Genomic DNA, 62,948 nt, shown 5'->3' with positions numbered 1-62,948 from the left:
CCCTCCCTGGAGTCAGGCACAAATAGAAAGCCCGGGGTGCCAGAGCAAGGGGCTCCATTTGACTGACTGGCTAGAGACAGCAGAGGCTCAGGACGTGACCGCAGAAGGGGCCATATCAGGATGGGAGCCCTGGAGGTCCCTTGAGCCCCCAGCTAGGATCAGAGGAGGCCACCTCTCAGGATTCACCAGCTTCCGAAGACGTGCAGGTTGGGTGGTGGATGCAGTAAGGAAGAACCTGGCCAGGGGTAGGGTGGGACCAGAAATGAGCAAAGGCACTGGCTTCACAACAGGCTGGACGGGAATGTAGAGCCACAGGCACCACGGCTCACCGCTTCTTCTCATCCCCACCTCCTTCCGGAGCACCTCAGGAAATTGCTGGTGGAGTTTGGGGCCTTGACATTGGCAGGTCCCCTGCCTCCACCTCAGCCTCTTCCTGGAAACTCTCCCCATCCCAGGAAGCCGGCTCTTGACCTGACTGCAGTGCAGGCTGGCTGGAAATAAGCAGCCGCTGGCACAAAGCCAGGGGGCCATTGTTCCCCTGAGTGCGTCTATCCACTACCCACGGCTTTATGGCCCTTGTTCCACACCTCTACATTCTATATAGGACCTAAGCACATACCACCACTTAGACTGATATTGGTATGCTAATTCTTCTCCTTCTCCTTCTCCTTCTCCTTCTCCTTCTCCTTCTCCTTCTCCTTCTTCTTCTTCTTCTTCTTCTTCTTCTTCTTCTTCTTCTTTTCTCCTCCTCCTCTTCTTCTTCTTCATTTTTCAAGACAGGGTTTCTCTGTGTAGCCCTGGCTCTACTGGAACCCACTATGTGGACCAGGCTGGCTTTGTACCCAGAGATCCGCCTGTCTCTACCTCCCAAGTGCTGGAATTAAAGGTATGGGCCAGCACTGCCCTGCTGATGTGTTAGTTGTTGTTCACGTATTCCTTGAGAATTTATCAACTGCTCATTCAAGAGGATATGTCGTCCACTGTCTGGGCCTTTGCTACCAAGAAACCTTCCTCAGGTGTTCTCAGGTTCACATAGATCCTACATGTCACTCAGAATCCGAGAATGGAATGGCAGGGTTGGTATCTCCGTCTCACTTGGCAGAAGAGGCCACCCTGAGCCACCCTAGGGTCTGAGCAAGACAGGAAGGAAAGGCCCATTTTGGGTTCACTATATACTGTGTAAGAGGAAGAGAGTGAAGAAGAGAAGAGGAGAAACTGAGGACAGGTTCCCAAGGCCTTCAGAGGCTGCTCTGTGCTGAGAACCCAACTCTAGTCCGGGAGTCTAGTGCTCAGGATTCTAGTCCCGGCTATCGGCTGTCCCTCTCCAAGCTGTTGTGCCCTGGGAACCCTGCCAGGCTCACCCCTACCCACACATGCCTTCTCTTCGCTCCTGCCCCAGCCCTGTGCCCAGCTCACCGGCTCCATCATCACCCCACAGTATGAGTCCGAGAGCCGGGCTTCTCCCACCTAGCAGCCCCCATAGCAAAATCCTGTCCTCTGTAACTCATGAAGCCCCTGGGTTTTCCAGTGCCTGTTGCTGGGCTGCTCTGAGCAGTGGCTTGGCCTCTCTGTGAAATGGCCTCCGCACTGGCCCTTCCTTTGCTGCAGGGGTAGAACCCAGAGTCTCCTGAAGGCACCTCAAGGGCTATGCCTCTGAGGGTTCAAGCCCTGACTCTCCATTTGGTCCGTGGAGAAAGACTGGATAAAGCCCTGTGTGGTCTTTGGAGGCCGCAGGTCCCTGCTCTACCATGACATTGCCAGGCTGTTGCACACATGACCTTTTTGCCTCGTCTATGACTGCCAAGTTCACAACCAGCTAATCATGGCTTTCATTCCCTAATTACACATTAAGTGCCGGGCTAAGATCTTTATATAATTCACTCATCAGCACAATCTGGAGGCAGGTGTCTTTGCCATTTTATAGACGAGAAACCACAGCGCTGAGCAGTACCTTGGGCTGTAATCACCCGGGACAGGGAGGGCTCAAACCCCGGTATGGCCATGCCCACACCCTGCCGCCTTCTCCTACTGATTCAGAAACTTCTGGTAGGTATCCAGCCCCACCCAGAACTCCCATTCCCCGATAACAGAACACTGGCTCTGGCCATGTATGGAAGGATTCTCAGGCAGCCTGCTCTGCTCCGGGCAAGACAGAAGCAAGCCCCGGCGTGTCGGGCACAGCTGCCCCACTCCCTGCATCTCTCACTGTGCCAGGCGGAGTTCAGCTTTGCCTGCCCGGCACCAGCGCTGGCTGCCAAGCCCCGCCGCCACTGGGCTGGGTGATCTGGAGCCAGACACTCACACACACGGGTCTGTGTGACCCTGGCTCAGGCAAGCAGAGGGCCAGGAAGCCATGTCAGCCCACTGATCTGGAAAACACCGCGAGTATTCTTTTTATTTATGCATGTGTATGAGGGCTGTCTTAGTTTATAAGCAACATGTGCTTGCAGGTGGCCAGGGATGCCCTGGAATTGGACTTTTTTTTTTTTTTTTTTTTTTGGTTTTTCGAGACAGGGTTTCTCTGTGTAGCTTTGCACCTTTCCTGGAACTCGCTTGGTAGCCCAGGCTGGCCTCGAACTCACAGAGATCCGCCTGGCTCTGCCTCCTGGGTGCTGGGATTAAAGGCGTGCGCCACCACCGCCCTGCTGGAATTGGACTTTTAGGGAGTTTGTTTTTAATATTTTTTATGTGCACTGGTGTTTTGCCTGCATATATGTCTTGTGTGAGGATGTCAGATCCCCTGGAACTGGAGTTACAGACAGGTGTGAAGTGCCATGTGGGTGCTGGGAATTGCACCTGGGTCCTCTGGAAGAGCAGTCAGTGCTCCTAACCGCTTAGCCATCTCTCCAGTTTTGAGTTTTGAGCCACCAGATGTGGGTGCTGGGAACTGAACCCGGGTCCTCGGCAAGAGCAGTGCTTTCTCTTAGCCACTGAGCCATCATCTCTCCAGGTCCCTGATCCAGCATGAGAAAGGACAGAGAAAACCTGCAACTCCGGAGTCAGCCCAGGGGCTGTTTATTCTTGTTGTTTCCAAGACAGCGTTTCTGTGTGGAGTCCTGGCTGTCAGGCTGAGCCTAGGGACTATGTGAAAAGTACTTGCCACTGAGCCTGAGAATCCTAGGGCACATGGTAGGAGGCCTCCTGCAAACTGTCCTATATTTGTGCCACCCTGCTAAATAAATACACTTAAAAACTTTTTTTACTGAGACAGGGTTTCTCTGTGTATCTCTGGCTGTCCTGGAAATTGCTCTGTAGACCAGGCTGGCCTTGAACTCACAGATATCCACCTGCTTCTGCCTTCTGAGTGCTGGAATTAAAGGTATGTGTCACCACCGCCTGGCAAAAACAGAATTTTTATTTTTTTAATTTTACTTATTTTTGGTTTTTTGAGACAGGTTTTCTCTGTGTAGTTTTTGGTGCCTGTCCTGGATCTCTCTCTGTAGACCAGGCTGGCCTCAAACTCACAGAGATCCGCCTGGCTCTGCCTCCTGGGTGCTGGGATTCAAGGCGTGCGCCACCATTGCCCGGTCAAAACTGAATTTTTAAAACTACCATTGGGGGGGGGAATTAGCCCAGGGCAGCTACCCTTGTCCAATGCAGGGCTGCTGGTGGGACAGCAGAAGGCATTCTTTAGGAGTGTGAGCACAGCACGCTGCCCCAGCCAGGGAGCTAGCACTGGACAGAAGATGGAGGAATCCAAGGCATGGCAGGTCCTGACTCCACTCTGTAGGCTCCTACGCGGTCACAGATGAAGTACTTGGAAAATTCCCAAGGGTTTTACAAGTGCTTGGATGTTTTCCATATTAAGAGAGAGAATGCTCTTGCTTTTTCCCATCGGGAAGTGGGGCTGTGTCCTAGCACAACAGTTTTTAAAACCGGGCTGCCCTGGGTTATATGTGAACTCCACCCTTTGGCTCTGGAACTAGCAAAGAGCTCTGTTAACTCGTTGGTGGGTAATGGCTTCCTGCCTCACGCAGGCTGCCTCCCTTTCCATCACCTACAGACCCCACATGGTCTCTAGCCTCCCACTCAACATATCTGTACCAACGGGCCCTCCTGCATCCAATGTGCTCTGGCCTCAGTGTGTTTCCTGTGCAGGTAAACACTTGCCCGAGCTTTCTGTAATATTTGTCTTCAGGATTCTGCTCAAAATGACATCTCTATCAGTGTGTTCCCTTATCTTGTCCAAAATCCCTTTCCCCCATTCACCCTGCAAGGTGGTTATGAACCCCCATTGATCTTCCAGCTTCAGTCTCCCAGGTGTGGGGATAACAGACAGGGACCACCATACCTGGGTCAAATTACCCTTGTGACATTGCCCATAATTTTCCACAGCTCATATCACCGTCAGATACAGAAAGCATGATTTATCACCTATCCACCGCTGAAGTTTAAAAGATAGGATTTGGGGAACCTATTCGCCATACTGGGTTGCCTCACCCAGCCTCAATACAAAGGGAGGAGCTTAGTCCTACCTCAACTTGATGTGCCATGCTTGGTTGACACCCCTGGGAGATCTGCCCCTTTCTGAACAGAAACAGAGGAGTGGATGGATGGGCGGGGCAGAGAGGCAGTGGGAGGGAAACTGGTGGGGATGTAAAACTAAATGAAAAAGTTAAATTAATAAAAAGAAGGGGAAAAACAGAAAGGATTTGGTCTTTCCATACTAGGACCTCCTCCTTGCAGAGCAGTACCTGGCCAGTTTCCCTGTGGATACAGGATTCCATCTTCTTCTAAGTTCTCTACTGTCCCCAGGGCGGCTATACCAAATCACAACACATCTGGAAACTTAGAGCAGAAATCACATTGTCCTAGAAGCCAGAAGTCCAAAGTCAAGCTCTCCAGGAGCTACTCCTCAGCACATGGCTGAGAAGCCCAACGTCTGTTCCTCTGTCTCTGCTTACCGTGGCTCTTGTGAGGATCCCTTGTGAGGATCCCTGTCACTGGATTCAGAGCCCATCTGGATGAACAGGACTGCAGCTTCTATCCACACATATCCCCTTCCACAGAAGGTTACATCAATAGTTTGCAGGTGTTAGACCAATCAGTGGGAGAGAAAGCTTAGTTCCAAGTGTGGGGGAGGAATAAACGAGAGAGCACCACTGCGTGCCAGGCAACAAATGGGAGCAAACAGCATCCTGCCCGTTCCTACTCTTGGCTCAGAGTACAGGTTGTCCCGCAGTCACCTGCACTAGGCACCAAGGTGACAGGCACATCATTAGCACCCAGGGAAAGGGAAAGCCACTGCCCAGCTCTAGCACCTGCCAAACACCTGAAGTTACCAAGCAGGATGATTACAAGTCTGAGACCATTCTGGGCTACTTTGCTAGCTAGGTCAGCCTGAGCCACTTATCAAGACGCTGTCTCAAAGAGGCCAAAAAAGGGCTGGAGAGATGGCTCAGCAGCTAAGCGGGATCCGATGCCCCTATCTGGCTTCTGCAGGCACTGTACACACACAGTGCACAGACATATGCAGACACCCATACCCATAAAGCTTTATAAAAGCCCACGACGATGACACACCCACAACTAGCAGCAGGGAAACTGAGACAGCTGGCTTATGTCTGAGGTCATCCCAGGGCACACAGCCTTGCCTCAAACAACCGCTGCCACCACATACAAAAAGGATTTTAAACAGAGCTGCAGAGCAGGCCCAGCTCTGTCTGGCAGCAGGTACTAATCTGACAGGAGGCGGTAATAAAATTAGTTTGAGGACTGGCTTGTAGAGAACTGTATGACCTCACCAAGTTACTCAGTTTCCTGGGATCCACTTTCTCAACAAAGAAATGGGACACTGCACAAAACCTGAGCTGTAAGGGTTAAGCATGTCTGAGACCTGTCTGCACAACAGTAAGAGATGTCCCACAGTCTCTTCCCAGGGCCCAGCACTGCCACTAACATGCTATGCAAATTACGGCAGGTCAAACATCCTATAAAGCACACAGTATGTTATGAATACAGGGATGAAATAACTCAGCTTCCAGTCTGATGTGCCAGGAAAGCAGGGTACACAGGAAGCGACAGACTGTTGCCAAAGCCACAGATCTGCCCATAATAATGAGACCATAAATCCAGCTCCAACAAAGACCCTTTACTGAGAGCGCCCTAAAACATCCAGTCCTTGATTTGAACAAGTTTCAACTCAGCTAATGGCTGAATTAGGTAAGGCTTCTTGGTGACAAGAATGCTTCCCATCTACTCAAAACAGGTTCTTGACTCCTTGTGAGCGTCCTCAGGGCCTCTGTCCCATCTTCTTCAGGGTTCGATTAAGCTACAAGGGAAATAAAGCTAAGTTAGATGTGGGATCTTTGGGCCTATCCCAACAATGTGCACAGTCAGGAAGCCAGACTCCCAGAAGCCTCTGTGGCCACAGAGGGCCACAGAAAGCCCGGCACTCCTCGGACCCTCAGTCTTTTTTCTTGTCTTCACTGACAAACCCACAGCCAAACTGCTCTGCCCATTTCGTAGACAGGCCAGGGGTTCAGGGTGGCCAGACCAGCTTAGCTTCAGCCTGTCCCTGATAGAGCAGTCCCACTCACTGTCGACAGGAAAGCCTAGACAGCTAAAGAGTAAAAACGGAGCCACGCTGTCATGACCTGAAGGAGCATGGCCTGCTGGAGGATTCCAGGTACCTCCAAGTGGCTCAGAGACGGACAAAGGATCCTACAACCTGGTGCTCTTTGGCCTGACACACAAGACATTTCCTAGTGTTAACACGGGAGATCCAGGTCTGTCAAACACAGCTTCCAGTCCTGCAGGCTGCAGACACTGGCCGGACCTGCCTGAGCTGGAGAACACCCTAACCGGGACCTGGGGAAGGAGGAGGGACTCAGCAGCAAACCCACCCATATTAGGAAATACCAGGAAGGACGAGGAGAGCGGCACCCTTTGCAGGGCCACCCGCAGACCAAGATCTTGGAAAGAGATACCCTAGAAAGGGCTGACACAGCAACTCCTGGGCCAATCCGCTCCTCAAGCTGCCGGCCAGCCAAGCTTGGAAAGTTAAAGGGCCAATCACACATTTCTTAAGAAGAAACATGAAAAAAAATTTAAAGCCCCATCTCTATCCTCAGGCTTATCAGCCACTCTCTTACACGTCTTACCTCTTCAAATTTGTGGATCTGCCGGATAAAGAAATCCCCATAGCGCCTGGCGACCTTGGTGTCTGCGATATGGATCATGTCCTGTGGGAGAAAGCAGTCAGAAGAGAAGTGGCGGGTGGGGAGGCAGGGGCGGAGAAGAGGGCCACCTAGTGTGGAGCCACTTAACTGCAAAGTACAATGGTACCAAGTGTTAATAACCCCTACGGTGCTGTCCCCAGTACTGAAGGGGACAACGGGGACAACAGGGGAGGTGAGGGGGTCTCTACTCCTTACTGACATCCCCAGTCCTCTTTGTGTTTTATCTTGAGGGTCTCTCTAAGGTGCCCAGGTTGGCAGTGAACTTTCGACGCTCCCTTCTCAGCCTCCCAAGTAAACAGTATTACAGAACCTGGACTGTCTGTTACATTCAGTTCCTACACTAATTCCCAAAAGCAAAGTTTGGGGGAGGCAGATCATCACCAGGTAGTGAGAAACAAAAGCATGCACAATGGGCACACACATGTAACCCTAACACTTGGGAGGCTGATGAAGCAGGATCACCCGAGCTACACAGTGAAGACCACCCTGCCCTCCACACTCCCCAAACCACCAAAGTCATAATTGGCATAGGGCCTCCAAATCATGGATGTAGTACACACTGTCACAGCAAAACATGACCCGTGGGCCAGCGAGATGGCTCTGTGATGGTGATCACCTGCAATCTCAGCATTCCTACTTGGGATGGGAGGTGGAGATGTAAGAATTCAGCAGAGCAAACAAAACGAGACAGACCCTGTCTCATCAAGATGGAAGGTGAGAACCAGCTCCCCTAAACTGTCCTGACCTCTGCATGCACACCAGCACACAGATCACACACAAGTAACAGAATATAAAAGTAAAAACTTGCAATGACCAAATTGGGAGACGCATTTGATTAAACCGTCAGCTGCGTTGGGACTGGTTGCTGAGTCACTAGAGGACAGAGTGGGCGGTGCTTATGTCACACGTGGAGAATGAGTCAGTGCAGAGAAGAGGGGTGTGTGTGCACACGTCTGTGTAGGTGTGTACAACTGGGCATAGAGGCCAGAGGCTACTGTAGAATGTCTTCTTTTGTTACTCTTCACCTTACTTTTTTGTTTTGTTTGGTTTTTCGAGACAGGGTTTCTCTTGTAGTTTTGGTGCCTTTCCTGGAATTCACTCTGCAGCCCAGGCTGGCCTCAAACTCACAGAGATGCACCTGGCTCTGCCTCCTGAGTGCTGGGATTAAAGGCGTACGCTACCACCGTCCGGCTCCAAGCAAAATTTTAAAGCCAAATTACTGGACAGCAAGATGGCTCATCAGGCCACATGAGCCTGATGACCAGTATGATCTCAGAACCTATATAAAGGAGAACCAACTCACAAAGCTGTCCTCCAATCTCCCCACACACTGTGTGGCACATGTATGCTCTCTCTTTCTCAAGTTTTAAAAAAAACAGATTACACAAACAGGACCCATACATTCCATAATCACATACACATCTGAAAGGTACTTTAGGTGTGTGCTGCCGAGCCTGAAAGCACTATTCATAAGAATCCGCAAGAGCTACTGCAGTGGGTATAAGCACTTTCTGCGCAAGCCTGACAGATGACCTGATCCCTGGATCCCACACTGAAGGAGAGAACTGATTGCTGCAAGTTGTTCTGTGACCTCCACATGTATACACTCCTCCACACACAGATAAATACATCAAGTTGTTCTCTGACTCCACATGTATACACTCCTCCACACACAGATAAACACATCAAGTTGTTCTCTGACCTCCACATGTATACACTCCTCCACACACAGATAAACACATCAAGTTGTTCTCTGACCTCCACATGTATACACTCCTCCACACACAGATAAACACATCAAGGGGCACTTCAAGAGAAGTAACTTGGTAAGGGAAACTGCAATCATTTGATATATACAATGTTCACTGTTCCACGCTTCTGAGAAAAGTATCAATGAAAATTAAAGCAAGGCTGGGTGTGGTGACTGGAATGAAAATGGCCCATAGGCTCATATTTGAAAGCTGGGTCTTCGGTTGGTGGACCCGCTGGGAAGGATCAGATGTGATTTGCTGCAGAAGGTATGTTATCAGGAGCGGGCTTGGAGACTTCAAAAGTCCCCATCACTCCCAGTTAGCGCTCGCAATCTCTCTCTCTCTCTCTCTCTCTCTCTCTCTCTCTCTTTCTGTGTGTGTGTGTGTGTGTGTGTGTATGTGTGTGTGTCAGGCCTAAGGATCAGATGTGGACTCTCAGCTTCTGTCCCAGCACCACGTCCCCTGCCACGATGGCTAGTCTTTGAAACCATGAGCCTAAGTTAAATGCTTCCATAAACTGCCTTGGATGTGATGGTGTCTGTCACAGCAATGGAAGACTAAAACAATGGGCATGGGGACATAGACCTGCAACCTCAACTACTTAGGAAGCTGAGGCAGGAGGATCAAAGTTCAAGGCCTGCCTGGGCAATCTTACAAAATGGGATGTAAGACTGGGCTGGGAAGGCAGCCCAGTGGAGAGTGCTGGCCTAACATGCACAGGCACTGCTCACTGCCCAGCACCAAACAGAACAACAAGAAGCCACTTCCTGTTCTCGGCAAATAGGACCCAAAAGACTATTTCAACTTAGCATCACAGTATTGAAAAAAACAAAACAAAACAAAAAAAACAACACTTTCTTCAGCCTACCTCTTATGCCAAGGAAGCCACTGCTATGCTGTTAGTGTTTCAGAAAGAACTCAACACATAACCAGACACACACACACACACACACACACAAATGTGTTACAGATTATGACAGCCAACCTACAAAAGCCTTATGTAATCCTGACAAAGGCGGATGTGTATTGTATAATTCCAGCACATGGGAGCTGAGGCAGGAGGATCATAAGTTCAAGACCCCATCTCTCAAAAAAAGCCCCTGTGTCCTTTATGTACTAACCTAAAACCACCCAGAAACCCACCAACAGGAGAGCAGATGAACCACAGAACAATCACTGCAGAGGGCGGTGGGAGGTGACTGTCCATCTCAGGGCAGGCGTGAAGGAATTGAGCATGCAGACTCAGAGTGGAGACCGGCTAACGCTAACTCATCCCAGCTGAAATCCCACTTTCTCAACAAAGCCTTCCATAGCATCGTCCTACACCTGTGACCAGTGCCTCCCATCACCCCTTCCCCGTCTCCACTACTCACACTTCTAACCCACTACATAGCTGACTTAATTATAGACTCTATCATTTACCCCTTTGAGAGGATAAGCAGGTGACCAGGGTTGCTGGACCAGAAGATGCCATACCTTATCAATATAGAAGTCTACCTCCGAGGCTGACTGGAACTCGCCATCTAGGGCAGAAATGCCACTGGTCCACACCAGGTTCTTCATCTTGTGCTTGAAGACAAGCAGCTGGATGCGGAACTCCTGCTCTGTGAGGTCCAGGAAGCCGGCCAGCTTGGCCACGGGCATGGTGGTGTAGAGCTTGAGGAAGCTGCGGATGGTGGAGAGCTGGGCCTGCTGCTGCACCTCGTCAGAGAACACCTTCAGCTGCTGCAGGAAGGGCTCCTTGTGGTAGTTCGGGTGGACGTTGTCGTAGTTGGGCACCACAGGTGACAGGAACTTAGGACAGGCGTAGCTAAACAGTTCCTCATAGACCTGGGGGTCACCCTTCTGCATGCGCAGCATCTTGTCCCCATACTTCTCCCGAAGCTGGAGATGGATGCTCTCATCGATCCGCATGGGGTACATGGTGAGAGCAATGGCCAACAGAGCATGCATCTGCTCATTCTGCTTGTTAATCTGGGCGAAGACAAACAAACACATCCCTGAATCCCACTGTGGACCTGTGGCCCCCACCTGCACAGAGCATCACTTATCACGTTGTCTTCCACTCTCCCAGGAGGCCTGCAACACCAACCCCCAAGCTCTCCTGAGCCCCACCCAGTGCTAAGTCCTCCTTGGTTGTCTCCAGAATCCTCGCCAGGACCCCCACTGAGGGCCTCCTATTACTGGGAAGTCAGTTCCTGTAAACTCTCGGAGAGTAAGTTAATGCCTGCATTTCCAGTAACCCCCTTGCTAAGCTCGTCTACAGAGCTACCGTGCCGGACTCTCAAGCCCAAGCCCTCTCTGCTCAGGCCGTCCACGCTGCCTAGGAAGCACCTCCCCAGCCCACATGTCTTGAGTCTGCACTCCCCCACCAACTGCTTCGGACACCGTTTGTTTTCAGTGCTGAGGACTGAATCCAAGGCTTTCATCATGCTAGGCAAGGACTCAACCATCAAGCTAAGCTCCTGGCTCCTCTAACTTGCATTTATTACTAAAATGTTAGTAATCTAAGGTAAATGTCCTAACAAATGCTTAGCCAGGCAGGTGGTAAAATGTGCTGCTGAAGTGCTGGAGTGGAGTTCAGTGGTCAGTGGTCATGTGCATGGACCACAGCAAAAGGGGAAAATCCAGTCAAGAGCAAAACCACATGCTCTCACATGCAGAAGCTAAAAACATGGATTTTACAGATGAGCAGAAAAGAGCTGACCCTAATGCTTCAGGCTTTTAACCTCAGCTACTTCAGTGGTAAAGGCAGGGAGAACACAAATTCAAAGCCTGCAGGAGCAACAGGGTAAGGTTAGTCTGGGGAAGTCAGCAAGACCTTCTCTTAAAACAAGCTTTTTTTGGAGCAGGGTGGCGGTGGTGGTGGCTGGGAATGCAGCTCAATGGTACATTGCTTACCTAACAAGCATTAGACCATAAGTTTAAGCCACACCACCACCCTACACACGGGCAGAAAAGCTGTGAGCCCTGTAAGCTAAATAATGGTCAGGATGAAAGATACACCCATGGCAGCAACAGTGGCACCAATGGTACAGGCTGACTAGCCGGTTTCCGCTTGGATTTAAGGCCTGCTCCACAGAGGAAATGCGAACAGGAGGGAAGCCCACAGGCTCCAGGGGAGGACCTACAATCATTTGTTGAAGGGACATAGCACCAAAATGCCTTCTAAATCTCCATCTCTCAGACTTGATCACAGAAGTTCCATTGTGTAACGGACAGCAGTTAAGATAGAAATTCACAAGTGGTCAAAATCCAGAGAAATGTCTGTGGACTAGTCAGTCACAAACGGGACATCTATATCACATGCCCTGCACCCAAGGATCAGAGACCATGGAGAAGAGAGGCCAGAAAAATGGTAAGAGTCAGAGACTGAGAAGGACTCTGGTGCTGTGGAATAATCCTCTTGTACACTGTACTCAAATTGGTTTAATAAAATGGTGATTGTCCAGTAGCCAGGGAGGAATTATAGTCAGGACATCAAAACTACGAGAATAATGGGAAGAAGGGTGGAGTCAGGGGAGACGCCAGACTGCAGGATGTGTAGAAAATGAGGTAACAAGCCATGAGCCATGTGGCAAAGCATAGACAAGAAACATGGGTTAATTTAAATGTAAGAGCTCGCTAGTAACAAGCCTGAGCTATTGACCAAGCATTTATAATTTATATTAAAGTCCCCAAGTCAATTATTTGGGAAGTGGCTGCTGGTGGTTTAGGAGCAGGTAGTCTAGGCAGTCGGGACAGGAAAACTTTGCCTACACTCTGGAGCACAACAGTGTCCTCTGGACATGGCAGGATACCTGCACTCATGAACTGACAGCAACTATGGTTTCCTGCACCAGAACAAGCAAGTCACCATTCCAGCATGGAGCAGGGAGGGAGGAGCTCAAGGGGCCCCACTGCTGGCTGAGGAGCCCTATTAACAGCTGATGGCTTCTGAGGGAGGGAGTCAGTCTTCAATGGCACTACACCCGTGAGTGTATGGGCAGCACAAACTACTCCCTGGGTTATTATAATGTAAATAAGTAGGGCTGGAGAGATGGCTCAGTGGTTCAGAGCACTTCCAGAGGTCCTGAGTTCAATTCCTAGCAACCACATGGTGGCTCACAACCATCTACAGTGGGATCTGATGCCCTCTTCTGTCATAAAGGTGTACAGGCAGATAGAGCACTCATACATAAAATAAATAAATCTTTAAAAAATATATAAATAAGTAAACAAAAGACACAAAGTTGAGAGGGCTAGGAGTTCTGGGAGGAGTATGGGGCGAATATGATAAAGATGTATTGTATGCATGCACGAAATTCTCAAGTAACTAAGAAAAACGTTATAGTGTTTTAAAAACCCAACACGCTGAGGCAGGTAGACTGCTGGGCACAGGAAGCCAGTGGCTGGCTGCGGCTCTCAACAACAGCCACTGTGATTTCCCTGGAAGTGACAGGCAGACAGAGGGAGTTCAGAGAAGAGGCATGTAATAGTTAGATTGGAAAAAAAAAAAAAAAAAAAAAAAAAAGATGAGTTCTATAGCACAGCAGGGGCACCATTTTATATCAATTTATATCTACAAGGAACTAGAAGAGGGGCTGGAGAGATGGCTCAGAGGTGAAGAGCACTGAGGTTCTTCCAGAGGTCATTAGTTCAATTCCCCACAACCACATGGTGGCTCACAACCACCTATAATGGGCAATGGGACTCGTATACATAATAAACAAACAAATAAATAAACAGAACTAGAAGGGCCAGGTGGGCTGTGGTGGCAGAGGCAGGTGGATCTTTGAGTTTGAGGCCAGCCTGGTCTACAGAGTGAGTTCCAGGACAGGCAGGGCTACACAGAGAAACGCTGTCAAAAACAAAACAGAGAACTAGAAGAGTAGCTTGAAGGTTTTCAATACAAAGAAATGATAAATGGTTAAGGACAAGAAATATTCTGATTTGTTTGTTTGTTTGTCTCTTTACATAGCCTTGGCTGTCCTGGAACTCACTATGTAGATCAGGCTACCTCAAACTCAAGAGATACATCTGTCTCTGCCTCGAAAGTGCAAAGATTAAAGGTGTGCACCACTCACCTCTGATTTTTCCTTCTGTTTTATCTAATTACCACATATCCAACAAATATACACAATTTAAGTTGTATTGAAATGAAGGTTTTGTTTGTTTGTTTTTTGTTTTTGAGACAGGGTTTCTCTGTGTAGTTTTGGTGCTGTCCTGGAACTTGCTCTGTAGACTAGGCTGGCCTCGAATTTCACAGAGATCCACCTGGCTTTGCCTCCTGAGTGCTGGGATTAAAGGTATGCACCACCACCGCCCAGCTGAAATGAAGTATTTTTAAGAGCTGCGACTTTAGACAGTGCTTGTCCAGACCTGTCGGCACTTGGGAATCAGCTGCCTGGTGAGACAATGGCTGCAGAGTTCTCTTACCATTTCATACTTGTATGTGGTCCTCTGGAACATACTCTTGGTCCTCTGGATGTATAGGAGGATGTTGGCAAAGACCCGGATAGCATCCTGGTAGCGACGCATCATCAAATACGCAAAGCCAACGTAATAGTATGTGGTGACCTGGCACTCAGGCACACGGGAATACATGCTCTGCAAAGGAAGGGGGAAGCAGCAGCCGTGAGTCCTGACTCATCCCAAACCAAAAAACGCCAAGCAGTAATGGCACACGTCTTTAACCCCAGCACTTGGGAGGCAGAGGCAGCTGGATCTGGGTTCCAGGACAGCCAGCACCACACAGAGGAAACCACGTCTCAAAATAAATAAACAAACAAATAAACAAATAAATAAATAAAAAAAATAAAAACAGCACACAGAAAACTGAGTCTTTCGGGAGGGTGTGGTGGAACACACCTCCTTCAATCCCAGCACCTGGGGGGCAGAGGCGAGGGTATTTCTGTGCATTTGAGGCCAGCCGGTCTATAGTGAGTTCCAGGACAATAAAAGCTATACAGTGAGAGCCTACCTCCAAAAGACAAACAGAAACAAAAAACTAAGTCTTTCAGGAATTTGTTTCTGTGGATAGGCTCGTATTAGACAGTGTCCTGGCTGGTCTGGAACTTGCAATGTAGACCAGGATGGCCTTGAACTTGCAGAGCTCCTACTGCTTCTATCTCCACAGAGCTGGGTTGCAGGCAGGCACCGCCCATGCCCAGCTTTTGAACTCCACACCAGTAGAGAGCTCTCACTAGCTTTCTGTTCTGAAGACAGGACAAAGACCACTTCACCTCAGTGTCAGCCACCCAGACCATCAAGCACAGACAGCTTTAAGCTCACCTTGAAAGGCTCGGGGACAAAGGAAGGCCCTGTTCCCTGGCTGTTTATCCTAGGAGATGAGACCAGAGGCAGGCATCCTTACCTTCTTGTTCAGCTCGATGTTCTCCAGCACCTTGATAGCCTGGTAGTAATCCCCCAACAGGGAATGCAGACGCAGAAGCCCCACCAGGCTGAAGTAGCCCAGCATCTTGTAGAGGGAATGTCGTCCATATTCCCCAGCCACACTTTCGGGGTCGCCTGTGAGGGAGAGATGCTGTGAGTGCTTCACAGGGAAAGGAAAGGGGGACCAGCCTGGCCTGACGGTCACTAAGACTCTCACCTGCTGCCAGGTTTTAAAGCTCCCCTCACATGGAATGCCTCGGCCTAGGAGTCTCAAGGAACAGGGCCGGCTGTATTCTCATCTTGTGGTGACTAACAGCTGCCTGGAGAGGGGCAGTTCATTTGTGGTTTTCTATTTGTTTATTTATTCATTTTTGGTTTTTCGAGACAGGGTTTCTCTGTGTTGTTTTGGAACCTGTCCTGAAACTCACTCTGTAGACCAGGCTGTCCTCGAACTCACAGAGATCCACCCGCTTCTGCCTCCCAAGTGCTGGGATTAAAGGCGTGCGACACTGTTGTTTTTCATTTATCCTAACATATCTGAGAATGTGAGAAGGGCCTCACTGAGAACAGTTGCTCCCAGAACCCTTCCTTCAGGGACCCGAAGGCAAAGCAATGTCCCCGCAGATGCTACGGCCTCTATGGAGCTGATGAGCGAGGACACAGAACCAGTGCTGGGCAGAGGCACGGCCGTCTCTGAACCATCAGAACGTCCCAGATGCCACATGGTGGTGCCTGCTCCTAGTCCCTTTCCTCAGCACTCCACTTAACACAGTTACATACAAGAACCAAACTCAGGTGTCTCCAAAAATAATCTCTCAGACTTCAAAGAAAGCTGAGAGAGCCGACAATGTGGCTCAGCAGGTAAAGGCGCGTGCCACCTAGCCTGACCATCTGAGTCAGAACTCCAGAACCCAGTGGTGGAAAGAGAATCAACTCCCACCAATTGTTCTCTGTGTGCCCTCTAATACATGTGGACCTACACACAGAAATAAACAAAGTGTAATTTAAAAAAAATCTAGTGAAAACTAACAATATTTGCTCTTCATTTAAAAAACAAAAAACAAAAACCTGAGATTTGCATGGTTTATTTATACCTTAAATTCCAGCAGAGGCAGGCGGGTCTCTGAGTTCAAGGCCAGCCTGGTCTACATACAGAAATTCAGGACAGCCAGTGCTACACAAGAGAATCTATCTCAAAAAGGAAAAGAAAAAAATTGGGCTTTTAGCCAGCCTGGTCTACAAAGCGAGTTCCAGGACAGCCAGGGCTGTTACACAGAGAAACTGTGTCAACAAACAAACAAACAAAAGCGGGGGTGGGGTGGGAGGTGTTGACCTCTGTCACTATAAGTGAAGCAGCTCCTAAATATTTACCTGATGAGATGTGGAATATGATTTCCTTTTTTTATTGGTGCTGGGAACGGAATCTAGGGCTATGCACATGCTGAGCACATAGCCTCCCACTGAGTCACGCCCGAGCTCTGATGTGATTTTTTTTTTTTTTTTTTTTTGGTTTTTCGAGACAGGGTTTCTCCGTGTAGCTTTGCGCCTTTCCTGGAACTCGCTTTGGAGACCAGGCTGGCCTCGAACTCACAGAGATCCACCTGGCTCTGCCTCCCGAGTGCTGGGATTAAAGGTGTGGGCCACCACCTCCCGGCTGATGTGATGTTTTAATTACGTAATAAAAGGTGCCGATGTAAGGCCAGGTATGTTGATGCACGTCAACAGCACATCAGAGGCAGGTGGATTTGTGAGTTCAAATCCAGTCTGGTCCACAGAGAATTTCATTCATGTTGATAAAGGACCCATTGAAATCGTAGGGCAGAGCAATAAGTTCAAGGTAACAAAGTGAAAAGCTCACACCAACATGGTTCCTCACCAATACTATGTAGATCAAAGAACCACTGTCAAATTCCAGACATACACTCTACAGTGAAGAGCGGAGCGGAGCACCAGCTACCTGAAAGGCTATTATTAAACCTCCTGCAGAACACACTGCAGCGGCAGGCCAGCCTCTGTGAGTTCCAGGCCAGTCTGCTCTACAGAGTTCTAGGCTGCCCCAAACAATCACACCGTTCTTCCCTTTCCAGCTGAGTACAGTGTGAAATGAGATTATCCTCATATACGTCAACCAAAACCTGCCAAAGGCTCGACACAAAAAGAGACTCCAGCCATCTAAGAAGTCAGATTCTAATGAGCCCTGGAAAATGCCCCTTTAACTGAAAATAAAATAATGTGTGTGTGTGTGTTTGTGTGTGTGTGTTTACACAGTCAAAGAATGGAGCTGTGTGAGAATTCTGAGAACCTGTGAGAAAACTCCAAGAAAACAAGAGCCTGGGTCCTCTGTCCTTTCTAAATTTGGGTTTGTTCTTGGAATGTGCTTTTGCGCCCCTCCTGGGTGTTGAAAACAGGAGTGGGTTCACCTCAGATTACCTAATGTCTAATGTTTATTACTCAAAGAATGTTTTCCTGCCAGGGCAGTGGTGGTGCACCCCAGAACCTGGGGAGCAGAGGCAAGTGGATCTGAGTTCCAGGACAGCCAGGGTTACACAGAAAAACCCTGTCTTGAAAACCAAAACAAACAAGTTCCCAAGTATGGCCTTTCCTGAGTTTGTATACAGCTTGAAGTCATGGGACCCTGCTTAAACCTCAGAATATAAACTGTCTGATGCTCTAAATAAAGTAGGCAACTGCCTGAGACTTTAGTTCACCTCGTTTTTAGGTTCTACTCTCCCAGGTTCACGCCACCAACTACAGTGGTGACCCATGTGTACACACACACACACACACACACACATACACACACACACACACACACTAATTAAAATGTTATGGTTCTTAATCTAAATGTAAAGAGCGGGTAAAACGGCTCAGTCAGTAAGAGCAGGGGTGTCAGCCCAGCAACCTGAGCATGATTCCTGGAACTCGTGTATGTGGAGAGAAGCAGCACACACACACACACACACACACACACACACACACACACACACACACACAGAGTATTATTTTACACATAAGGAGTTCCCGACAAAAAGTCTGAGAGGTATTAATCCAAACAGAGGCCCTGGAGACACAGCAGAAGCAGCTGAAGAGGTCGATTTCGGCCCGGCCGGCCCAGGCTGCGGCACCCACCTCCACTTGTGTAGACCTCCAGCTGCCGGTTGATGTTGGACTTGTCTACCAGAGAGTGAAGGACATTGAGGACGCTGTGCACATTCCAGATCTTAGGGTTGGACCTGAGGAAGTCAATCTCCTCCTCTGACTTCTTGGCAGTCTTGCAGCGGTACTGGCTAAAGGACTGGAACTGTGGAGGAGGAAGAGGAAGATGTGGCAAGGGCAGAGAGCCAGTACAGTCCTGGGCTGAGAAGGAAGTGGCTCGGGCTTTATTAAATAACTGCCCACGGGCGGGAAGGACAGCTATTCAGCTCAGGGGGCCTCACACTCTCAGTGCTCCGGCTTTTGCCTAAGTGCCAGGATGAAGACAAGGCGTGTGTTTTCAAGTCACAGCAAATGGCACAGTAAAGCACGACCCCGTTATGCAATGACAGCTCCATACACACAGATTCATATAAATCCTATGCACCGACAAGCAGACACTTCCATGCCATCTGAGGTTTGAAAAGACTAATGAAACCCCACCCAAAAGGCCAGTGGCGGTGGCACAGCCTTTAATCCCAGCACTTGAGGCAGAAGGCAGATCTCTGTAAGTTCAAGGTCAGTCAGAGCTACATAGTAAAACCCCATCTCAAGGAAACAACAACAACAAAAAAAAAGTGTTGTGGAATATTATTTTAAGATGTGTTACATTTAGCCGGGCGGTGGTAGCGCATGCCTTTAATCCCAGCACTCAGGAGGCAGAGGCAGGCGGATCTCTGTGAGTTCGAGGCCAGCCTGGGCTACCAAGTGAGTTCCAGGAAAGGCGCAAAGCTACACAGAGAAGCCCTGTCTGGGGGGTGGGGGGAGGAGATGTGTTACATTTGTTCATGCTATGGAATATTTGTTTAATAATGTAAAGATGTGTTGCATTCTTTTATGTTGCATTTGTTTAACTCTGTGATGTGGTGGTGATATTGTGTTCTCCAAAATATTGTGCACCCTAATAAACTTATCTGGGGTCAGAGAACAGAACAGCCACTAGATATAGAGGCCAGAAAATGGTGGCACACACACCTTTAATCCTATCACTTGGGAGGCAGAGATCCACCCTGATCTCTGTGAGTTTAAAGCCACACTGGAAACAGCCAGGCATGGTGACTCACGCCTTTAATCCCAGGATGTGATAGCAGAAAGCAGAAAGGCGTGAGGACCAGGAACTAGAGCTGGTTAAGCTTTTAGGCCTTGGAGCATCAGCTCAGCTGAGATCCATTCCAGATGAGGACTCGGAGGCTTCCAGTCTGAGGAAACAGGATAAGCTGAGGAACTGGCGAGGTGAGGAAGCTGTGGCTTGTTCTGCTTCTCTGATCTTCCAGCATTCACCCTAATACCTGACTTCAGGTTTGATTTTATTAATATGTCCTTTTTAAGATTCCTGCTACATTGTGAAGCTGTGATACTTTGTCTGAAACACTTGATGGTCTAATAAAGAACTGAACGGCCAATAGCAAGGCAGGAGAAAGGACAGGTGGAGCTGGCAGGCAGAGAGAATATACAGAAGGAGAATTCTGGGAGATCAGAATTCTCAGAAGGGAGATCAAGGAACGAGAAAAGGAATGAGAAAAGGAAGGAATGAGAGAAAAAGGGGCAAGCCACACAGCCAAACATGGATTAAGAAGAAAAGTATACAGAAATAAGAGAAAGGTAAAAGCCCAGAGGCAAAAGGGAGACAGGCTAATTTAAGAAAAGCTGGCTAGAAACAAGCCAAGCTAAGGCTGGGCATCCATAAGTAAGAATTAAGTCTCTGTGTATGATTTATTTGGGAGCAAAGACTAAAAACAACCAACAAAAGAGTATTGAGGAAGGGCCATGTCCTTTGTGTCTACTGCCTTGGCCAGGAACTTTCACAGGCCCTCCCTGATCCTCCTAGTCAGTCTCTGGATTAGAAAGCCCCTTAAGAAAAGAACACCAGCTAAGCTAAGGAATTATGCTTATCTTAAGAAGGATAAAGCTCAACCAGGATTCTCCTCCACTCCCAAGCCAACAGGACAGCCAACAATCTGAAAATATTCCGAGAGGCTGAGACAGCTGAGAAGTCAGGAAGGCCAAGTAAGGTGAGTGTGGCCTGAGACTTGCACTGGTGCCTCCCTTAGGGCAAGAAGCCTCTCTCTCAAAGAGCCTGAAGGGGTTTTCATCCACCACAATCACCAACCCTGTGTACTCAAAGGCTCCCTGGCCTGTGGCATTCAAATACCTTAAGACACTCAAATACCTTCAGGCCAGGCTGGCACACGCCTTTAGTCCTGGCACTTGGGAGGCAGAGGTAGGCAGATCCATGATCACAGACTGAGCACCAGGATAGCCAAGGTTACACAGAGAAACCCTGTCTTGGGGGAAGGAAAAAAAAAAAAAAAGATACTGGAGCTGGAGAGATGGCTCAGCGGTTTAGAGCACCGGCTGCTCTTATAGAGGACCGTGGTTCAATTCCCAGCACCCAACGTGGCCGCTCATAACTGTCTGTAACTCCAGTTCCTGGGGATCCAACACCCTCATACTAATGCACATAAAATAAAGTTAAATTAAAAAAAAAAAAAAAAGATACTAATTTCTAACCCGGTCTGTAATCCCAGAACATGGAGAAGAGGCAGAAGTTTGAGGATAGCCTGGGCTACATGAGACACTATGTCAAAGCAAATTAAAACAAAGACACTGACTTCCCCTGAATTGTTGTAATTTTAAAGTTTTTTGAGACAACACGGCCTGGAGCTTGCTATAATCCTCTGCCCCTCCGTCCCAAGTCCTGGACTTCCAAGCGTGAGCCACCATGGCCAGCAATGTATCTGCTGGTCAGATGACTCGAATCTGGAAAAGGATCGTGACGACTCTGACCACGTAAGGAACACGCACTAGCTGTTCTGTGACTAAGCACTGCATGTGCAGGGCCTCAGGAATCTTCCCAGCACCCCTGTGCTCAGAGACAGGAAGCCTGCACGACCCACCCGACATCAACAGTGACACTGAACTTCTACCCCCAGGCTACACATTGTGACCGCACTTTACACCTGGCCACATTCTCAGTGCACCTCACCAAGAGAGCCCTGAGGCAACAGACGTGTCCTTCCTGATAAGCAGTGTTACTGCATTAGACCCAGCACATTGCAGGTAAACACCATGATCAAGATACCCCTTTATCTCAACACTTGAGAGACAGAGGCAAGGGGATCGCTGAATTCAAGGCCAGCCTGGTCTATGAATCCAAACGTTTCTGTTTGATGGGTGAGAAAGACTAGTGAAAATTTAAACAAAGTCAGGTACTGAGACACGAGGCAGCCCTCAGTCTAGAACCTACTTCCACCTGACTCCAAAGCCTGAAGTGTGTGACTGCTAGGCCAGTCCCTGAAGTCAGAAAAGTACTGGGTAATGAAGGTCAAGCCCAAGACTTCCAAGTTCGTATCTGGAATTCTCAGGCTTCACTGCTCTCTTCAGAAAACCCGGGGCCCAGTACCACACTGGAGACGACAGTGTCACACACCCAGTACCACACTGGAGACGACAGTGTCGCACACCCAGTACCACACTGGAGACGACAGTGTCGCACACCCAGTACCACACTGGAGACGACAGTGTCACACACTCAGTACCACACTGGAGACGACAGTGTCACACAAATGGACAATGGCCATGGCTGCTCTCTGTGGGAATTACTTTTTTCAAGGTAAGGCCGCGGCTGAACAGGTACCTGGTAGATGAACTCATCAATGATGTCCCAGAGCCACTGGTTGGGGAGTTCCAGAGGAGCAGGTCCATCAGCATCTGTAGAGATCACAAGAAAATCAGATTGCAGAATTTGCCTGTTGGAGCAGGGCTAGAGTACTCTTCATAATCTCCCTCACCAGAGCACTATAAACCACAAGACGTCCCTTCTTCCCAACTGCACACTGAAATCCAGTGAAGAGCTGGGTGCCCTAAAACCACCCGTGGACAAACGTGAGACTTACTGAGGATGTAGTTGAAGAGGTTGCAGTAGTTGTAATAGGATTCGAACCTCTGCTCTAAAGACGGTCCCCCCTGGAAAGAGAACAGGGATATCAGGGCACACATATGAAGTTTAAGTGCTTTGCCCGTGGTCTACCATGACGGCTGAGAAATGAGGTCTGTCCTCTCGCTGTATGTGAGAGCACAGACGGGAGAGGAGAGGAACACTACCCTGACTGAACGTGAGGTCAAGGCCAAGTTTGATAGCCACAGATTACAGCCAACACTCACAGCAGGCATGCAGATCAGGAGAAGAGACACGCAGAGACAGGGAAGGTACTTTAGGAGCTGTGGCCCTAACAAAGGGGAAGAGGTAGCATTAGAGCATTTGAAGGTCAGGGGTCAAAGGAGACAACACAGCATTGGGCTACCAAGAGTTTCCAGTACCAGACAGTGAGTTCAGGGGACAGCCAAGCCCATGAACCACCGGTCCACAAAGTTGGAACACCCACTCACTAGTATCGTTTATGGCTCCTAAAAAGGCACAGATGGACAGATTAAAGTTACCATGTCCCCAAATTCTACAGTATTTATTATCTGGTCCCTCACAAAGGTTGCTAACCCTGGTTCAGATTCTCTTGAGCTGGGGAACACAGTGAACAACATGTTTGTGATGGAGTAGCAAGAACTGCCCTGTATTGACAACCCTGCCACTACCATGTGGGTCTGACAAGGTATTTAATTAGGGCTAGTCATTGTTAAACAAGATCGTGTTGAGTCCAGTGTGGTGATGATGACCACAATTCCAGCAGAAGGGAGGGTGAGCCAAGACAAGGTCAAGGCCAGTCTAGGCTACAAAGAGCTTTACTCAAAAAAGAAAAGGGGTAAAAGGTAAGGTATTTTATATCAAAAATTATGTTCATCCAAGACTGGGCCAGCCTGGTCCACATACTGAGTTCCAACCACAGCTACACAATTAAACTCTATCTCTTAAAAAAAAAAAAAAAAAAAAAAGTCATCTAATCATTCAAAGAAAAATCTCTCTCCAGGGTTTTAAAACTGGTCACACTCAGTACCAGTCAGGAACCTAGCAAAAATGAACTGCTAAGTGTCTAGTCTGTAGACCAGAGAGAAGAAATGAAGTCCAGTTACACCCCATCTTCCCTAAGTAGCCATACACCCCATGGCTGGACTTGAGCATTAACGGCAGTTAAGGAGCCTGGCTTTCTCTCAGGTAAAGTAGCAGAGATCCCACTGGGACGCCGGCTGTCAGCCCCAGAAACTCCTCCAGCTGCCATTGCTGGTGGCTCCCACAGCCAGGACAGGAGCTCCGGGCAGATCAAGCGGTCCTAAGGACTGAGGAGGAGTCACTGAGAGTGAAGCCAGGTTTCCTTAGGTGGGGACTCTTCCAAAGGGTCTCCTTCACTGACACATGCTCAAACAATGACTGTGTCATTGGTGACACATCAGACATCACTCCAGGAACTGGGTGACAGCAGTGAGCAGGACAGAGCCCAGTCCCAGTGGGCTAACACTCCGGTGGGAAAAGCGAAGAGACCCCAACGAGCCAACACCACAGTGTGCTAGGGATCCAGGAGGGAGGGGACAGTCACAGGGAATCAAACTGGCAAACGTGCCAGCCAGATGCAGAAGGGCCGTGGACCTAACCTGGCATTTCCTAAGCAGGATGGACTATAGGGAACATATCAGTGTAAGTCCCCGGGAAGAAGCACTGGGATGGTGGAGACACTAAGGATGGACAAGTGCAAGTGTCTACAACAGATGCCAACTCTCTGGGTCAAACTACTCTTTTGCCTTTCTTCAAAAAAGTGCAGTGGTGGCGCATGCCTTTAATCCCAGCACTCGGGAGGCAGAGGCAGGTGGATCTCTGTGAGTTCGAGGCCAGCCTGGGCTACAGAGTGAGTTCCAGGGCAGCTGGAGCTACCAGAGAAACCCTGTCTTGAAGAGAAAAAAAAAAAAAACAAAACAAAAAACCAAACAACCAGTTGGAGGCTGGAGAAATGTTTAGTGGTTAAGAACACTTGTTCTTGCAGAGGACCAGGGTTTGATTCCCAGCACGCACATGCTGGCTCACAACTGTCTGTAACTCCAGTTCCAAGGAATCTGATGCCCTCTTCTGACCTCTTCAAGCACCAGGCACACACACGGCACACAGACATACATGTAAGCAAAACACGCACATAAAATAAATATAAAAAGAAACACCAACAAACACCAACCAAGCACCTTTAGACATGGAACAAATACAACGTGTGACCGTATTAGACATGAAACTGGCAGGACAGTTTACAGACGCACTACAGTAACACCAACATTAGTGCAAACACTCACGCTGACTTTGGCGTATATGTGCCTGTAGTACAATTCTTTGTACAGGATCAGGAAGACAGCATCTAGAAGACACAGCCAAAGGGCACTTCGTTAGTCTACAAACCGACCGTTATCTCCTGCAGCTGCAGCCTTTCAGTGTAGGGCAGAGGTGACCTAGAAGGCAGACTCCTAAACCACTGGTTCTCAACCTTCCTGACCTTCGACCCTTTAACACAGTTCTTGTTGTGGTGACCCCCAACCATAAAATTATTTCGCTGCTACTTCGTAACTGTAATTTTGCTACTGTTATGAATTGTAACGCAAACATCTGTGTTCCCTGATGGTCTTAGAAGCTAACCCTGTGAAAGGTAGTTCAACCCTTCTCAAGGGGCTGCTACTCACAGGTTGAAAACTGCTGTTCTAAAATTCTTAAGCTTGTGTCTCAAGAACCTATGCACCCAGCCAGGGTGGTGCACGCCTCTAGTCCCAGCACTTGAGAGGCTAGGGCAGGGAGACCTCTGAGTTTGAGGTCAGTCTGTCCTACACAGTGAATTCCAGGTAAGCCTGGGCTACACACGATGAGAGCCTGTCTCAACAAAAAGATTGTACACACCCACAGAAAATTATGCTCCATTCTACTGTTAACCTCCTGGCCATCTGTCCCTTCTCTCCCTCTCTGAGGCAGGTATCACCATGTTATCACTGGCTTTAAACGGATCCTCACCACACAGGAAAAGAAAGTGAAAGGTGAGGGGCTAGGAAGCCCAAACCAAAGCGACTCAAAGACCACCCACCCCAAAAAGAGGGAAAAGAAAACTCCTTATCTGGGAATGCTCAAATTATAGTGTTCTCTAACCACACAGTTTTGCTAAAAACCTACATCTTAAACTCTAGGGAAATAAAATGCAAAGTGAAACACATACACACATACAGGCTGACCGGATGGTGGGACACACCTTTAATCCCAGCAGGCAGGAGGCAGAGGCAGGGGGATCTCTGTGAATTAGAGCCTGGTCTACAGAGTGAGGCACAGGGCAGCCAGGGCCGTTACACAGAGAAACCCTGTCTGGAAAAGCAAAAAAGAAAAAAAAGAAAGAAACACACAAGCTCCCTCGGCCTGTCTGATGATATCTGCTATCCAGCACAAGTGAGACACAGATTTATACCTACCGTTGCCAACCTGGGGTGCAATGGCTTCCGCCTCGGGCCATGGTGTATTCTTGAAGAATCTTTCCGTTAGCTTGGTCCAGCTGAAAGTCAAGCAAAAACAATTCACAACTCCAAAACAAAGATTCAGGACCCAACCCTCAAATATTATGTATGGGACTGAGAACATAGAAGATATCACAGAAACAGAGCCTGAGCCCTCCAAACCTATGATTTTCCTCAACCTGGCCCTCTTCCGGCCCTCAGCAATGTGGGAACAGAGTTAAACTCCTGTTAGCTGATCCAATAGGTGTCTGATCATTTGCACACACAACCCATCCTCCCAGAACTTGCTTGAAATATCTGCTGTCTCATCCCTAACTGACCTGTCTTATATCTAGCATCCATGATTATCAGGGCATCCCCTCACCACTACTCTGTGGAGCTTGGTCTGTGCTGGCATGCATTGGGAGGTTGTACAGTTCAGAAACTAGGCTCTGGGGTCAAGAGTGTGCAGGTTCAGAACAAAGCACATGCACATTGCTAGCTATGATTCATTTCTATGATGTTTTCTCTACTTCATAAAGGGAAAAACCATAGAACTTATATTATGGGATTACTGTTACAGGTAAAGTAGTAGACACAAAAAGTACTCCAACACTGCTCGGCATACATGAGAATATGCTAACAGCTACTACTATCATTATTAGTAATGACATTATTTTAGATTTGAACCTTTTTTGTCTGCGGAATACAAAGTCTAGAGCTAATTAGTATGCCTCTACCCCAGTGGTTCTCAACCTGTGGGTCAAAACCCCTTTGACAAACCTCTATCTGCAAAAACACTTACATTACAATCAAAACAACAGCAAAATTACAGTTATGAAGTAGCAATGTTAATCAATTTATGGTTGGGGGTCAGCACAACATGAGTTGTGTGTTAACGGGTTGCAGCATTAGGAAGGTTGAGTCCAAAGGAGTCATAACAACATAGTAAAACCATCTCCAAAACCAAAAAACCATAAGCCCTACACACACACACACACACACACACACACACACACACACACACACAATTGCACATTACTCATCTTGTAGGTGCTGCATCTCCAGGCCAGTCCCACTCAGAGACACAGTCTTACGGTCCATACCTGTTCTCATAAATGTCCTGGATCTCATACACCTTCTGGTCAATGACATCACTGGAGACACGGCTGGCCTGAAGCTCATACACTTTCTGGTCAATCAAATCTGAGACAGTTTTGTGGAAGTACTGGATGAAATTCTTGATCACTTCAGGAATCACCTGATAGGTCTGCTGCTCGTACTGCCGTTCATAGGCAAGGTCCTGCTTTGGGTCTCCTAGAGGATGGATACAATAAAAACTGCAGAGTGCTTGCAAGCTCATATATATGATGGACCAGAAGGGCAGGGCCACCCACAGGGCTGGGAGTATAGTTCAATCTTAATCACAGAATGCTTGCCCAGCACGAGCAAGGGCCTAAATTCAATCTGAGGCTGGGGTCGGGGTGGGTCAGGGTGGATAGGCACAGAAACATGCATTTCATCCCAAACTAAACTCAGATCTACACAAACCAGTATAATTTCCCTTTAAACATTTAGAGATATAAACTCTCCCCAAGTCACCTTCAATCCCATCCCACCGTATTGTTCCTTCACAACAATTACCATCAAAGATATTTCTTAATTGGCATGGCTGTGTACACCTTTAATCCCCGCACTCAGGAGGCAGAGGCAGGTGGTTCGTTAAGGCCAGCCTGGTCTACATAGTAAATTCCAGGATAGCCAGAACTCTGTCTCAAAAAACAAAACAAAAAACCAACAAAAAAAGAAAAAGAAAAGAAACTCATTTCCTAAGTAAGTAACTCATGGCAAGCTACTCAGTCTCCTTCCTCAGTTTTTTTCACGTTTAAAGAGACATTAACATATACTTTGTAAAACTACTTTAAGGGTCTGAATAAAACATTTAATAGAATGTACCCTGAGCAATGCATGCCACTTGGTGCATAATCTCAAAGTCACTGTAGCATTTCAGTAAACTTCAAAAGCCTCCCTAGAGTATTTTACATGGACTTGGTTTGAATCAAGTACATTTTTCACACCAAGATTTTTCTTCCTCGGGGCTGGGGTGTGGGTCACATGGTAGAGTGTATGCAGGGTGCACCAGACCCCAAGTTCAATATCCAGTCCAAAACAGTAAATCCACAAAGGTTTTTCAACTTCGACTGATGGTTTGGGCAAGGAGGGTTGTGGGTGTGGCTCAGAGCCGCCTGCCTAGACTCTTGGGGCTCTGGGTTCCATTCCCAGCGTGTCAAATAAGATCACCCACAAGTAAAGAAAACCCAGCCAGGCCAGTTTTCCTCCTCTCCTGACACCGGCAGGAAGACCACAAAAAAGGCCTGATTTATTAGGCTCTTGCACCACCCTACCACTCAGGCCTAATGGCCGACTCCAGACCTGGCCCATCAACGAGTAGTTTTTACCAGGTCCCTGTCGGAATCAATGTTGAGACATTAAAAAAGGTGCCAACATCTGGAGGCACTGAGCCCAGGGGGGACAAATTCAAGGTCTCACCTGTGTGCATATCATAGTCGCCCGGGTAGGCATAGGGATCGTATGCAGCCTGCAAGGAAAAACACTAAGTCAGGAGGAATGCACGCCAAGCGAGGACTCCAAAATGCTCGTCCTCGGGCGCGCACGTCAAGCAGGAGGCTGATGACCCTACGCAGATTAAGACAGTCCCCACCTCGGAGGGATTCGCGCGTGTGCGAGAAGTGGGAGGCGCGGGCGACGACGGCCCACGGTTACCGGGGGAGTAAGATAAGGCAAGCTCGGTGTGCGCGCGTCTGCAGCAGACGCGGCTCAGCTCCAAACACCCTTCCGCCCGCCTCGGGCTGCGACGACACGCGGGGACACACGCCGAGCAGAGGGACCGGAGAGGAGGGCCGGAGCCCGATCTGGACGCCGCCTCACCTCGGGGGCAGATCCCACAGCGCCAGGTGCCCGACGCGGAGCCCGCCGTGCGCACGTTTCCCCACTTACCTCAGACTCGTAGTCATCAGCGGGGTAGGACATGGCTACGCCGCTCCAGAACTCCGCGGGAGAGAGCGGAAGACGTGCTCAGCGCCGGGCTGTCGGGACCGGAAGTCCCGCCCAGCCCAAGCCCTTGCCGGAAGCCCTTCCGGGGCGGCCGAGGAGCTGATGTGGCTTTGATCGGAAGGACGGAGCGCGTAGGCCAGCGGAGACCCTCCCTCCTCCTAGGGGAGCTTTGCAAAGGACGTGGTTCGCGCAGAAATGGGGACCGGCGGGAGATCTGTGTAAAGGGGAAGCCTAGAGGGCCTGCTGGATCGCGGCTGCGCTCTCGTGGGTGGCGGGGGCGCGAGGTTCGCAGCAAGTTCCAGGATGCCCCGGGTTTAGCGATTTCCAGGCCATTGTGGTTATGGAGCAGGATCACTGCGAGGCTCTCTGTGGCTGGACCGGTGTTGCTGCGTGGTGATGCCTTCTACTCAAAGCATTTAGAATTGCCATAATCCTCCCTGACTCCTCGAGGCTTCAGGTCTGATTTTTTTTAACACAGAGGGTTTAATAAAGATTTTACTTTTAAAATTACTTTTATTCGCGCGCACGCGTGTGTGAGTGATGCACAGAGGGCGTCAATCCTCTGGAGTTACAGCTGATTGTGAACTCACCTCTGGGGGGGGGCGGAAGTGAAATTTAGGTCTTCTACAAGAGTAGCAAGCATTCCTTAACTGCTGAGCCATCTCTCCAGCCCCAAGATTTCTTATTTGTTTGTTTGTTTGTCTATTTTTGACACAGGGTCTCTCGGGAAGCAGAGACAGGTGGATCTCTGAGTTCCAGGCCAGCTTGGTCTTCAGAGTGAGTTCCATAATGGAACTCACTCTAAGACCCTTCCGGGGTCTTTGAGGGAGTTAAAGAATAAATAATTGGAACTTTTTGCTCAAATTTCTAAAGGTCTTATTGTTGTGCCCAGATCGTGACCCCCAGAGAGACCACCAAAGACGAGCATGCCGGAATGCAAAAGCAAGGTTTAATTCTGGATATCCAAAAGCAATACAAGCCTAGGCAGGGACTTCGTCCAATACATCCAACACAGTGGAGGCTGGAGGAAGCGCCCACCTGTCTGCAAGCTCAGTTTTTAAAGGGAAAAGTCACAAGGTTACATCATTTAGGGGTGCTAGTAGGGGTACAATTCTGATTGGCTCGCTTCTAGGGACTTCTAGAAATTACTTCTAAGGGAGTGGTTGCCTGCCACCATTTCTCATTGGCTGCCCTCAGGTGGAGGCATTTCTGTGATCAGTTACCCTGGAAACCAGGGAGAGGACATTCCATAGTCTGGCAGGCATTACCTCGTGACTATCTTGTGGCTCTGTACTTTTACACTTCCTGGTTTCTGGAATCTGAACTGACTGGTCTCAGTAACTTCTGGCCTGTTCCAGTAACTTATGGCCTGTAGCTAAAAGGAGCAGTCTTAGGCCTTTAGTTTTGGGGTGAGAGCATTTTGGTCTTATTTTGGTTCCACATTTCCCCCTTCTCATGTGCCTAATGGAACCCAATCATGGGTTTTGGACAGTTAGCTCCTAAGTATCCCTCTCTAATAATGGCCATGTATAGTTAGACATCTTGTCCCTATGCCAGGGGGTTTTCTTTTGACCCAGCATTTCAGCCTTTTCTGAACAGGGAATATGGGTGACGTTCTCTTCTGGAACTGCTTCGAGCTGGCATTGGGGCGCCGATATCAGGGGGCCCCAAAAGGCTGAAAAGCTAGTCAAAGACTGGGCAAGGGGGCATTTGTCAGAAGCATGTAGCTGCCTGACCCCATAGGGACAGACAGGGAAGAACCATGTTAGCTGGGCTGGTCCACGTCAGCTTTTAGCAAGTTTGGAGCTCACAGTCATCTCGAGCAGTGGAGTCAGCGACTGAAACCTGGAGGTGACTGCCAGCTGAGTAGAAATCTGTTGAGACAAATTTAAACTAGGAACAGAAGTTAAAATTTATGAACTTATTTGGAACCCTTAGGTCCATACCCTTAGTAATGGGAAAAACAGTAGTCCCAAGACCAGGAGAGAGGAAAAATACCATCTTTAGGAATACTTATCTGGGGTCCTTTCAACCTCTGTGAAATGGGTCTAGGTTTTTATGGCTCTTTTGATCCTTTGAGGCCTACTTACAAAATGACATAAAAGTTTTAGATACATTAGTATTACCAATCTGTACTGAAATACATATTGTAGACAAAACAGGTAATGGGTATCTTGTAAAACAGCAGAAGTGGACTCATACCTTTGAGTCCCAACAAGAACTACAGATTTGGGTTAAAAGCTTGTGCATTTTCCTTCTGTCCAGAAAGCCAGGTATAAATTGGACAGAGATTTTTGACCTGATGAGAAGCACTTTTAGGTTTACATTTAGACATCCAAAATGTTGAGCTTGTGACTGAATAGTAAGTAGTCATTGCTCTACCAGCTCATCAGGGCTCCTAAATGTTAAGCTCTAAACCATAGAACAGGAGAGTAATCTGAAACATATCTCATTTTGGACTCATATCTGAACCTTTATGACTTACTTAAACTTTTGTATCTTAGAACATTTTCCTAAAAGTGAGCTAACAAGCTAGCTATAGCCTTGCAGAAGGATCTGGTTGATGCTGCCATGCTGACAAAGTTAGAGCTAGCCCAGCCATCAGTACTATCAGAAATCTGAGAAGGATAAACTATATCTGAGTGCAGACCAAGAAGCTTCCAATCCTATAAATTACAGGGATCAATCCCTACCCAGGTCTCCATATGTTGGAGGCACCAGTCAGAACAGTATCAATCTTCTTCCGCCATCAGGTCCATAAGGCAGAGTATTTTTCCTGTGGAATAGGGACATGGAAGACTGACCTTGATCACGCAAAAGGGTGCAATCAATTCCAGTGTCCTACTGCTTGTCCACAGTCTGGGCTGGGTCCTGGCGGCAGGCGTTTCACTGGGGCATCTTGCCCTGTGGTCAGCGTTGTCATATTTCAGGCAGAGACGTTGTGGTGCCTCGTACGTAATCTTCTTTGGAGACCTTGGGTCACTGCTAGGATCTGGAAGCCTGTCTGATATAGTAAGCTTTTAGATCAACATTTAAATGCCATATTCTGCAGATCTCTGAAGTATGAGGGCTGTCCAGGCATATCTGAATAGACAAACTTTGTTTCTAATTACTTGTTTAAAGCTCAACCCTAAAAACATATGCAAGAGACTGAGTAAATGAGTAAACTTACATCAGTACTTACTTACCCTGACTACAATTAAAAAAACATGATTACTTATGACTGACTATTTATGTTCTCTAACAGTCTACAATAAGTAGCCTAAAAACAATGCTTTTAAGTTGAAGCTCTTCTAGCATCAAATACAGGTTCAGTGAGGAAACCAAAACAAAATATCATTATACAACATTCTTAAGCCTGAACGTACCTTGGGTAAGAAGAAACATTTTTTTTAAGCCATTGGTTTTTAACTATAAAAACTGTTCTTAAAAGACTGATATCTTTCAAATGTCTTCCACCACTGCAACTAGACTCTTTTTGGAACTCTAGTCCTGCCATACATTTGCAAACCTCAGCTGTTTCCTATGATTCCTTTATGTTGCAAAGTTTGGCTGCCAGAGCAAGGTATATTCCTGTGAATAAAAGCATCGATGTGCAGCTTTAATATTAATCAAATACCTTATTTATTAAACATATGTTGCCATCTATTTAAATTCTCTAGAAACTTGCTGTTGAACACTTGGTAAAGACATAAGTATTAGGTGTTAACCCGAGTAGATCTTTATAACCAGCCAAGATGGAGGGAGCCACGTGGTTGCTGTTTAAAGCTCATTTTTCTAAACAATAATTACTTGCACACATACACACAGTTGGATCCAAGTTACACACATACATACATACAGTTAAAGCTTGCTTACATTTTCAAGTCACATGCCTGTATACATACACACATAAGCAGTTTGCAGAATCATTAGCCATTCTTAAGATGAAAACCAACTTTTAAATTCAGTATTTGCAGTATAAGAAACCATAAAAGTTTACATCACATCCTCTCTGACTTTCTACAACCTTCCATGTACCTTCAGCCCATAACTTTGATCCCTCAGACATTTACTCTAGACAAATTTCACCTTTTCTTTTCCTTCAAAACAGAAACTCTTACCAAAGTCTTTCTTGTGATTTCCCTCAGTACTCTAGATTATATTGTAAAGTTACAATATTTTAAACAACAACAGAAATACATGCATATACCATAACAAGAATAACTCTCAATTTGCATTTGCATCCGCACTGTACCACAGACGAGAAACTGTTGGTGACATTCCATTCTTGGAGCCAGACCTAGATCAGGTTTTAGCCCCAGGGCAGGTCTTGGGAGCCCCACCCAACAGCATGGAAGAGGAGGACGGGGAAAGCGGGGGAAAGCATGCACCATGGAGACAAAAGATTGCTGTTAACCTCAGACCCTCAAGTACACGAGAATGGCAGACTGAAAGTGACTCCATGCCCTGGCTGGGCCCACAGACCTGTAGGCCACTCCTCAGCTGTGACCCTTGAGGGGCAGTTAGTTCTCCACCAGCCCCCTCACTGAGCTCCTTGAGGCTCCTGCTGGCTCCTGCCAGCTCTGCCCCATGTCCACACAGGAGCCCAGCCAGAACCTGCCCGCCATATCTGGGCCCCACAGTGCTCACAGCCCGCTCTAGCACAAAGCCATGCCTAGTTCCCATGCAGCCAAGCCTCTACTCCACAGCTTTTTGAGCGAGCTGGGGCCCGAACCCGCTGCATCTAGGCCCCCGTGATGCTCACGGGCCGCCTAGCCCTCTCAGCGGCGCCCTGGGTCCCCGAAGTAGCAGCTGTGCAGCCGCAAGCTTTCTGCTGCCTGCTGCCTGCTGCCTGTGCTCTGGTCAGAGAGAGCAAGGAAGCAATGTTAGGTTAGTCTGTGCCAGTTCAACCACCAAAGGGGTCTCCATCCCTTCGGCTGGCAATCAGCCCACAAATCCCAATGCATACACAAGCTCAGGCATAAAACACTCACACATGTGGCCACAGTTCTCACACATGTATACATTTATGAAGGTATAACAAATAACACTGACGAACAAGATAGGCAGACAAAAAGGAAGAACAAGGGCCCTACAGATGGTCCAGGCAGACGAGAGTCCCGAGAGGGAGCCTCGATAATGCCAAAGACCTACAGATGGGACAGGGACAATTCAACAGAGTCTCCCGATCCCCAGATGGATCCAAACAGACGGACCCCTCATGGGCATCTCCCGATCCCCAGACGGATCCAAACAGACGGACCCCTCTCAGGCGTCCTAACAGACGGACCCCTCTCGGGCGTCCTATGACGGGGGGACCTGTAAGGACCCCCGCGTCCTGATGAGGGGTTGGAACGTCTTCCAACTCCTCCAGCGTCACCTTACAGGCGCGTCCGCCAAGGTGAGCCTGTCAGATTCAACCGCCGGCTTCGGATAAGAGAATGAAAGTAACAGGAAAACACAGACAAGAAAATGGAGCGCTCTTACCGATCGGTGCAGATGAACCTCCGGAGCTCTTAGGGGTCCCGGCGGGGGGTCTCTGGGGATCCCGGAGAGCCCCCAAATGTTGTGCCCAGATCGTGACCCCCAGAGAGAGACCACCAAAGACGAGCATGCCGGAATGCAAAAGCAAGGTTTAATTCTGGATATCCAAAAGCAATACAAGCCTAGGCAGGGACTTCGTCCAATACATCCAACACAGTGGAGGCTGGAGGAAGCGCCCACCTGTCTGCAAGCTCAGTTTTTAAAGGGAAAAGTCACAAGGTTACATCATTTAGGGGTGCTAGTAGGGGTACAATTCTGATTGGCTCGCTTCTAGGGACTTCTAGAAATTACTTCTAAGGGAGTGGTTGCCTGCCACCATTTCTCATTGGCTGCCCTCAGGTGGAGGCATTTCTGTGATCAGTTACCCTGGAAACCAGGGAGAGGACATTCCATAGTCTGGCAGGCATTACCTCGTGACTATCTTGTGGCTCTGTACTTTTACACTTCCTGGTTTCTGGAATCTGAACTGACTGGTCTCAGTAACTTCTGGCCTGTTCCAGTAACTTATGGCCTGTAGCTAAAAGGAGCAGTCTTAGGCCTTTAGTTTTGGGGTGAGAGCATTTTGGTCTTATTTTGGTTCCACATTATAATGAAAAAACCATGAGCCAGATATCGGGGTAAATGCTGAAAGATCAGAGAGACAAAAGAACAAACCACTGCCACATCTTACCTCTAGGACTCCCCAACATGAAAAAGCAAATAATTAAACAGTTTTCCTTAGTTATGATAAAAAGTAAATTAGGCATAAAACTCTAGACCCACAAAAATAGATAATAAAAAATATTCTCTACTTTTGCCAAATACAAATGAACTGGATATTGTAACTATAATTCTTACTTGATAACTGTTTTGTTGTATATAATTTTACTATGTTGAACTGAAAACCTTTTTTTATTTAGACAAAAAGGGAGAAATGCTGTGGAGTAATCCGTCTGTACACTGTGAAAATGTGTTCCTCTTATTGTTAATAAAAAGCTGATTGGCCAATAGCTAGGCAGGATTTTGGGGGCAGAATGCATTCTGGGAAGAAGAAGGGTGGAGTCTTGGAGGTCCTGAAGAGATGTAGAGAAGAGCAAGATGGACGTGTGGTATTGAAGAAGGTGCGAAGGGATGCCAAGTGGCAGAGGGTAGATAAGAACTGTGGGTTAATTTAAATATAAAAGTTAGCTAGTAACCATCTAGCTATCGGCTGAGCATTTATAATTAATAATAAGTCCCTGAATGGTTATTTGGGGGCAGCCACGGAGACACAGAGAAACTCCGCCCGCATTCCAGGACAGCTGAGAGTTGCACAGGGAAATCCAGTCTTGAAAAAAAAGTTTGATGCTGAAAAAAAAAATTAAGGGGTTGAGGATTTAGCTCAGTGGTAGAGCGCTTGCCTAGCAAGCACAAGGCCCTGGGTTCGATCCTCAGCTCCAGAAAAAAAATTTTTTTTCCCGATCTAAACTAGATTCTAGAGGAAACAATTATTTTTGCATTTTCAGGTATAACAAATGTTGATGCTGGGCCTGGGGGTTCAAGCCTTTAATCCCAGCTACTCAAGCGTTTCTGGCAAGTTCAAGGCCTGCCTGGGATGTAAAGTGAGTTCAAACCCAGCCTGGTAAATGCAGTGAAACTCCTTCTCTTAACCACTGAGCCATCTCTCCAGCCCTGTGAAACTCCTTCTCAAAAAGTAAAAAGAAAGCCAGGGAAACACCTCAGAGGTGGCGCACTTACCTAACATGTGGCCAATCCTAAATTCAACCCCAGTGCTGAAGAGGAAGAAAGGGATACAAAAGAATTGTTTCAGATCCAGAAACAACCAGCATACTAAGCCAGAAAAAAAAGTAACTATGTAGCTACCACCACAGTGGTGGCCCACGACTTCAATCTCATTACTTGGAGAAACAGAAACAGGCAGATCTCTGAGTTTGAGGCCAGCCTGGTCTACAAAGTGAGTTCTAGGACAGCTGGTGCTACACAGAGAAACCCTGTCTCAAAAAAAAAAAAAAAAAAAAAAAAAAAAGTGTGTTTCAGAACATTTGCTTCCTAGGTTTTGAGAACTTTGGGTTGCTTCTGTTTTAATTTGGGGCGGGTTCTTATTCTGCACTCTGGCTGACCTGGTGCTTGCTATGTAGCCCAGGCTGGCCTCAAACTTGCGATAATCCTACTACATCAGCTTCTCCGGTGCTAGGATTACAGGTAGCTCAGGGCTTTACAGTTTCGTTTGTTGTGTCTTGTTATTTGGGATAAGGTCTCTCTGTGTAAGCCACGCTGGCCTCCAGCTTGTGGTTGTCTCAACTTCACAAGCTCCTGGGCTTTTAGGTGTGTACATTGAGGCCCAGCTTATTTTTTATTCTTCATGCAAGCGTCAATATCCCAAACTTAGATTCCCTGCTTATAACTACTTGCATATATTTCACCAACTTATTAGGCAGCACTTTTTACCTCTTCTAGAACACACACTTTAAAAAATATTTATTTGGAGCTGGAAAGGTGGCTCAGTGATTAAGAGCACTACTGGTTACTCTTCCAGAGGACCCTGGTTCAATTCCCAGCAACCACACCGGCAGCTCTCCGCTGTCTGTAACTGCAGCCCTAGGAGTTCCGATGTCTTCACACAGATACACATGCAGTCAAAACACCAATACACATAAGATGCATATAAACGCACTTTTAAAATAAATAAATAAATAAAAATCTAAAAAGACTTATTTTAATTTGTGAATGTGTGTGTGTTTATTTGCATGTTCATGCAGGTGCTTATGGGAGCCAGGAGAGGCTGTTAGAGGGTGAGAGGGTGAGCTGGAGTTACAGGCAGCAGCGAGCTGCCCAGGGTGCCAGGAACTGAACTCTGGTCCTTTGCAGAACAGGAAGCCCTCTACCGCGGAGCCATCTCTAGCCCCCAGATCACACACTTTAGAGGAATGCAGAACTAGACAATCATAAGAGCCCTCAAGGGTCCTTCCTCACTGGATGCTTTTTCTCATTTTCCTTTGTGGTGGCTTCCTTCTTATCCCTCCAGTCAGCTACTCTGTGGGCTTAGTCCCTAAGTCCCTTTTCTATCTGCCTGTCTACCTTAACTCCCTAGTAGTTTATGTGGTCCAGGAGGCTTGAGTACCACCTATACTAACTATCAATCTCTATCTTTACCCCAGACCCCACTAAAGAAGCTGGATCATGGGTTATGTAATTGGATATCAAAGGCACCTCAAAATTGGCATGTCCTAGCTAGGGCTGTAGCTTTGTGGTAAGGGCTTCCTAGCACATGTAAGGCTCTGGGTTTGATCCCTAACATCAATAATAATAGTAATAATAATGATGATGATAATAGGGCTGGAGAGATGGTTCAGTGGTTAAGAGCACCAACTGCTCTTCCAGAGGTCCTGAGTTCAATTCCCAGCAACCACATGGTGGCTCACAACCATCTGTAATGAGATCTGGTGCCCTCTTCTGGCCTGCTGGGACACATGCAGGCTGAATACTGGATACATAATAAATAAATAAATCTTTAAAAAATGATAATAATAATAATAATAATAGCCTGGCAGTAGTGGTGCATGCCTTTAATCCCAGCACTTGAGAGGCAGAGGCAGATCGTTGAGTTCAATGCTAGCCTGGTCTACAGAGCAAGTTCCAGGATAGCCAGGGCTATACAGAGAAACCTTGTCTCCAACATAATAATAATAATAACAACAACAACAACAATTCCAAATTAACCTTCTGACTTTCAGGTTCAACCCAGTTTCAACTACAGTTTTCCCTTCTCAGTTAAGGACAACTTTAGCCTTTCAGTTGCATATGGGGGTTCCTGCAAATGCTATGGCCAGCAGGAAAAATGAATAGCAAGGTAAGAGGTAAGAAGGGAAATCAGGTTCAGCACAACATGGCCAGTGCATGCTTACACTTCTAGAGTCTGACACTGGGCAGTTGATTTTAGACACATTTAAGTACAATACGATTTTGGAAAAAAGTTTCCTGGTGACAGTTATCTCAATCCCATGTGCACAATAAAGCTTTAGGCGTGACTACATCAAAACTTTTGGCAAAGTACATGTGACCTCTACCATGGAGATGGATTCTATAGTTCAAGAGCCTCTGGTCTGGTGTGGTCTGTGATCAAGATAGCACAGAGGTCACCAGGCTGTAAAGTACATGTGACATCTCCCCTAAGGATGGGTCTATTGACTGAGAAACAAAGCTAAAGGTAAAGGCCTAGGGAGGGGAAGTCTGGGGCAAAGATTCTGAGGGATTCGAGCCTCACCTTACAGGCTTTTAAGCGCATCCAGTCCCAGGCTTCTGAGGGGAAAAGAGGTCTACACATCCCTTGAAGAGATAAGCCTGTGTGCTTAACATTCCTGGTTTTCCTAGTGTTTCCACAGCCGGCCTCCCCTCCCCTCCCTCTCTCACACTCCATGTTCAAGGCATCTGCAAATCTTGCTGGCTCTACTTCCAGAAATAGTCCCATAAGCTAGGTCTCACCACCTTGTCTCCATCATTCTCCTCTACTCCGCCCGTTCATCTGCACTGTCATAGCTGCCTCCGCTCTCCTGCTTTCCTTTAAACCCTTATTTGTACAATTACATTTGAGTTGAGACTAGTTCCGTTGCTTGACGGCACATTAACTCGGCTTAGAAACACAGCTCTGGTGAGCAGATGAAAGCCCTGCACAGACTATGCGATCTTTCATCACAGGGGGGTTGATTTGTGCAAGGCTCCTTTGTAAATGGAAAAGCGGGACTTCAAAGGAGAAGGACCAGAGCAGCCTCGGGCTCCTGGAACAGGGCACTCTGCGGCTGAAATCCTGCTTTTTTTCTCTTGATCTTTTGCCTGGGGTTTGAGGTAGGAAATGCTCTGGTTTAGTTATATCCCGGCCTGGCTAGGCTTTGCAGACGGATGTGTGTGAGGCTCCTTTTTTCACAGGCATGAGGTTTGTTTGTAGTTCACCTCCTGCTCTGCTTGCTTCACTGCCCAGATCACTATCTCCGAAGCCCTACCCACCCCATCCTGCACTTGCACTTTGCCAGTCAGAGCCAGAAGCATCATTGTGGATCCTCCAGTATAGGCTTCATCAAACAAAATCTAAACTGAGGCACACTCTATAATAAAAAGGCCAGTGAAGGGGCAGGCTGTCTCCTTATTGCTTCCTACATTCTATCTTTTCCTTTCACCATAGACTTTGAAGACTATATTGTTCTTGGCCACAAATAAACAATCTACTTATTTGTCTGGTTGTTGTTTTGTTTTTCTTTGCTCCATTTCTTTTTTAGATTTATTCATCTTATTTTATGTGTATAAGGGTTTTGCCTCTGTGTGTGTGTGTGTGTGTGTGTGTGTGTGTGTGTGTGTGTGTGTGTGTGTGCACCACATGCCTGCAGTGCCATTGGAGGTTTGAAGAGGGCGTCAGATCCCCTGGAACTGGAAGAGTAGCAAGTGCTCTTAAGTTTTAAGCCATCTCTCCAGCCCAGAGCTTTGCTTTAAAAAAAAAAAATCCAGGTGATGGTGGCAGAAACCCTTAATCCCAGCATTCAGGAGGCAGAGGCAGGCAGATCTTGAGTTTGGGGCCAGCCTTGTCTACAAAATGAGTTGTGGGATGGTTAGGGCTCTTACACGGAGAAACCCTGTCTCAAAAAACCAAAAAAGAAAAAAGAAAGGAAGGAAGGAAGGAAAAGAAAAGAAAAAATGCAATATAGTTGAAGCACAAGATAAGGACTTCAAAGCAGTGAATATAAATGTGTTCAAGGACTTTAAAGAGGATATGAATGAATCCCTTCATGAAGACAATGAAAACACAAAGAAACAATTGAACGAAATAATGAAAACAACTAAAGACATGAAAGTAGAAATAGAATCACTAAAGAAAACCCAAACTGCAATGAAACTAGAAATGAGAATTTGAGGATGTCAAACAAAACCCTCAGAGATCAGTGCCTCATTCAGTCATCATCAGAGAAGCTTCTTCTTGCAGCAGATGGGGACTAACACAAAGGCCCACGAGAGGACAATGTGAGGAAAGTGAGAGACTTTGGAGCACTCACTGCTAAAGGAGATGTCTTCATCAGACCCCTCCCGTCAGGGCTCAGGGATCCAGTTAAAGAAGAGGCAGAAAGTAAGAGACAGAGAAAACTTGTCTGGAGAAACAAATGTGTGTGTGTGTGTGTGTGTGTGTGTGTGTGTGTGTGTGTGTGTGTGTGTGTTGCGTGTGTTAAGATTTATTTTATTGAGACAGGATCTCACTTTCTAGCTCTGGTTGGCAGGGAGTTCGCAATATAGACCAGGCTAGCCTCAAACTCACAAAGATCTACCTTCTTCTGCCTCCTGAATGCTGGGATTAAAGGTGTGCGCCACCGTGTCCTGCCTCATTATGCCACTTTTGAGAAAGAAAAGCAACATTTTTCACTTCCTGCTAACTCATTTTAAGAATAGGCTTTCTGCCGGTCAAATGGTGGTGAAAGCCTTTAATCCCACCACTTGAGGGTGTAGAGGCAGGGGGATCTCTGAGTTCATGGCCAACCTAACCTGGTCTACAGAGCATGATCAAGGACAGCCAGGGTTTCACAGAGAAACCCTGTGTGTGTGTGTGGGGGGGGGGGGGGCGGAGTCTTCCCTACAAATGACAGGAAGTGGCAATTGTCTTTCAACCTCCATTGGAAGGTAACGAGGGTGGTGAGACTATGGAATCCTACGTATAGAAGGGGAAATAAGGGGCCTGGAGAGATGGCTCAGCAGTTAAGAGCAATGGCTGCTCTTCCAGAGGTCCTGAGTTCAATTCCCAGCAACCACATGGTGGCTCACAACCATCTATAATGAGATCTGGTGCCCTCTTATGACATGCAGGTGTACATACAGGCAGAACACTGTATAAGTAATAAATAAATAATTCTTTGAAGAAGGAGGAGGAGGAGGAGAAAAAGAAGAAGGGGAAAGGAGAGCAGGAGCTGAGTTGTATGTAACTCAGCAGGCAGGGTGCTTGGCTACCATGCACAAAGCACTGGGTTTGCTGCCCAGCAACACACAAACATGTCAGGGTGGATCTTTGTGAGTTCGAGGCCAGCCTGGTCTACAGAGCGAGATCCAGGAAAGGCGCAAAGCTACACAGAGAAACCCTGTCTCGAAAAAAACAAAACAAACAAAAAAAATAAAAAAAACATAAACAAAGAAAAACAAAACACATCAGGGTGATGTGTGCTTGTCATCTTAGTTCTAGTCAATAAGCGAAGTTCAAGGTCATCCCAGGCTGCATAATGAGCCTGAAATAACGACATACAATAGTAATAGTGGGGAAATCATGTCATGTATTGAAATATCTTCCCATTTTTAGGAGAATGTGAATAAAACTGTTATTTGAAAGCTAAGTGTTATTTTAAAAGTTTGTTAATATTTGTGTGTGAGCGAGAAGGGGTGAGGGAGGGAGGGAGAGGAGGAGGGAGGGGAAGAGAGAGAGAGGGAGACAGACCGTGGGTGCACCCATGCCGTGGAGTGAGTGTGGAAGCTAAGGGAGAAGAACTTCCCCCAAGATCTGGGATCAAACTCGGGTAGTCAGTCTATGGCAACAAGAGTTCTCACCTCCTCCACCAGTGGTCCTCAGCCTTCCTAAGGCTGTGACCCTTGAACACAGTTCCTCATGTATGGGGACCCCAGCCATGAAATGATGTTCGTTGCTGCTTCATAACTGTAATTCTGCTACTGTTATGAATCATAATGTAAATATCTGATATGCAGATGGTCTTAGGCTACTTCTGTGAAAGGGTTGTTCAAGATCCCCCCGGGTTGAGAACCACGGTCCATCTTGCTGGCTCAGCTGCCAATTTTTTTTTTAAATTTGTTTTTTTAAGGTTTCCTTGTTTTTTATGTGCATTGGTGTTTTGCCTGCAAGTATGTCTGTGTGAAGGTACCAGATCCTCTGGAACTGGAGTTACAGACAGTTGTGAGCTGCCACATGGGTGCTGGGAATCAAATCCAGGTCCCCTGGAAGAACAGCCAGTGCTCTAACCTGCTGAGCCATCTCTCCAGCCCCACCAGCTGTCAATTTTTAAAATTTTATTTATTTCCATTTTTTGTACATTGGCGTTTTGACATGGGTGTCAGGTCCCCTGAAACTGGAGCTATAGACAGTTGTGAGCTGCCATGTGGGTGCTGGGAATTGAACCCATGTCCTCTGGAAGATTAGTCTGTGCTCGCTCTTAAACACTGAGACATCTCTCCAGCCCCCAGCTCTCAAAGTTTAAATGTTGACAACCAGTTCACATTTCTCTAATATCCTGTAAAGGACAACCGGTCGAGACAAAGAAAGATGGAAAAGAATGGCAACTTGTTGGATCTGGCCTGAGCTGGTATTCACATTCTACCTAGAAAAACTCCTGGCCGAAAGACCGGCTCCAAGAAGTTGCCCCCAAATTACAAACCTAGGGTAGATCGGAACTAGAACCCAAGTCCTTGGAGTCCCACAAGGCAAGACTACAGGTAGTTATTTACTTGGTCTTACCAGTGTTTTTTATTTTATTTACGAATTGTCCAAATGCAAATGACGTGTGTGCATGCGTGTGAACGCGTGTGTACTAGCAGCTCCCTTGGGTCAGGTTCAGGCCAGTGTTAGATAGGATTTTCTTTTTCTTTTCTTTTCTTTCTTTTTTTTTTTTTTTTAAATTAAGTATCAACATTTATTTGGCACCTGATGGCAATACAAAATCTTGGCAGTGGGAAGTGTGAAGATTCTACCACACAAATATATGCATCCTATACTGACCCAAAGGCAGAATTTGGCAGCAAGTCTTCAAACCACTTGGTTCATACAACAAATAATAATCGAGCACCTCAACTACCATAGGCCTCAAATATGCTGGGCACCATGGAGATGTGAAGGAAGTTGTCTCACACGTGGATATGTCTTCAAATGGTTTAAAAACAAACAATAAATCAGTGGATAAAAATAGAACACCTGGGGCTGGAGAGATGGCTCAGAGGTTAAGAGCACTGGCTGTTCTTCCAGAGGTCCTGAGTTCAATTCCCTTCAACCACATGGTGACTCACAACCATCTAGAATGAGATCTGGTGCCCTCTTCTGGCCTATAGTCATATGTGCAGGCAGAATACTGTATACATAATTAATAAATAAATAAATAAATAAATAAATAAATAAATAAATAAATAAAATAGAACACCTGAAAAAAAAAAACAGAGGAGTACAAATACTAATTAAACTGCATACTATAATAGCAATTTAGAAATTGTTAAAGGCAGGATTTAACTAGAGTTAGCTGCTTGCCTCCTTCCTTTATTCAAGAAACATTCACTGAAGACCTAGTAAGTTCCAGGTACTGGGTATACAGCAAGTAAGGAACATGGTTTATTCTCTCTGGGAGCTTTCAGCTTAGTAGGGGAGGTATCTGTTTGTAAGGATTCTGTCCTTAATTACGTCATCAGCCTGCAACGGCATCCCAAACTAAAAAGTGGGTGGGTCCTCTCACTCCTCCGCCAGCCACGAGCAGTGCGCTGTTTAACCAACATTGGTGCCATGACTTGGATACACCACCGCACACCGAGGACCTGCTGTGACCGCTGTCACCTGCCGCCTCCTCCCCCACCCAGAGAGACCTCGAGACTGCAAGCACGTGCGCGTCCCTCGCTGCCTCCGCTGGACCCCCACACAGCTACTGCTGCCATCACCACAGTGAGGCTGCCGTTCTCGCGGCTGTAGTCTGAGCTATATTCTTTGCGATGGACACCCCGGGGGTTGTCCTCAGGCTGTACTGGCAATGTCAGGTGTCTAGGGTTCAAGGGTGGACCAACTGCAGTACAGCCGCAGCCCTCACCTTCCCTTGACGACGAGGAACGGTGACTTGAGCTGACTCATGGATCTCTCTCCACTCTCGGGGACGCCCGAGATTGGAGTCTGATCCTGGTTTGTTATTTTAATTTTTTATTTTTCTCTCGGCTACAGCCATGGGACAAAGGGGCGGATACATTGGTGGATGGGGGGCGTCACTGGTAAACCTGGCCGCATAACAGCGTCGTGGGAACTTCTGCCAGTGAACGGGCAAATAAGAGTTACTTTATCCCCAAGCTTTCTACTAAAGTTCTAAACCCTTCTCCCTCCCCACTTCTGCATCTGCCACATGCAACCTTTTCTGACTTCCACCGGCAGTGGGCGGGCTCAAATGGGCGGGCTTGAGCGGTTTCTAGGACTCACCCTAACTCACCTTAACGCCACCCACTCATCCTTGAACTGCCTTGAGAAACACAGACAGGTCTGGAAGTGGCTAAGATCCATACAAGTAAGTTTACAGTACTCAGAACGGCTCTTGAGCCAAAAATCAGCTTATAGCCTCAGACAAGTCTTCCAAAAGGATCAGTTTATAGTCTGCCTCCTGGCAGATCTTCCAAAAGCTGTCCTTAAGCCACCAATCATCAGAGGAAAAAAAAATTCAGGACACAGAATAAAATCCATCTCTTGTTCCCCACACCTCCCTGACTAAAACTTAAGCATCTGGAGAGCAAGGCTCCCAAGCCCACAGGCAAGGGAGTCATTTGTGGCATTTAAGGTGTGCCAGGGAAAAGATAAAAGCCTGAAAACAGGGCTGGAGAGATGGCTCAGAGGTTAAGAGTACTGACTTCTCTTCCAGAGGTCCTGAGTTCAATTCCCAGCACCCACATGGTGGCTCACAACCATCTGTAATGAGATCTGGCACCCTCTCTTGTCTACATAATAAAAAAATAAATCTTGAAAAAAAAAAAAAAAAAGCCCGAAAACAAAATTGCCAAGTGCTGGCACTCGATAACTCCCAAAAGCTGCTGGGTCCCGGTTTTAAGTGAAGAAAAGGCCACGGGCTAGCGAATGCCCTGCCAGGCCATCAACAGCCTTGTTAAAAGTGCCACCTAGAAAGACAACCAGTCAGCTGACTGCCCCCAGGCGCTAAGATGCATGGGTACATCAAGCTAAGGCCTCCAGCAGACCTAGGCTTGGCTACAGACATGGCAGGGAACCCAGAACACAGAAGGGAAGCAATCTGTTTCTTTCCTTCTGGACACCAGAGCCACTGACTTGGTCCTGGGAGTTTTGGGATGCCACCTCTCCTTTATTGTCGGGTACAGAGGACAGCCTTACCACCTCACCAGATTTAATTGCACTTTCAGAGTTACTTAATGAAAAAAGATTTCCACCTAAAATAAGAGCTCATTGTTTCACTCCAGATCCACAGCCTGTGTTTCTCACGTGCATACAGACAGGGCCCTGATCTTTGCCTTGTCCCTAATTCCAAAAAAAAAAAAAAAAAATTCTCATGTACCACAAGCTTTTCTCTTCCCAGGTCCCTGTTCTAACTCACTGTTCAGCCAATGATACAGGACCACCACAGAACCAGAGTTCAGAGATCATCAAGTAAGAAACTGTAACAGGCCGGGCGGTAGTGGTGCACGCCTTTAATCCCAGCACTTGGGAGGCAGAGCCAGGTAGATCTCTGTGAGTTTCAGGCCAGCCTGGGCTACCAAGTGAGCTCCAGGAAAGGTGCAAAGCTACGCAGAGAAACCCTGTCTCAAAAAACCAAAAAAAAAAAAAAAAAAAGAAACTGTAACAGCTAAAGGTATTTACACCCCCAGACCCAAAAGCATCTGGGCGCTACAAAAAGACTTTAATATAAACCTATATTACTGTGAGATGCTTTTAACAATTGATCACTTGTCTCCTGGATGCCAAACTAATAAAGAAAACAGGTGCTTTAAAATAATCTGTCTCTGATAAAGCTTAACATGTTTCAAAATCCATAGGGACAGGCTGGATCTACCTCAGATAAATGTCAACATAAAATAATAATGATTCTTTTATCTCTCTAAGTTTTTTTTTTTCTGTGTCACCAGCATCTTGTCAAACAGAAAGTTCCCAGCCATAGCCAAGAGGGATACATGTCTCCAGAGCAAATGGATGACAGACAGCATCCCACAACGCCTGTCTACCTCAGAAGACTCCCCCAAGAGCCAACTGACATCCAGTTGTCAGCTGGAAGCAGTTTTTGAGAGGAACAATGCCCCTATTCCCATCTACCTGCTCTTTTATAATAAGCGAAAGTCTGGGATGTAAGGATTTTGTGCTTAATTATGTCATCAGCCTGTGACGGCATCCCAGTCTAAAAAGCGGTGGGCCCTCTCACTCTCCTCTGCCGGCATGGCCGTCAGAGCACGGCCAGCCACGAGCAGTGTGCCATTTAACCAACAGTATCAGCAAGCAAAACACGCAAGTGTGCCTCTACAAACTGCAGCAAGCATAATGAAGGGCCACCAGGATGCAGTCAGAAGAGGTACAGAAGACTGATCGTGGACAGCACGGACCAGAGGCCTCCACTAGACTCGAGAATCAGACACGATCCTAAAGAAGCACTCAAAACGCCTGAGGCAGTGAAGGAGGAACTGAGAGGGGCCGGAGCCCAGTGGGAAATCACCATTTACTGAGATCCAAAGGGAAGGTGAGAGCCAGATCCCGTAAAGTGGGGTAAGGATTTGAATTTTAGATGAGGTCTAACAGGAAGCTAGTGTTCTAAGCAGGGCAGTGACATCACCAGGTATTTTAAAAAATGGAAACTACTGTTATGTGGAGAATAAACTGGGAGAGAAGCAAAAATGGAAATGCAAAAGGTTTTAAAGAATAAATAAGTTTCATAAAAGCAGAGACAAGTGCTTCTGGGTTAATGGTCTATCGTGCAGGCTGCTATCCTCACTAACACACGGACAGGGACAGGGGGGTAATGCCTCAGAACACTGAAGGAACCGCATGCTCAAGGAGATGGCAGGAACAAGATACAGCACACCTTCAGTGGCCAGAAGATCCTGCAAAGGAGGACTTCACAGACTTGGCAGAGACAGTGAGTGGGAGGAAAATGAAGAGGGCAATCAGTGCAAAGCAAGAAATGTCCTGGAGGCCGGCCGTGAAGTTCAGTTTAACTGCACATCAGAAATCACAGTAAGGAGGGAGACAACCTGGTGACAGGTGAGACACAGTACGTTTACCTGTCACCGCCTGCTTATGATGAAAGGCCTACAAGGTTCATTTCAGTGACAATTCAAAGAAAGCATGACCAGGGAGCTGTGTACAACTTCCAGGGTCACAGCATGCAGACCCGAGGCTCTGGCCAAAGGCTGGGTGCACAGAGCACAAAGGAGCCCAGGGGAAAGCTGAGGAGACAGTCCTTCACCTCAGGCCTACGCTCAAAAGTATGCAAAGGAACTTCTGCTCACAGTAGCAGGGTCTAAGTCTCTCTGCCTCATCAAGATAGATGAACACACCCACATTAACTTGGGACATCGTCCAAATCTTCACTGTGGGAAAAAATGAGGTTGTAGATATGAAAAAAGGATAGGAGATGATCTCTGAGATACCTTAAATGATGTAAAAAAAAAAAAAAAAAAAAAGCAATGACCAAAGTATCCCTAAGAGCCCTGGAACAGAAATATCAAACATAGAGAAATCCACATGCGTTCTCCCCACAACAATACTGTGTTCATAATGTCATTTTCCAGGCTCTTTGGCTGTAGCCAAAAATGCTTCTGGCAACAAATCCATTCAGAGCTGGCTCTACAGCGAGAGAGCACCACACTGGAAGAGCTGTCCTTACGTCTCATACCCAAAGATGGAGATGGCTGACAGGAAACAAGCCTGGTAGAGTCTCTCCGCCCTGAGGGGGTAGACAGAACAAAAATCATCCTGAAGAGAAGGTTCCATTGTGCCCCCAGTGGTCCAGTGGCCTCCAACGGCATGAACAGCAGGTGGCATCACGTGGGTGGGTGACCTGGGAACAGGTAGAGCTGCCGACGACACAGAGTACTACAGTACTCAGACATCTCTTTGCATCGGTGGAATTCTGTGCCAGGGGCGCAGCCTTCAAGCTCCTTGATAAGGCCATTCACCTTAAGCAGCATGTCAGCCACGTGCATGTCACGAGCTCTTTCTGAGAAAACCCGAGTGAGTGCTTCAATGTACCAGGAACCCCGTTTGGTGTTCCGCATGGCAGCAGTGGCTTTTAGGCAAGCATAGCCACATATCATGTCCGAGCGAGTAGGTCGTCTCATCTTCATTCATTCCTCTTTGCCAGCATCACTCTCCTCACATCCAGGGGATTGTGGGTGGTTCTTTCCATATTGCTGGTCGACCCCTCCATCCGTCTCCTCTCCACGGCATGCTTGGATGAAGAACATTTTCGGCTTGTTCTGTAGGCTTGGACAGTTAGCATTGTCAAAAAGTCGAAAAACCTCTTGAAGCTGAAGCAGTTTGCCATCCACACCGTTGATGCCACCTTCCACACCTTGTGAGAGGAGTGTCACTATGCAGGAGTCTGTGACCTGGTGTGTCACTGTGCAAAATTCTGAAGTTTCTCTTGCATTTCCTGTGCAGTCTGATGATGCAGAACATGGACATTATAGCCCAAAAGCTTGAAGAGGGTGACTAGAGTATTGTGGTCCATGTCCGCTCCAGAGCGAAAGTCCAGGTCTTTCTCTCCAGTGAAGTGTACATTACTCAACACCAGTGCCAGGCCAAGAGGCTGAGACTGCAACCTGTAGGCCAGTTGGTAATGTGCCCGATAAAACTCAGGAGTGCATGGCTTCACCTGAAGGCAGGGGGGACCATCACCATTATCTAGGAAGTGGTCCGTAGTACCTGTGGAGAGGCGTGGCTTCTTGTGAGGCGGGCAGGTGTCACACACCGGGAAAGGGAGACTTGTGTCCTAGTCACAGCTCAGCGGTGGAAGTGCATGCTGAATATCAGAGAGGGTTGTGAGTAGTTAAGTCTTCCCAGTGACTTTGCCTGGTCTCTCGCAGGGCCTCACGGAAAGCATCAAAAGCCTGTAGATAGATTTTCAAAACTGAGCAATAGCGCTGGGCTAATCTGCCTACTGAAGGGTTGCCCCGAATTAAAGGTAACATTGAATTAAAATTCTTTGTGAAAGTAATGATCCCTGCGGGGACAAGAGAACCCTGACGAAGCGAAATCTATTACGTTAGAAGAGATTACCGCCTGATTCGTGGTGATATCTACAAATCATTGTGCGTTTTGTGGGAAATCTCTCTTTTCGTGTGTATGTTCATTGATTCAAAACACACCTACACCAGAGTAGTTTGGTTTCTTCACTTTCCTTTCCGATTGGCTGAAGAGCATTTGCCGTGATTGGCTAAAGCCTTTGCCAGTCGTCTTTCCGGAGCTACGACAGGAAGAACTGGAAGAAGAGGATGGGGGGCGGAAAGTGGCCTGAACTCTTCTGTTTTACTGGCTCCGGTAGCAACCGCTAAGTGCGTAGCCACTCTAATTTGTGATTGGCTTACGCGCCCGCCAGTCACACTACCGTTAACCAGTGTTCGTCTTGTACTCTGCTTTCCTTGCCTGATTGGCTGTGTTGCGCAGGGTCGGCGGTCTCTGATTGGTCCGACGCTCTACGCGGCCCGGCCTACCCGCACTCTGTTGCCGTGGTTGCAGGCCCCGCCCTCCCGCTCGCTGACAGCGAGGCTCCTCCAGGAGGGAAGCGGGTCCGTTGGTCCGTCTGGAACGAGGCTGGCGCGGCTTGGCCCGCGCCTCGCCGTTGCCATGGCAGCCACCGGCGGGGGCGCGGATGACGAGTCCCGATCGGGCCGCTCGAGCTCCGACGGCGAGTGCGCTGTGGCGCCGGAGCCGCTGGCGGAAGCCGGAGGCCTGTTCTCCTTCGCAGACCTAGGCGCTGCGCTGGGCGGCGGCGCAGGCCTCCCGGGCCGGGCAGCCGGCCGGGCCCCGTCCCCGCTGCGCTACCTCCAGGTCCTGTGGCAGCAGGACGCCGAGCCCCGCGACGAACTGCGCTGCAAGATCCCCACCGGGCGGCTGAGGCGCGCCGCCAGGCCCCACCGCCGGCTCGGGCCCACCGGCAAGGAGGTTCACGGTGAGCTCAGCTGGGGATCCCTGGGGTCGCTTGTGAGTGATCGCAGTAGTTAGAGCTGCCGAGGACCGTGGCTTTGGCCACTTGGACATCACCGAATAAAAACTTTCCACTCTCAGGGGTGGTTGTTAGTAGACAATACTGTGGGACAGTGGAGAATAATTTTCATTATTAGAGAAGGGAGCCCAGAGCCCGTGGCCACGCTATACCAACTTGTGTGGATGCACAGGTCTGAATCAGACTGCCCCACACGTGGCCCTTGCACAACCTACAGACACTTGTGGCCTCGGTTTTCTATTTGTAGAATGGGTGCACTACCAACTTTACTGGGGTGTTATCAGTTAGGGAAGGTTCTGAACGTGTAGTCTACCTTTGTGATGGGCCAAACACTTGTTTGAAATACAACCTTTTATAATCCTTTCAGAGATAGATTGTGACCCGTGGGAAATGACCTGTACAGAATATACTGTAAACAAGAAAATCAGCCAGGTGTGGTAGTGCACACCTGTAATCCTCAGGAGGCAGAGGCAGGAAGATCTCTGTGAGTTCAAGGCTAGCTTGGTCGAAGTAGCAGGTTCTAGGTCCACAGTGTGAATCCTGGCGATTGCACTCAGGTCGGGTTTGGAAGCAAGCATCTTTCCCCACTAATCCAATTCAGCATCCCTAAATCCTACATATTATCGATATCAAGTCCAGTTATTACCACTTGGACATTCTGATTTCAAGTCACATAGAAAAAGACTGTACCAGTATTTGAACCCAGGTCAGCCAGACTGCCCTGGTATATCTGCTATGTTGTTTTCTGCCGTTTATGGGTGAAAAGGAAAATGGGGTGCAGGAGGGTTAAGAATGAAAGTTTTAAGGTCCCTTTTCAGACTAGCACCATTTGATCTGGTGTGTTAGTGTTATAAAGGTCAAAAGAGGGCCGGGCAATGGTAGCGCACGCCTTTAGTCCCAGCACTCGGGAGGCAAAGGCAGGCAGATCTCTGAATTTGAGGCCAGACTGGTCTACAGAGTGAGTTCGAGGACAGCCAGGGCTACACAGAGAAACCCTGTCTTAGAGAAGATTAAAAGAGAATTTCAAAGTCCTAGAGAAACAAAGAAGTGGCATATGATGTATACAATTGATACAGCTAGTCTGCAGTTTTGTTTTGTTTTTTTGGACCATTCTCTGACAGCAAAGGTAGTTCCTGTTAGTTCTAAAGCAGAGGCAATGTCCGTGGACGTTTCTGCTTAGGAATTAGCAAGGTTGGTAATCCATTTAGGAAGGACTAGAATAATAAAAGGTGGAGTGCAGTTAGCTCACAAGGGACTAAATGAACCCTCTCACTCTTTCTCTTTAAAAAAGGATTACCTCAGTTTTCTTTGTAACAACTTAAGGGCTGGCAGAACAGCTCAGCCTTGCTTTACAGATGGTGGGCCAAGGCCCAGGGTAAGAAACTGGCGTGCTCAAGGTTGCCAGCTGCCACAAGTGGCAGAAATTAGATCTGGCTCCAGGAGCCAGCTTTGTTACAGAAATTGGTCTCTCCTCCAGCTGTGGCCTGGTTCCAGGTTCTCCTTGTCCTTAGACTAGTGGCTTCTACCCCAGTACCTTTGCCTTTCTGTTCTGTGACTGAAAGGTGGACTACCAGGGAGAGCCGGGAAGCATGCGCCTTCTGTTCTGGTCTGGTCTTTTTTTTTTTTCTTAACTGTCTCTTCTCTCTTTGTAGCTCTGAAGAGGCTGAGGGACTCGGCCAATGCCAATGATGTAGAAACAGGTGAGTGTGCACCTAAGGACTCCATACCCGGGCAGTCTGCCAGCTCACCCTCATTCCTTGGAGCATGCTCGCTGTGTTCACTCCCTGACTCTGAAGTCACTGTGCAAAACAGAAGTAAAGTGTGGGTACTCCCTCACCGGGCTCCTCTGGTACCCAGCGTCTCTGGTGTCCCAGTGCTCATCACCCTGTGTGCTTCCTGATGCTAGTGACCAGGCCTGTTTTGTTTGTTTTTATCCCCTCCCCTGGATTCAGCAAAGCCCGCAGCAAAGAGCACGTGCCCACTTTGGAACTTTTGGCTCCCAGGAGTGAACGCTCCGCCTTGACTGCCGGGTGATCGTCTGGCCTCCCTGGCTGTCCAGTACCTGGTCCTCAGACCTGTCACTGACAGGGCGTCTGACAAGCATGGGTGGGGCTCCCTGTAGGACGCTGCAGCTGTCTTTCTGTTGCTGCTTCTGAGCATTCCCTAACTGAGGTAGAGCATCAGAGGTATGAGCACAGCTTCTAGGACCAATAGTACTACTACTACCATTACCGCTACTGCTGCTGATACCTGCCATGTGTCGGGGGGAAGGGTGTGTCGGTTCACTGCGGCTGCTGTATTGTCAGACTGTCACGGTGACAAGGAAGGAGGTTGCTTTTGGCTCGTGATTTCAGATCTTTAAGTTCTCAGATCATTCACATCTCAGGGTGGTGGGGTATGCCCTTAATCCCAGCTCTCAGGAGGCAGAGGTAGGTGGATGACAAATTGAGGCCAGTCTGGTCTACACAGTAAGTTCTAAAACAGCCTGGGGTACAGAGCGAGAGGAAAATAATAGGCTTGGCTCCGTGGGAAAGAGCATTTGCTGTACAAACAAGAGGACCTGAGTTCAAATCCCCAGGACCCGTGTGAGAAAATCAGGCATGGCTCCATGTGCCTGTAACCCCAGCATCAGGGGGTTGGAGACAGGTGGATCCTAGGAGCTTGGTGGCCATCCATCCAAAGTGAAGCAGGAAGCTTCAGGTTCAGTAAGAGACCTTATGTCATAAAATAAGGTGTAGAGAGACAGAAGGTCCTTAATGCCCTCCTCTGGTCCCTGCATGCAGGCACATAGGCACATGCACTTACACACACTTTGAACATATACCATACATACACAACAAACAAAAAGATAAATGAAAAAGAAAAGAAAAGCAAGTCTGCATTGGCCATTGCTGTAGGGTGGGCGTGACAGAAGGGAGGTCATTGTCACTGCACAGGAAGCAGAGAGAGAGCATGCATGTGCTCTCAGGCTTCCTCCTTTTCCCTGTCCTGTCCTTCTAGGCCCGCAGCATATGGGATGGTGCTGCCCACGCTCAGGGCGGGAATTCCCTCCTTCCTGAATCTTCTCTGAGAATGCCCTCATAGGTTCACACTGACAGGTGATCTCCTGGTTACTTCTCTGATCAAGTTAGGATTCACCATCCGAGCGGCCTCAACAAATGACCCACGGTCAGTGCTCAACAACACATGTAGCATGGGCAGTTCTGTAGGTCACACGTCCAACCCAGCTTTCCCAGCCAGGCTAACTGCAGGAGTCTTCCAGGCTGCATTTCTTTCTGGAGGGTCCTGGGAAGAATCTGTTTCTCTTTGTTTCTAAGTTGCTGTGTTTCTCACCTACAAAGCCGGCACAGTGGGCCGAGTCCTATCTTACCATCTCTAGTTTTTGAAGTAAGAAAAGGTCCTCTGGCTGGGCAGTGGTGGCGCACACCTTTAATCCCAGCACTTGGGAGGCAGAGGCAGGTGGATCTCTGTGAGTTTGAGGCCAGCCTGGTCTACAGAGTGAGATCCAGGACAGCCACCAAAACTACACAGAGAAACCTTTTCTTGAAAAACCAAAAAAAGAAAAAAAAGAAAAGTCCTTTAGTTTTAAGGATTCATTCAGTTCCGTTGGGCCTTGATAATTCAGCATTGTCTTCTTATCTTAGAGTCTTTATTTAGCCTTAGGCAGATCTATAAAAATTACTTTTGCCTTGAAGGTAACATAGCCACAAAATTTGAGGGCCATTGTTCTGCCTACTTCCAGGGTACAGCATTCTGCTTTGGTGGTGGGATGCTGTGAGAAACAGGTAAGATGTGAACACTGATGAAGGGCCATGGTTATAGGGCCCCTTACAGCAGGCATCGGGTAGGGACAGTTACCTCAGGGACCTGCTTCCAGATGGTTCCCTTGCCTTTGGCTCAGCAATAGTCGGTAGGCTCAGAACCTGAAAGGTCTGTCCACTTCTCACTTTGGTCTGTTTTCCATGAAATTAAATGTTTGAGGATATTTGAGCATCTTTGCAATGAAAGATAATAGACATTATTTTTTAATGCTATTATTTGGGGGAGCAAGTGTGTGCTTGTAGATGTCAGAGTACAACTTAGGGATACTTGTTCCCTCCTTCCACCCTGTGGGTTTCCGTGATTGAACTCAGGGCGTCAGGGTTAGTGCCTTGACCTACTGAGCCTTCCTGCACACCCAGACACTTTTTTAAAAAACTCTCTAGGGTGTGGCAAGAGAATAGGGTTAGGGCTGATGTCTTTCAGTTTGGTCTTGAACTTGTGAATCTCCTGTCTCTAGAGTGCTATGGTTACAGGAGTGTGACATGACAGCCAGCCAGTCAGAAACACTAACTGAGCACTTAAGGGACACTATGCCTCATACCAAAGCCTTAAACTTGTAATATAGCTGAGGAGGAAGACTATAAAGTGACGCCAGTTCAAAACCCAGATGGAGCTGGGCAGCAGTGGCACACGGCTTTAATCCCAGCACTCAGGAGGCAGAGGCAGGCAGATCTTGGTGAGTTCGAGGCCAGCCTGGTCTACAGAGTGAGTTCCTGGACAGCCAGGGCTACAACAGGCTACAGGAAACCCTGTCTCTAAGAACTGAAAACCAAAACAAATCCAGGCAGGAATTGGAAACAGCAGTGCTGTGCTGAGCTGGCGCAGAGAAAGAAGCCAGGTTTGCGGCCTGCTTTGCCTCTTGTCACCTGGGTCGCTGTGGCCTCTGAACCTTATGTCTCACTGGGCCGAAGTGTCCTGGTCTGGCAGGTGTTTGTGACACCTTGCATGGCTATTGTCAGGCTGACTCCTGGCCAGAATTCCGAGTACACTGTCCAGTGAGCACTGGTCTAGAATGGACAGTCCCCTGCTGCTAAAGAACAGGATGAACAGGAAATGGAGAATTGTGGGAGAGGAGAGGCTGACTCAGCTGGGGAGAGCTACATGGACAGGGAGCAGTTTGGCTGGAAGGACTCAGATCCTTGAGGGTGCTGCTGGGGAAAAGAGACTAAAATGTCAGACTCTAAAATGACTGGCAGCAATTTTCCCCACTTGTGCTGGACATGGTCATTAGTACATAATGTCTCCCCCTTTTCAGGGCCCTGCACTGTCAGAGAAGCAATAGCACATCCATTATCGCCCTCACAGCGGCTCTGCAGATGTCAGGGCAGAGATGAAGGCCATTTCTGATGATGCTGTGAAGACCAGGCCTCCAGGCCTGTGCTCATCCCAGCTCCTGCCACCGCCTCATGATGGTGGCTGTACACTCCTTTCTTGCTTCTTAGCCTGGGACTCTGTGTGTCCCTGGGGCTTGTGCTCTGGTCCCTTCCAAGTGCTACCTCTTGAGAACCAAGTACCAGCCAGTAGCTTGGGCAGCTGTGTCCAGCTGGAACGGATATGTATCCTAGCAGAGACAGAGGATGGGGCCACGGCCTACTCCAGAATTACTGTGACTCTGCAGTTCCTACCGTAAAGATCAGGAGCCTCTTCTGATGTTCTAGCTGATGCCTAGGCACATCGGTTAAACACAGAATCCATGGCCAGTAAGATGACAGATGCCCCGGGGGCCAGTAGTCCCCGTGGGGCCGGCATCTAGGAGGGACCACCTTTCCTGTGAATTGTGAACGGTTCATCTGGAGGGGCCTTGAGCATCACTGGCCATCCCTAGGGACTATGGCACAGCTAACATTACTTCTTTCTCCGCTCCTCCTCCGCCATCGCGGTGGTCAGTGCAGCAGCTGCTGGAGGACGGGGCAGACCCCTGCGCCGCTGACGACAAGGGCCGCACGGCCCTCCATTTTGCCTCCTGCAATGGCAATGACCAGATTGGTGAGTCCCGGGGCACGTGACAGGAACCGGTCCAGACCGGTGAATGGAATGGGGGAGGAACTGCTGTCTGCATGCCTCAGGGGGACCCGGGCTGTGGGACAAGGAAGACTTGGGACAGGAGCCCTCAAGTGCTGGGATGACAGATGTGTGCCAGTGTGCCTTGGGGAATGGTCATTTAATAAACAGAAGTGCTTGTTAATGAAGTGTGTGTGTGTGTGTGTGTGTGTGTGTGTAACAGGGTCTCATGTAGTCCAGGCTGGCCTTATACTTGCTGTGTGTTGCTGAGAATGACCACCGACCTCCTTCTGTCTCCAGGTGCTCACATTACAGGTGTACACTGCCACACCTGGGCCGGCTTTTTTTTTTTCCTTTTGTGGTCCTGGGCTCAAACCCAGGGTCTTTACGTGTGTTGGCAAGTGGTCCACCACTAAGCTATATTCCAGCCCTCTTTTTACTTTTTGGTTTGAGACAAGGTCCTAGTAAGTTGTCCATGTTGGTCTTAAGCTCATGCTACAAACCAGGTAGGCCTTGAACCTGAGACCCTCCAGCCCCAGACCCCGGGATAGCTAGAATCACAGACCTAAGTCACCAGGCCCAGCGACAGTGTGCTGGCTGCTCCTTTCCAATGGTTAGTGGGTTTTTCTGTGTGTAACTTCACGAGATCTTCGCCTTCCCCACAAAGATAGTCTCCTGTTTTCTTCTAGAGATGTGACAGTGTTACTGTTCCCATTTCATCTCTGACCAATCCCTCTGGAATTAGCTTGTGCTCTTTTGTGAGACTCAGCCTGGCCCTCCAGTGATTGCAGCTGGATGATTGGCAAGGCCTGGCAACATGAGGTGGCCCCGGACTGCTGAAGAGGAGAGACTGTTCATGGAGCGCAGCGTCATCTATGGCCTCACTCAGTGCGGCCAGGCAGCCAGCGTGCTGCTGTAGGGGTGTAGGAAATACCTTCAGGAGCCTTCCCGGGTACTTCCCTCTGTCGGATAGGACCGAGAGGCCAAGAGATTCTCCCTGAGTCCCTGGTTCCGGACCCTTGGGGTCCTACGCATAAACCCTGCAGATCACATAAGTAACTGAGTGCATGCAGCAGCATGGGGAACCATGTCTGGATCCCGCACTCTGCACTCCAGGGCGCCTCTCCAGGGCAGGGTTCAGTGGCTGGACCTCTAACAGTACACCGTGGCTGTTTCTGTCTTCAGTGCAGCTTCTCCTGGACCATGGGGCTGACCCCAACCAACAGGATGGCCTGGGCAACACACCACTGCACCTGGGTAAGTCCTCCAAAGCCACTGCAAGGTAGACTTCTAAGACATAAAGCCTAGGGTTCTATAGGCTCCCAGAAGTATCTCCTAGCCTCCTGGCAAGGCCTGAAGCACAAGTGTGCGTTCCCCACAGCCTGGGTCCCCCAGACCAGCCATTCACAGTAGGCTGTGCACTGGGCAGAGGCGCTTGTGTGCCCTGGACTGGCTGCAGCACCTCTGCTAGGGAGTGGGTTGTGAGCTTGGGCTGACCCAGCCTTGCTGTTGACTCACACCATCGATCATAGTGAGTCCTATCTCCGGGCCTCAGTTTCCCCAACTGTACAGGGAGAAAATGGGACTTGACCTGAATCCTGCCCAATAGGGCACACTGCCTTGGTGATCCTGTCTCAGGAGTAATGTGGCACAGACACAGCTTCTCTTTCCTGTTCTCCACAGTCGTGATTCTTTTTTTTTTTTTTTTTTTGGTTTTTCGAGACAGGGTTTCTCTATGTAGCTTTGCGCCTTTCCTGGAACTCACTTGGTAGCCCAAGCTGGCCTCGAACTCACAGAGATCCGCCTGCCTCTGCCTCCCAAGTGCTGGGATTAAAGGCGTGCGCCACCACCGCCCGGCCAGTCGTGATTCTTAAGTCTCTCTTGTTTTGCAGCGGCGTGCACCAACCATGTGCCTGTCATCACCACACTGCTTCGAGGAGGTATGTGGCCCCGTCCCCCTCTTCCAGCCCTTCTCTTAGTCTCATCCCAGCATGCTTCCATCTGCCTGTTCCCACAGGGGCCCGTGTGGATGCCCTGGACAGAGCTGGCCGCACGCCCCTACACCTGGCCAAGTCAAAGCTGAACATCCTACAGGAAGGTCATTCCCAGTGCCTGGAGGCCGTCCGGCTGGAGGTGAAGCAGGTGAATGATTTCTACCTGGATGGGTACCACACTTACCAGACCTCCTGCCTCTGGCTTAGGGCTCCTGATCTCACTGACCCCCAACATCCCAGCTCCATTATGCTAATGGTGGCAAGTTGGGCCTGTGCCTGCCTCCTAGCCAGCAGCTCAACCCGCCATCTCCTTCCAGATCATCCACATGCTACGGGAGTACCTGGAGCGCCTGGGGCGGCATGAACAGCGGGAACGGCTGGATGACCTCTGTACCCGTCTCCAGATGACAAGTACCAAAGAGCAGGTGAGCTGTAGCCACAGGACTGGGGTGTCGCCACCACCGTGGCCCTCACAGCTTCTGTCCACTCCCGGGAAGCTCTGGAGGCTGGTGTGTGCTCATGTCCCTGCTCTCGGTGGGGGAGGGGGGGGTTGGCCCGCAGTCCCAGACTACCTGATGCCCAGGATGAACCCATAGTCACAAGGGTTGGTGACACCTAGGCCTTCACTGGTCAAGGACAGACCCTGCTGAGCCCAACACAAAAGTCAAAAGTCTCCAAACCCCATCCCAGTCACTGAAACACCAAGACGGGGCAAGCATTTGTATGCCCCGAAGAGGGGCACTGCCTGTGTTCCATGGCGATCCCCGGTATCCGCCTGGGTTTCTCCTGCAGGTGGATGAAGTGACGGACCTCTTGGCCAGCTTCACCTCCCTCAGTCTGCAGATGCAGAGCATGGAGAAGAGGTAGCAAGGAAGACCCCATGCTTTGCCACCACCCTCCTGCCCTCCGCTCTCGGGGCAGGGAACGCTCAGGGGACTCCGGAGTTCCACCTTGCCCTTGCCCTTAGATGCTGAGGGCAGAGCTGCTTCCAGACAGTCTGCATCATCTCTCTGGGCCAGGACCACAGCCCCAGCTCCTGCTGCATCATGCCAGCCTCTGTAGCCATACTCCAGGCCCACGTGTGCTGTCCTGGCCCACAGCAGTCCTCCTCTTGTGGCCTCCCAACGTCCCCAGCAAGCCCCAGAGCCCTGTTTCTTCCTAGCCATGGACTTATTGCCATCATCTGGCTTTGGGTAGGCACGCCGAGGCCCCCCGGCTGCTGTGGGTCTCCAAGCTGGCCCTGCCCCTCACACCAGCACTGAAGTTTAGCCCTGCACCTGACTTTCAAGGACACACTGCACTGCATGGGTGTCTCTGAGCAGAGGAGGGACATTGCTGATGCCTAGGCCTTCATAAGGTTAGGGGCCCTGTTTAGCCCAAAGAAAGGTCTCCAGTTCCCTCCCCCCAGTCACTGAAACACTACGGATCTATGGGGATCTATTCTGTGCCCAGTTGTCAGAGACAGATAGCAATTCATGTGCCCAGGTCCTCATCCCAGGGACCTCGAGGCCTTGGGTGGTGTGGCAGGCGTCTGCACAGACATATAACTAGAGGTCTCTAGAGGAGAGAGGATCCTGGATCATCTAGGTGGCCGGGGTACCAGCCGGGTACCCTGTGGGAGGGAGGCGGGAGGTGACTGCTGCCACATGGGTGTGAGAAGTGGAGGAAGAGGCAGGAGCTGAGCAAGGACTGCAGATGGATCGCCCTCTGAACGCCCCGCAGGGCCTGGCTCTGGACTGGATTGAGCTCAGTGGGACACAGTTTAGTTTCTAGCCTCCAGAACTGTGAGAATAAACCTGCTGTTTAAGCTGGGTTTTTTTAGTGGTGGCTTCTTGTCGTGACAACAGGACTCACTCATTGCAGAGGTCTCTTAGGTCCGCTGAACAGTGCCCTACCCTGTCCTGAGGGAGATGACTCTGGGGTGGGGGGAATCCTTACATAGTAGGTGCCCCCTCCAGATAGGGATCGGCCACTGGCTTCTAAGCTCAGTCCGTGTCTGGCCTGGCATTGCCCCATTTTCTCTCGCCAAGCTGGAAGCCCTGGCTACTGGCAGAAGAGAGCCCGTCTTCAGATCCCAGCTCTGTACTGAGTGGAAACTCAGCCATCCCCAGACCCTGGAGGAGGAACTGGATGGGATTTCATCCCCCAGCCCCCTGTGGAGGGGGAAGGAAATCCAAAGTCCCCCACGTTGGCAGGGTTGGGAGGGCAAAGTGCTGCAGCCGCCCCAAGACTGAGGAGGAGCAGCTGCTGTCCCTGCTGAGGGGCAGGAGGAACAAGGAGCTGTGTGGGGGCCAGGCTTTCTCCTCTGCCTGGGTGACCTTCACTTCTTGGGGCTCAGGGGTTCACCTGATCTTGCTCTCTTCTTTGGGTTTCGCTGGGGCCAAGGCCATTACCTGGGGCAGGCTGGAAACCAAGACAGACGAGAGGCAGGAAGGGAAGGACCCCCCCCCCCCCTCAGGCCTTGTCCTTGGGCCTCCTCACCCTAGACCACCTGGAAAGAGTTAAGGCATGGTTACCGGCCCTCTGCCCGTTAGGGAAGGGACAAGAACGTCAGAACGGAGTAAGGTTTGTGTGGCGTGCGCCCTGGCATCCTGAAGAAAAATCTACAGTAAGCAAAATTGGAACGCCAGCTTTGGTGCCCTGGGAACAGATGCGTGAAAGCCGCCAGGGTCTTCTGGGGCTGCCTGGGCATGCACCTTGCCCCAGGCTGCTGCTTTGAATTTGAAGAGTGGGGTCTGTTGGAACTTCAGATTGCCCTGAGGTGACCCAGAATTTCTAAGACAGCAAGACACGGGGACTAATATTCCCGAAGCCTCGGCCTCCAGGAAGGACGGCATCCTGCACCCTGTTACTGCAAGTGAGGCCCCCAGAGCACCCTTGGCCTTAGCACAGTGTGTGTTACTAACTCCCTCTGTGGCCGTGCAGACAGAAGGGAGGGCTTGGTGCAGGAAGGTGGCTTCTAGGTTAATCATCAAACACTGGCCTGGCGGCCAGGCAATCTGCTTTGTCCCATTTCCAGCCAGGATATTTCCTATAACCCTGAATCAGTCGGAAGAACCAACCAGAGGGAGTCGGCCCAGACACTGGAGTGAGTCAGGGAACACACAAGTAGACCCTGGGCGATGGATTGGGCAGCGGCAGGAGAGAACTCAGCGGAAGTAGTCCTCGGGGTTGGCTCTGGAGCCGGCTGCCTGGAAGCCACTGACTTGGGGAGGGTGCAGTGGGCAGAGCAGGGAAGGGGGAAGGGGGAGGGAAGGATCTTGGTTTCACCTGGTCCTGACTGCTTCCTTCCCAGCATGAACACTCCATACTGAGCACTCTCTCGGACCACACATGTTCACCTGATCCAGGGGGGCCTGACCAAACAGATTTGCCAGAGCCCCACCGGGCAGCCAGATCCACCCCAAACTCCTGCTGATTCTGCCACACCCGAAAACAGCCTCCTCACAATCCATTTCCTCACACAGGGTGATGGTATGTGTTGAGTGCCCCTGTGTGTCTGTCAGCAGGCGTGTCTATGAGAAAGCGTTACCGTGTGTGCGTGTGTGTGTGTGCGTGTGTGTGTGTGTGTGTGTGTGCGCGTGTGTGTGCGCGTGCGCGTGCGCGTGCGCGTGTACATATATTCCCTTATTCTACTGATGTGGGAAACTGAGGCTTAGACAGGAGACTTGCTTGAAATCAGCAAAGTGTCAGTGTGTAGTCTAGCATTCTGCCCACCCATCTGGCTTCCAAAAGCCGGATGTCTGTAGTACTCCTGGGATGGGGTTGGTAGGATGGGCCGTACTGAGTGAACGCTGCCTTCTGTGAGTAGTCAATGTTCTCAGAAGCAGGGGTCCGACTCTTTCCTTGCCGAGCTCACAGCAGCGTGTGCTCGGTGGATAAGACACGCACCTGATACTAAAACAATGGTCAGAGGTAATGGGGCCTGGTCAGGAGCCTAGGTAGTCCTGGCTGATCTTTGGGGAGGGGACCCCAAAGGGTGAGAGGTTGGCTAGACAGGAAAGTGGATTTGGCTAGGGAGGGGGCCCTAGGAGGTGCTTCTGGATAAGACCTTGGTGCCTTGGAGGGAGGCCAGCTCAAATGGCCCAGCTTTCCCCAGAGGCCTCACAGCTGTGAAGTATATAGCAGCTGGGATTCAAACCCAGGAGCGTCTAAAGCCCATCCCTTCCCCCTGCCGCTACCCTGGTTCTCCGGGTTGTCCCAGCAGCTGAGGCCAGTGCCTGCCCCAGCTCCACAACCGTTACACAGAACCACAGATGCAGAGGGAGCCTCTACACCCACAGGTACCCCATGCCCCGGGTCCTGGAACCATCCTTCCAATTCCAGCCTCCCCCCTACACAGGCCACTTAGCTTGTTGCCAAGCAGATGTCTCCGCAATCAGTCTAAACCTCTTAAACAGCCCTCAGCCTGGCCTCCTGGCCTCGCATCATCTTGCAGCCAGCAATCCACAAATGAGCCCAGCGTCAGGAAGCGATGTTCATTAATAGGGAAGCTGGGGTGGTTAATTGGTGTTTATTTCCCTTGGTCCACACCTCGAGGTTGATAGATGATGCTGTTCCTGCCAGCCCAAAGCAGGAGGGGGGGGGGCTGGTGAATAGGGCTGTGCCAAAGCTCTCACCTAGCCAGGGTCAGGCTGCCCTGGTGTGGGAGTGGCGTGGGGTTGAGCACAGCGAGGCCACCTTCTAGTTCACCCACCCCCATCACTCCCTCTCGCC

At 48.9% G+C, this 62,948-nt stretch overlaps 2 protein-coding genes and 1 pseudogene across 3 annotated transcripts; 1 reads left to right on the top strand and 2 right to left on the bottom strand.

The window, feature by feature from the left end:
• Nucleotides 1–6,070: 6,070 nt before the first annotated feature.
• Eif3l (eukaryotic translation initiation factor 3 subunit L) lies at nucleotides 6,071–29,057 on the bottom strand. Of its 2 annotated transcripts, XM_006979132.4 has the most exons (13): nucleotides 28,913–29,057; nucleotides 28,445–28,493; nucleotides 27,001–27,211; nucleotides 25,874–25,953; nucleotides 24,725–24,786; nucleotides 22,396–22,465; nucleotides 22,137–22,210; nucleotides 18,437–18,608; nucleotides 15,288–15,442; nucleotides 14,351–14,521; nucleotides 10,409–10,906; nucleotides 7,104–7,184; nucleotides 6,071–6,271 (listed from the first exon to the last, which is right to left on the bottom strand). In XM_006979132.4, the coding sequence occupies exons 1-13, from the start codon at nucleotides 28,943–28,945 to the stop codon at nucleotides 6,233–6,235; spliced, it is 1,695 nt and encodes a 564-aa protein (XP_006979194.1). In that variant the 5' UTR covers nucleotides 28,946–29,057; the 3' UTR covers nucleotides 6,071–6,232. The 2 variants fall into 2 exon arrangements, with proteins under 2 accessions (XP_006979194.1, XP_042120588.1); XM_042264654.2 differs by lacking the exons at nucleotides 25,874–25,953; nucleotides 28,445–28,493; nucleotides 28,913–29,057 and having other exon boundaries at nucleotides 27,001–27,207.
• A 19,032-nt stretch (nucleotides 29,058–48,089) lies between these two features.
• Nucleotides 48,090–49,522, bottom strand: LOC102910133 (caspase-2 pseudogene; annotated as a pseudogene).
• A 422-nt stretch (nucleotides 49,523–49,944) lies between these two features.
• Nucleotides 49,945–60,044, top strand: Ankrd54 (ankyrin repeat domain 54). The gene is made up of 9 exons (XM_042264734.2): nucleotides 49,945–50,361; nucleotides 52,068–52,115; nucleotides 56,125–56,223; nucleotides 57,424–57,495; nucleotides 58,131–58,178; nucleotides 58,256–58,380; nucleotides 58,550–58,657; nucleotides 59,025–59,095; nucleotides 59,200–60,044. The coding sequence occupies exons 1-9, from the start codon at nucleotides 50,037–50,039 to the stop codon at nucleotides 59,204–59,206; spliced, it is 903 nt and encodes a 300-aa protein (XP_042120668.1). The 5' UTR covers nucleotides 49,945–50,036; the 3' UTR covers nucleotides 59,207–60,044.
• The last annotated feature ends 2,904 nt before the right edge of the window (nucleotides 60,045–62,948 follow it).

This window comes from Peromyscus maniculatus, chromosome 20 (assembly GCF_049852395.1).
Source record: "Peromyscus maniculatus bairdii isolate BWxNUB_F1_BW_parent chromosome 20, HU_Pman_BW_mat_3.1, whole genome shotgun sequence".
Classification (NCBI taxonomy): domain Eukaryota; kingdom Metazoa; phylum Chordata; class Mammalia; order Rodentia; family Cricetidae; genus Peromyscus; species Peromyscus maniculatus.
The sequence above is the reverse complement of the archived record's forward strand: the minus strand, read 5'-3'. Positions and strand labels throughout refer to the sequence as shown.

What these genes read in the sequence shown, in the direction of transcription:
- Eif3l (XM_006979132.4), bottom strand. Translation starts at nt 28,945, where the DNA reads ATGTCCTACCCCGCTGATGACTACGAGTCTGAG. An exon ending in CGACTATGATATGCACACAG is followed by an intron (nt 27,212 to 28,444) that starts GTGAGACCTTGA and finishes TCCATCCTCTAG; the next exon opens with GAGACCCAAAGCAGGACCTT. An exon ending in TGCACCCCAGGTTGGCAACG is followed by an intron (nt 24,787 to 25,873) that starts GTAGGTATAAAT and finishes TGTGTCTTCTAG; the next exon opens with ATGCTGTCTTCCTGATCCTG.
- Ankrd54 (XM_042264734.2), top strand. Translation starts at nt 50,037, where the DNA reads ATGGCAGCCACCGGCGGGGGCGCGGATGACGAGTCCCGATCGGGCCGC. An exon ending in CACCGGCAAGGAGGTTCACG is followed by an intron (nt 50,362 to 52,067) that starts GTGAGCTCAGCT and finishes CTCTCTTTGTAG; the next exon opens with CTCTGAAGAGGCTGAGGGAC. An exon ending in CAATGGCAATGACCAGATTG is followed by an intron (nt 56,224 to 57,423) that starts GTGAGTCCCGGG and finishes TTCTGTCTTCAG; the next exon opens with TGCAGCTTCTCCTGGACCAT.